Here is a 66,542-nt window from a genome sequence, read left to right on the forward strand (position 1 = left end):
GGTGTGCGCCTTGCTTGCAGGTTCGAGGACCCCCTCCGAGGTGAAGGGAGAGCAACTATCGACAAGACAGATGCACGATGGGGCCATCGGGGAAGTCTGCGGTGCAACGCGAGACCACCGGACGGGCCCCGACATGCGGTCAGGCAGAGCAGCGCCCCTAAGGCGCAGACCGGAGTCGAGTCCAGACAGGGAGAACGCTGTGAGTTTGGTTTATTTAGCTCGTCCGTCATACATACTGTATGTATGTATGTGCTTCGTGGATCCCTTGGCTGTTGTCCGCGCTCGGTATCCGCTGCTGCTGCTGTTGTGCTACCTGCTGCTCTCGTCGTTGATCTTGCCGGCCGCATCGGACGGGGCCTACTCTTGTCTGTACATCAGCAGCCGTTGAAGGCGTGGCCAACGGGCCGCATATGCCTCGAGTCTTCAAGAGCTTTAATGGGACGGCGTACGGAGCACCTTGCCCACCAATCGATGCCGGCCAAGAAGCGGTTTGCTTGCCAAATCCCCTCGCAGGCTTGACCGCGTACGTACGTCAGTGGGTAGTCTCCATGGTTTCGTTCGGACTCTGCGATGACGCTCTTCCACGGCACGTACAGCTCGACGTTGCCGCCCTCAGCGCCGCTTGTCTGGTCAAGATGAAGAGTTGCAAAAAGTACGAAACCAAAGTCCCTGCTCCGTTCCTCTCCAGCAAAAATCGTATCCACCGGCAACGCACATCCGCATAGCAAAAGAGGCCTTCCTCATCTCCAACGAGTCGTTCGCCTGCGGGGAAAGGAGACCAGGGCCTCTCTCAATACGACAATTTAGAGAGTTCGCAGCTGGAACGTTGATGACTCGCAAAGCCACATGGCTCGAGCAAAGGATGTTCCCTGTCTGCCTTTCCCCCAACGAGGGGGCTAGACAACGGTCAGCAACCGTTTGGGGATTCCTCACTGTGAAGGATGTGTCCAGCCCTGTCGAACAGGAACGGAGGCAGAACACAACTGCGAAATGAGCGGCGTTCACTTCACTTCGCCCTGTCCTGTCCTTGCCGCGGACGGAAAAGCACCCCGGTCCCCTGCTCCTTGCTTGCGGGCAAGGAAATTCACCATTATCAGCCTGTGCTAAGACGATGTCCCCGGCGTTCCGGTTGTTGCTTTTTCTTGACAGCTCTTTGACACACAGCAACAACATGCCACAATACAGACGCAATTTATATAGAGGAACGGACAGGAATGGGCGTCCTGGCCGGCGAACGGACGCCCGATGCTTCTTCTTTTTCGATATTGCAACTCCATGTCAGCGCGGCCCGCCGCCCATGGGGGGAAGAAGGCTGCATCTGTGATTGCGAGTGTAACATGCCACGGGCTGTTGGCAGGGTCGCCATTGTCCGAGGTGAACTCTCTAATACGGAGACCTGCAGCCTCTCAGGACCGGCCGTATATCAAAAGGAATATCACTGTCTATCGAATACTGGAGAGTGGCTGGTCACTTATCGTGACACTAGAACGTACTAAGTTGTCGGGCGAGTTCCGGATACTGCCAACGCTGCCGCTGATGGAAAACCGGCTCCGAGTGGGCAATATTCGTAGAAGCACGGCATCTCTTCGAGACAGAAGCAGAAGCTCATGCAGGACGACTATCCCCAAATCGACAAATGCATCGTGGTCACGGATCCCTTACCCGCGCGTCCTTGCCTTTTTTTCCCCTCAAAAACAGAAATCCCCCTGGCCTCATTTGTTCGATGGAAAGTGTGCCTGACGTTACACGGGAATGGGTTTCTCGAGGAAGGGGGGGGGGGGGGTGGGTGTCCCACCGATCACCGTCCTTGATAATTACCTTGACGTCGTTCGACTTGCGGACGAGGCTCCGCGCGTACCGAGTCTCTGGGGCCCTACTTCCTTGCCAGTTGGTTATCCGTGACCAGGAACAGGGAAAGAAAGTTGGGCGGGATATTGGAATAAAATTGGAGTCCTATGAGAAAGTTCGACGAAATGGAAAATAAGCACGAGCAGAAAAAAAAAACCAAAGACAGAATTCCAAAAGAGCGAGAGAAACCTTCCATTACGAACTCTCAACGTCTCCCCCTTGGTGGACTGGACTCCTCACGAGGAACTAGTCCCCGGTGGATAACACACATCAACAAGAAGCAGCCCACAGTTTCCTCGCCGCTGGGATTTACGGGATAGGGGTGATCCCAGCAGAGACACGTTCTCCGCGACCGTTTGCGTGGGCTGCAGAGTTGCGTCGACCGATACGTATTCGTACGCTAGTGAAGAGTAGAGAGACGCGGCAGTAGCCCGTTACAGCCGCGATCACGCACCGAACCAAGGAAGAGGAGAACGACACGACGGCAGGCAGAGTACGTTGTCTTCTTCGTTTTCTTCTTCATGAAACGGAGCGGGAGGGCTCCGAGTCGAGCTTGGCCTCGAATCTGCGTCCAATGACTGGCTCTCGTACACGTTTATCCGTAGTCCTAATTCCCTCCCTCTTTCTCTCTCTCTCTCCAAATCATCTGTCTTCCCGGCACACCATTCCAGCGAGGCTGTGCTCGCATACGCATCGCAAATCGTGGGCCCAGGGGGGACTAGGAAGGCCGCGATTCAGAGGATCATTTTCAGGGATCTTGCAAATCGCAGCGTCTATCCCGATTCCCCCGAAGGAATAACCCCGAAAGAGACTCTGCGAGAGGGGAGAGGGGGGGAGATGAGCATGTTCAGCGGGTGGGACTCTTTCTGTATCGATACATCGCGGTGACCAGAAAAACCTTCCGAAGAGAAGGAAGAACGCTGCTGGGCTCGTCGTGTCACGGTCGAACAAGGGGGGAAGAGAAATGGGGAGTAGGATCCAGCAGTCTGGAGTTCTGCCCGTCCACACATGCTGTCATACCGAGTCCACTCCCCATGTTGAAAAGGGGAGAATCCCGGATGTTTTCAGAAAGTCGCTATTTCCAAGCAAGAGAAAACCAAGTGACGATCAGCATCCTTGGAGCCCTTTCATCCAACTTCATTCCAGCAGATAGATGAAGGAAGAAGTCTCTTCGGGCTGGGCCCAGGCGGTCTAGGCAGGGCCACCTGCGATCCGCTGACATCAACTTCCCGTCCGCGTCTCCTCTCGCGAGATCTCGGCCGGTCTCGCATGTAACGTACCTCTCCCGGATGGATTACGGACCTTTTCGTTATTGCGCAGGAGGCAAGCGCGGTCTCTCGAGTCTCATGCGTAACAGCTGTACCTACCTCAGTAGCGGGCGGGATGCGCGCCAGGCCTCACGGAGTCACGATATCTCGAATTCATAAGCATCCACTAAGCTACCCAGACGCTCTCCAACGCTCATGATCCTCCTCTGGCCGGTCAGCGGCCCTTGGCGCAGGCAATATGGCACGATTTCGCCGTCGAGAGGAGCCATTAGAACGTTCGGTCCGCAGGACCCCCCTTTAAACTACACTATTTTGGCCCCCATCTCGCTGGAGATCCCTGAATCCTCACAGGACCAAGTATCCGTATGGTCAACCGCATATGCGCGCCGTACATGCCGTACCAGAGATCACTGGATGATCAACAACGCATGGCCAAGGGGGGGCGTGTGGCAGATGCCAGCACGTCAACGACAACCGAGGCCCCCAGCCTTTGCTTCCTCCTCACACTGAGATCGCATTACGCATCTCGAGTTGCCCTTCATCTGTCACAGCAGCATGGCTTAAACACTGAGAGAACCCTTCGGTCCGCTTCAGGACAAGACTTCCCAGCCCAGGAGGCCTTTCACTCAGGACGAGACACGATGACGGATGAGCAAGGCCCCAAAGAGGAGGGGCGTGTATGGGTACTTTGAAGATCGAAGCCCACGATATGCAGCGGTGAAGTGAATCCACCACCACCACCGCGCGCGCGCACGCATACTATGTACACCACACGGCACACCTAACACGCGAGAGGCGGACGGAGTTCTCCTTTGGCCAGCGGGTAACTATTACTGCTGTCACATTTGTTGGAAACCAGTAGGGCCAACGAGTAACGAAAATGTGACAGCCCACATTGCGATCTCGCAAATCTGCGTCGCCCAGAGGGAGGGGGGTCTGTCGGCCCATTAACCCGTTCCAGCAACGAGTCTCACTGCCGGCCGCGGTATACGCAGGAATTGGCAAGTTGCTCGTCCACTTTTCCCGCCTGCCCGCGAGTTTCTTCTTGAGCCTGCGCAGTCCCTTTTCAATGGGGACGAGGTGTACGGATAGGCGTACCAGAAGAAACCGAACCCTTCTGTTGCCGGTTGCCAAGGGACTTGTTTGGAATCAAAAGAGGCAGATCGACAAACCTCGACTTGCCCTTCCAACACAACGACGTCTCGACCGACATCAAGTAGCTCCAAATCCCGTGCCCGCAGACGCCACAATCCGTTCTCGGGCTTCCACCTCTGAGTCTAGAAGCATTTAGGGGGCCATGGCAAAAGAGACGTTCGCAGGGCTGGGCGGGCGGAAGAGTGCCCTTCTTCTTGACTAGTGGAAGAGAACGAATGCAAGGCGTGGTGTGTGTGTGCGTGTGTGTGGGAGGCATTCTCAGACGTCCCAATAGTCAGCAGCCACAGACGGCAACACACCGAAGCGATAGACATTTGGAGTCTTGGACGGACATCCGTTCTCATCAACGGTTCGAACGTTCCTAATCCGGGGGAGGTCCAGACTTCAGCCCAACGGCCGCTCGCTTGTGATGGCATGGCATGGCTCTGAGCCGTACCGTACGCCGCCTCTCTCACACCTGAGAGCAAGACGCAGCCGTACCGGGAAACGCAAGGCGCCCCGAGATTAACCTGCTCCCCGTGCTGCGGCGTAGCAGCGCCGTGCCTCGAGGCATGTCCAATGCACGTCCCGCAGCGGCTGGCGGTGATCCTCCTCTTGCCTCAAGCTCGTCCTCCTCCTCCTCCTCGACCACCACCACCACCACCACCAGCCGCTAGCCGTCCAGTGACATCTCAGCCTCACCCACGCTCGCAGTGAACCAGCCAAACATTCGAATGGGATCGACCCGGGCAAGAGGGGGGTCACACGGCGCTCCGAGCTCGAGGGAGGCGGCTACCTGCGCCGCGCCGCCGCCTTTTCCCCCTCCAACCCCTGCGCGATGCATCACGGCCGGCCGGCCGTCCGTCCGTCCTCTTTGTTCGGAACGTCTCCCTTTGGCTGGGCTGGAAACGGCATCTTTCTCTGTCCAAACTCGGTGTGAGAATATTGGGGATACGGGAAAGGGGAGGGGTCTCAGTCAAACCAACCGGTCAGTCAAGTAATGTCTTCGTAAGCATACGAATCGAGGCACAAGGCCGGGGACCTCACTGCTACTCATCAGCTTCTCAGCTAAAAACCGGCATGATACCCTTCAAGAAAAGCAACGAGAACGCGCGGGAGGGGGGACTGCGATAAATACCGTAATACCGCATAATCGAACAAGTAAATTGTTTCTGTTTCCGCTAGCTGCCAGCTTGATGCCTCGCCTTGCCTTGCCTTGCCTTGACGCGCTCGCTCGCTCGCTGCTCTGCAGGACAAGGGGCCTTGCAAGCACACCTGCAGCCCGCCAAAACCCGAGAGACGAACGTTTGGACGATCCCGCAACGTCGGACGTCACTTCTGTTCTCGGTAGGGCCATCCGGGGAAAAAGAAACGACCAACAATGGGAAGAAAGATGTCTCGACTAGAGAAGGGCCCTGCGAGGACGGGGGTGTGTTCTTGCTGCTTCCACGGGCTTTGAACGATGACCAGGGGGACACGCATTTTCATTCCCCGGAATATGGCCAAGTACGACATGCATATCGAAATTCCGCAGGATTGTGTCTCGAAGATGTCAATCATATCGTATCGGTCGGTGTTCGTTGCGTCGGGTGTTGTCAAAGGATGGGAAGGCTTCCTCAACAGACAGAGAGAGAGAAAGGTTTGAGGAGGCGAAGTCGTTTCTAACATGCCGTTGTGGTCGCGGGTTCCAAGTCGGACTAGAAGCTTTCGTAGCGCCTTCTTGAGGCTTGAGACATCGCGTCCGGGTTGTCTCTGGCTCTTCTCCACGCCCGCCTTTCTCGCTTGAACCCTTACATCGACGACATGCTTCAAAGTCAGGTCTGGCTGACTAGCAGCGGCTTAGCCGCCCACATAATGTTCCCCCTCGTGTCAACGACGGGTTGGTCCAGTGACAGTGACAGTGACGCCAGCCTCGCAGAAAACCCACGCGTTCAACTGCCAACGGCACTGACGGGAGGAATGTGACGGTTCCCCTTGCTCATCAACCTTTTTTCGTGAGACAACCTCGTTGCGGGTGAGACATGACTACACACTTCAAAGCCCGTCTCTCAGTCCCCGTCCCCGACTCTCACTCTCATTCTCACTATTCGTCGTCCTCCTGCTCCTCCTCCACACACCCCGGAACCTAATCTCCAGACTTCCGAGGAAACGAGAGGTACAATCTAGATCTCGCCCACGATCACGATGTGATAAATCTTGCTCAACCACACATTTCACCTCCCCCGGTTTCCCCGGCCACACAACAGCCCTGTGATATTTAGTGGAAATCATAAAACCACACAACGTCAATAGCTCTCTGACAACACCCGCCTCCCCCTCCCCCCTTGTCTGACCCTATTCCTGAGAAACCCCAGCACTAGTCCGACTTGGACAACCACCTCGTTAGCTTCCTCCCAAATGTCTCGAAACCCAGCTCGACGACGACGAGGAAGAAGGCATCCAGCCCGCCGTGCCGTCTTCAGGAGTCCAGTCCTCCTCTTATCGCAGACCGGGCACGGAGCGAGAAACAACTTTCTTCTTCCGGGGCTTTTTTGAAAAGCCCGTACGCTTCAATTCCCGAGCACGGCCGGCCTCCCGGGAGCAGGAATGGGCATCAACACACCTCGCCGCGCTCAGTGCTTCTTGTGATCCCCCGTGCAGACTGCAGTCACCCTTTCCCCGTATGCGAGCGGTAGTGTTCCGTGGGCGGCTCGGGGAGTGAGTGAATGAATGAGCGACTGAGGGGAGGGGGTGCGGCGACAGCCAAGGGGAAAAGGACAGGAGAAGAAGCAGTAAGAAAAAAGCAAACATATCCAAAGAACACCAACCCCAAAATCGCATAGGCGCCCAACACGATGAGCTGATGAACGAACCATACTCGGTCATTGACCCCAGGTTCAGCTGAACTCCCGATGCTGTGTCATTCGTGCGAGATGACGATGCACGAAAATCCATTGATATTATCAAGAAAATATCCCGATGTCCTGCGCCCGCAGAGGCGGGAAATTGGCAAGTAGAAGAAGAACCAGAAATACTTACACCCCAAGGTGAACAAAGCAAACATGCATCGGAGGAATGCTTCGCCAATACATCAGCACCGGGGGACCCAGCAGCTGTCAAGTCAATCACCGGAGGCCCGGCGAAGATCCGTCTGAGCGGTCGTCAAGAGTCTTGTCAGAAGTCGTCGAAATCCCGAATCCCGTCCAGAAAACGATTCCATCGAGGCTACTGCAGGCGAGTTGATGCACGTCGTCGGTCTGTCTCAACGCCACGGTGCACCCGCCGCCGCCGCCGCAGCGATGATCACCTTCGCCTACCTTAGTATTCACCCTCACATATCTCCATCCCTACGAAATAAACCTCTCGTCTTCTACTTCTTCTTCTAGCGCAAAGCCACACCTAACAAGTAAAGCTAAAATAAAGCTCTAGTGTTCTTACAAGATAACTCTCACATATGTGCGGTTTGTGCCAGGCCAGGTTGTTTCCGAGACATGCAGAACCCGCGTACCGACCCGGCAGTCCTCCTATCACCACACACAGAAAGTGATGAGATCATGATAGGCATACTCAGCCTCTCAGGGCACCATTTCTGATCCACGTAGAGTCGTAATAAACTCAGAGCTATATCGGCAAGGGTTCACTTTGAGGTCTGCTTACGAACAGCTTAGCAACATCCAACGAACCGCCTTCCACAGAAAAAAGCAAACATGACGCCCGCTCCTAAAAAGGGGGGGCGTCACCTCCGCACATCAATCAACACACGAAAGTCTTTCCTTCTCGCCGTTTGCTTTGTCTCGGAGGAGCTGGAGAGAGACGTCTTCTGATTGGCGTCATTTACGAGTCAAGGAGACAACATGGCGCTGAGTGAGTCCCTCCTCTACTTGATATGTTGAGAGATATGTGTGTGTGATGTGTGATGTGATTGATGTCTTCTTCTCCGAAAACGCCATCCCATCTGGAATGTTACGAGTTTCGTTCTGCGGCCGTTTTTTCATTCGTTTTTTTTCTTCCTTTCTTGCAATAATGTCCCCGTCTAGAAACAAGCCCAAACCCCGGATTGTCTTGGAACTAAAGATAAATCATGTGGCGCGGTTGGAGGAGGAGGCGTTTTTGCTAATAATTACTTCGTCAACGCGATTGGATGCCACGCGGCGGAAGCAACAACAACACGCGGCCCCGTTGTCGAGGTTATTTTGATGAAAAATCGCGGGGAGATGGCTGTGTCTTAGCTTTTTGCGCTGCTGATGGCGACTATTGACGTACGCAATATCGAGGCCCGCATGCCGCGTCCAATACTTCGGAGATCACGCATGCAGGAGATCGCAGCAAGAGGTGTCACCACCACCGCACTACGGATACACACGTGGAAGGGAGACACGGAGGAGAAGAGTTCAACTCGAAGTAGGATATCTGTTCGTCCGTAATAAAACTACAACCTGCAATCCTTTATGCAACTCGGTACAATCAAAAACCAACAAGAATCTACCCAACGCCGTAAAACAACGTCTGCAATATAAATGACACCCAAGCCGCGAGTTGCGGCAACACCATCCCGTCCCTTTCCAACACCCCCCGAAAAAAATCATCTTCATAAGTGTGTATGTCATGAGTCCCGTCTAATCATCACCGGGACCCAACGACAAATGTGTATGGACACCCACGATTATCTCCCTATCGGAGCAATACTCCTCCAGACTTTTTGTTTTTCGGTGCCGTCAGAAACAAAGGAGATGGGGGTTAATGACAAGAACGAACAAAATGAATGACCCGTGTGAATGCTAATGGTATCTCCGCCACCTAACGCTCATGTTATGCCGATAGAAAAGAAATCGTGTTAGACTCTGGCCATGGGCTTGCGTCGCACCAGGAACGGACTGGGCATCTCGTCCCGCTCGGGATCCCACACCGCGGCCGGCTCGCCGCCGCTGGATCGACGGTCCGCGATGCGATCCTTGAAGGCCCTCTTAGGGCTGATGTTCTCGCCGCCGGACAGGACAGCAGAGAGGGGGCGGCCGCCGGCGCGCGCCTGCTGGAGCTCGACCAGCGTCCTGCCCTTGATGTTGTTCTTCGCCGCAACCTTGCCAAGGGGCTCCTGATCCTTCTTGGTCGAGTTCTTGCGGGAAAGGCCACTGGGGGACTCGCTGCCGTTGGCCACCGACGACAGGTTCGCCGCCGACGGAATCTTACTCAGACGGCGGTTGGGAGACGGGCAGCGCTCGCGCAGACCACGGCCGAGGTCGGGGTTCGAGGCCATGTTCGGCAGCGCGGGCAGCGTCTTGTTCTGGTTCAAGGCGCTCGAAGAAGTCTGGGGCTTGACGCGGGTGATGGGAACAGACTTCTGAGAAGTAAGAACCGGGCGGTTCTTGGAGGTGAAGGGGTTCTGTCGCGACTTGATGTTGCGGGTCGGGGAGGGAACAATGTCCTCGTCATCGGAATCGATGTTAAGGATATCGCGAGGCAGATCCCACATGGGGTCGCCAGACGTAGCGTTCGATGAGAAGAGGTTGCCGGTGTTAGCGTTCGGCACCTTGGTGGCCGCAGTTCGTCGGGGGGAAAGCGACAGAGAGGCGATGGCCATCGGAGAGGGGGATCCCATCTCGATGTCCATGGGGGTTCCCATCCCACCAACGAACATGGTCTGCGCGCGACCGAAGGGGGTGCGAGTAACCTTCTTCAACTCGTTGCTCGCCACAGGGCTCTCCGTCGAGATGTCGGTAATGTCTGTCGAGGAAGAAAACTCCTCGTCGCCGCTGGCATTGCCGACAGACGATCTCGGGTAGTCGGACTTTGTTTGCGAGCTCTCGAGGTCCTGGGCCTGTGCCGTCTCCGCGGCCTTCTTCTGCAGTTCTGCCTCGACGCGAGCCTGCACCTCGCTTTCGAATCTCTTGCGCAGAGCCTCGATCTCTTGGTTAATCTGTCGGTCAATCTCCAGACGCGCCTTGACCTCCCATTCTCTGCGCAGGGACGCGTCGACTTCTTGCTTGACGGAGGCCTTGTCCGCCTCAAAAGCAGCAATCTTTTCCTCCATCTCCTTCTCGCGGCGGGCGAACGAGTCCTCCTTGGTCTTGATCGCCTTGTTGAGCTCGACGACTTCTCTCTCCTTTCTCATCAAACGGACGACGGGGAGGTTGAGAAGCTGTGCGGTGTCGGGGCGGTGGTCGGGGTTGACTCTCAGGCAGTCCTTGATGCAGCCCATGAGCTCGCTCGAATAGCAGCTGGGCAGAGGCGACACCTTGCCCTCCTTGATCTTCTGCACTAACTGGAAGTGCGACTTGGCGTTGAACGGGGGCTCTCTCGCACAAAGCTCGTAGATGATACATCCCAGCGACCAGATGTCGGACTTGAGGGTGTACTTCTCGGCGGCGCAAATCTCGGGCGACATGTAGAAGGGCGTGCCGACGTAGGTGGAGGCGAAGTCGTGGGACTGGATCATCTTGGACAGGCCAAAGTCGCCCAGCTTGACCGAGTTGTCCTCTCCGAGGAAGACTGCCCATGATTAGTCAATGTCAATCCACCGGGTGGCCTGACAACACATACCATTCTCGGGCTTCAAGTCGCGATGCAGAATCGTCATGGTGCCGGGTGGCGTCTTGGGCTTCAGCGCCGTGCTGAAGAGGCCCAGAACATTGCTGCCGACCTCGGGAGGGTCGATGCCATAGTGGCACCTGTAGAGCGCAGTAACCAGCTGCGAAAAGATGCTCCAGACGAATGACTCTTGCGCGCGCTGTCCCTTGACGGCCAAATCCCTGATGACGCGACCGAGGTCGCCATTGCCGCAGTACTCCATGTAGAGGTGGAGGTCTTGGGTCGATTTGAGGTGCTCGCGATGGTAGTAGCCGACGATGTTTTGGTGGCGGAGGGTCGAGAGGATCTGGAATTCGGCGTGGAGCTGCTCGCGCTCCTTTTGCGACATCTTCAGGTAGCTGATCTCTTTCCGGCACATGACGAGGCCATCTTGCTTCCTGCGGACCTTTCGGATGACTCCAAAAGAGCCATGGCCTGGGGGGGGGGGGGATTGTCAGTCAACGGTGGGTGAGCTCTTGGGAGTGGTGGTGAAGGGGTCGTGAACAAATGTGCACATACCGATTTTCTCCAGCACCTCGTACTTATCCGCCTCTAAAGACATCTTGGACACAACGCGCAATAAACTTGATCAAAAGAAACCTTTCCTTGTATCCATAGAAGATGAGAGGCAGTTTGAAGGCGAAGTCGCAAAACCTGCTGGGTTAGTAAGAGAACTGGTGGTGGTGTTGACCGGGAAAGCTGCACTGCTGAAATCGAGAGCTGGTGAACTTGGGTGCATGTCCACTAACAGTTGGAAGTTCTGGGCTCGGTAAACAATTGGGGCCGGTGCCATGGCAACCGCGCTAGTGTCGGAAGGCGGATAATCGAGCTGCCTATCGATAAGGTCCGAGGGGTCCTCGGGCTGGTGGATCCACCAAGTTACAGTGGGTGGTGGGGGTGGTGATGCCGGTGGCAGCAGCTTCCAGTTGGGGTGTCATCACGTAAGGGAATCTATGGCCCGTGCGGAGGCGACCTTGGATGGAGTTATCGGACATCTCAGAGATCCATCATGGAGACATATTCCTTGTCATCCAGATTCTAAAGCAATTTCATACAGATCTGAGTTCTTTTTCTCAATCTTTGTTTGGTCTTTTTATTTCGTTTCAATCCGCCTGTAGAGAAGCTTTGTCTTCAACTTTAAAACATCATCATGGTGCTCCGGAAACATGAACTCGAAACGCAGCTTAAGAACGAAAATGAATTGATCAAGAGCGGCGTCCTGAGAGAGGAGAACCCCCTCGACCAGTCCACCGAGTTCGAGGCCTTCCTGCTAGCCTGTAGACGGGGTGACCTGAAAACATGTCAAGAGCTGATCTCGGCCGGGGTGAACATCAATGGCAAGGACCGCTTTGACTACACGCCCTTGATCATTGTAAGCCTCCCGCACAACCCCGGAACGTAGACGCTCGGATGTCACTGACGATAGCTGTCAAGGCCAGTCTGTGTGGCCATCTGGAGCTTGTCCAACTCCTTCTGGAATCCGGTAGGGCTGTTCCGCTAGTTCGGTAAAATAGACGTCGTCGTGGCTGAAGTAAAAGACAGGTGCCCTGGCCGAGAGGAATACCTTCCAAGGGGAGCGGTGCATCTACAACGCGCTCAACGACAGGATACGAAACCTGCTGCTGGAATACGACTACTCAAAATCCACGGACCCGCTCCAGCCGTGGGCCGGCCACATCACCAGCCTGCTCACGAAATCGGTCCCCAAGACGGCGGACATCAGCCTGATCGCCTCGTCGCAGTCTTTTGAGCTGCACAAGTTCCTCCTCGCGGCGCGCACGCCGTACTTCCGTAAAAAGCTCACCGAGGCGCCCGAGAGGACGAGCTACGAGCTCCCCAAGAACATCCCGGTGGACTCCTTCCAGGTCGCCCTGCGCTACCTGTACCTGGGCGAGGTGCCGAGGGACCTGGTCAACGCCCGGAGCACCGTGACGGAGGAGGAGGTTCTCAAGGGTGTCGACAAGCTCAGCCACTACCTCGAGATCCAGCAGCTGTGGGAGGCCATCCTCGCCGGGAACGACCGCCGTCTCGCGCGGCAACGGTATCAGGATGAGGTGCAGCGCGCCCAGCGCCAGGTCGAGCAGTTTTACCGCGAAAAGGTCTTGGGTCACAAGATGGTCGTCGACACGAAACGGGTCGGCGAGATCAAGTGGCGGCACGACAACTCCATCTTCGCGGACTGCCTCCTCTGCGCCCACGAGCCGGAGACGGAAGGCGCCTCCAAAGACGCGGAAGAAGTCGAGAGCGTCGCCAGCAACATCGGCATCCCCCTGGGCCCGCGGATGAACGGCACGGCGGAGAACAGGAAACCCAGGCGCTCGCTCGTCATCCCCGTGCACAAGGCGATCCTCATCCGCAGCCCCTACTTCGAGACCATGTTCTCCAGCGAGTTCAAGGAGGCCCAGGACTCGGAGCACCTCCACGTCGTGACGCTGGACTGCAGCCCGGAGGTGCTCGAGATCGTCCTCACCTTCCTCTACACCGAAAAGGTCGACTGCCCCCTCGAGCTCGCCCTGGACCTGCTCTACACGGCCGACATCCTCTTCCTCGACAAGCTCAAGACCAAGGCCGCGCAGGCCATCAGCACGCTCGGCAGCGGCAACAGCAACGTGCTCGTCGACCGCACTCACGGCGGCGAGGGGGGCGAGGGGCAGGAGGAGATGGAGCCGATCAACATCTACGACGTCATCCACGCCGCCTGGGACCTGCGCGTGCAGCGCCTCGAGGAGTTCGCGGCGCGGTACCTGGCCTACCGGCTGGAGGACTACATCGACGAGCCCGAGTTCGCCGAGCTCATCAACGAGAGCGCATCGAGGATCAAGGACCGTCAGGAGACGGACACCATCGAGCTGCTCGACGACATCCGGCATTACCTCGACCAGCGCTTCCGTCTGCGGTTTGAGGACGCGAACCTCGAGGACATGATGGACGAGGAGGGTGAGATTGACGCGGCCGTGGCGGAGACCATTGCGGCACAGGCCGAGCAGGTGGATGAGAAGGGCGAGCGGGTGGTCCTGCAGGAGAAGCCCGTCGAGATTCCTGTTGAGAATGGCGATGGTGAAGGTGTGAGAACGCTGGGTGGTGAGATGGCCGAGGACGAGTTCGTCTCAGATGCCATCAATTACCAGATTCTGCTAGGTAAGATTGACACGATGCTCGATCGTTTGAAGCTGGATGCATAGACGCCACATTAGAAACTAGACGGGTAGAATCAAAACTCATCCTCTGTTCGGATGATTACTAAGTACCTGACCCATAAGGGGCCGTTCCGGTAAAGATAATTGTGACCTCTAGTCACCATTTCTAGAATATCTGAGCCTCAGCACACCACAGCCCGTCCTTTCAGGCCGGCGAGCACAGCTAATTTGTGCTTCAAGAACATGACCCATGTAAGGCACCATCCCCATCAACGCCGATACCGCCCAAAGCAAACAAACCACACGCCCGCGTCCACAAGTCCTCACAAAACCTCGGCTGGACCTAGGGTGCCATCAGGATTGACGCGCTGAACAGTGTTGTGCTCCGCCTCCTTGCGCAGCTTGCGCTCCACCGCCGCCGTCTTGATGGACTGCTCGTTGTCGAGCAGCTTCTTCGCGTCTCCCGCCAGCAGCTTCTGCTCGTACTTGACGTCTCTAGTGTGCATGGAATACCAGCCCTGATGTACCTTACACCGCTTCTTGTCGCAGATATTCTTGTCCTCGCCGGTCAGGCGGCTGCCGACGTCGAGGCTCCCGGCCTTGAAGATCTCCTTCGCCTCGTCCGAAGCCACCCAGTGGTTGAAGGGGCCTATGACGCCGACCTGGTCGAGGCGATAATCATAGCCGCAGGTGGAATCCTCGAATTGCTTGGACGCGATCAAGGTCTTTCGGCGTTCGCTGGCCATGTCGAGCAGCTGGATCATCTTGTTGTAGAGCGCGGTCTTTTCGCCCATCGTCTTACGATCGGCAGCCGACTCCTTGAGGATGCCTTCCTCCTCGTCGGTGAGAATGCCCGGGGGTAGAGCTTTACCCCTAGCCTCTGAATTTTCAGCTGCGGAAGAATTTAGTCAGGTGAAGCTGAGAGCTTTCCAAGCCAGGTGTACATACCTCCAGCGGCAGGCGCAGCGAAAGGACGAGTGTTGACCTTGAAGTTCCCCTCGGCGTCGATAGAAGCGAGCGGGCTGTTGAGAAGACCAACAAGATCCTCGCGAGTGAGACCGCCGGCGTCCTTCGAGGACTTCTTGGGCAGTTTCATGATCTGGGCCTCCCACCAGGCCTGCTTGTGCTCGTCGGAGCAGAAGGCGCTCTTGGGCTCGCCGTCGTAGAGGCGCGCGGGCCTCTTGCAGCCGCCGCGGCCGCAGAGCTTCTTGAAGAGGCTGACGTTCTTGTCGCCGTCGGTGCAGTTGGGGCAGACGAAACGCTCGATGAGGTTCTCGCCGACGTCCTTTGAGATGTTGATGCACTCGCCGTGGAACCAGTCCTCGCACATGTCACACGATATCATGAACCTGTGGTCGTCGGGTCCCCGGCAGATGCAGTAGGGTCCGTTGTCCGACTCGATCTCCTCGTCGGAGCCCTCGGCCGGGGGGTCGTCCATGGCCTCGTTGCTGGCGGACGGTGGCTTCTTGGATTTGGTGGGCTTCGAGGCGCCGCCGCCCTTGGGTCGCTTGGGGCCCTTCTTGGTGGCAGTTCCTTTCTTCTTGAAGCCGCCCATCTTGTGAGACTCGGCCGGCTTTTCTGTGGTCTCCAAGATGGTGTTGCTGGGGTCGGCAGGTGGTGGTGAGGTGGGAACTGTTGTTGCTGTTGTTGGGTTTGAAGAAGTTGCTACCTCATGGTTATCGTTATTCACCGACGGTATTGCAGCAAATTTCAGATCTGTATGGGAAGGTGCAGGGTGAGGTGTGCCTTGACTAAGGGATGGGTTCTGAGTTGGCGCATCTCCCAGTTCAAGATCCTCATCTTGCCGGTCATTGACCGTCTGATCTCCTTCCGAATCCATGGCTTCAAACCCAGATCTTTGCCAAAAATGATAAGTCCGTATAAATAAAAGATGGAGAGCAGCTTTAAATTCAAATAAATAAATAAACAATACAAGATAGATTGCTTTCTCTCGTAAATTTACAGGGGTCGTTTGATGTTGTTGAAGATGGACCAAACGCGCCTGAAGCCCCAAGCTTCTCCCAGATCCATATTTCCTCGGTCAGACCTCGGTGTACTGAGGTGAACCTGCAAATCGCCTTCGCTGAGGCGCATCAAGTATTATTCCGGGACGACAATTTTTGGAGTCTGGTCCGAGCTCACCGAGAGCTCTGGATCTTACGATGGCCGAATTTCTAATGACGGCATTCCGGAAACGACTCAATCCTCAGAGGACCGCCCAATTGAACCTCCAGCCATGTCGCACGTAACAGCCTCGTCGAGGCTCTGGAAGTCGCTCCTCACAACATCCTCCCAACAATGCCGACGATGCATCTCCCAAGCGGCGATTCCTAAGCAGACCCGGCCGACTGCCGCCGCCGCCGCCGCCAGACCCGTGTTCGAATCGAGGCCGAACCCGGGGCAGAGGAGGACGAAGACGTACAAGACCGTGGAGGAGGCAAAGAGCAGATACAGATCAGGGGTGAGACACGCGACCCGGGAGGCATTTGCGCGGAAGAAAAAAAGGACGCAGCTGACGGTTTTCTTTTTTTTGCGACTAGCCCTTCTCGTGGAAAGCAGGATTGCTCTTCGTCGGAACGGGCGCCGGTCTGACGTGGTACTTTGAGCACGAGAAGCAGCGCATGGAGCGCAAGCGCATCGCGGAGGCGACCAAGGGCATCGGACGTCCCAAGGTCGGCGGGCCGTTCCGGCTGAAAGACCAAGACGGCAACGTCTTCACCGACGAGGACATGAAGGGCCGCTACGCACTGGTACGCTCCCGAACCCGAGATCTACTCTTCTCATTGAAGACGAATCCACTGACACGCCACCGTGCGTCCCAGGTCTACTTCGGCTTCTCCCACTGCCCCGACATCTGCCCGGACGAGCTCGACAAGATGGCGCAAATGTACGACCTGGTCGAGAAGGCGCGGCCGGGGTCCCTCCTCCCGCTCTTCATCACCTGCGACCCGGAGCGCGACACCCCCGAGGTGATCAAGGAGTACCTCGCCGAGTTCCACCCCAAGTTCATCGGCCTCACGGGCACGTACGACGAGATCAAGGCCATGTGCAAGCTGTACCGCGTCTACTTCAGCACCCCGCAGCACGTCAAGCCCGGGCAGGACTACCTGGTCGACCACAGCATATACTTTTACCTGATGGACCCCGAGGGCGACTTCGTCGAGGCGCTGGGCCGGCAGCACTCGCCGCAGGCCGCGGCCAAGGTCATCCTGGACCACATGAAGGACTGGACGGGCGAGTGGAAGAAGAACGAGGAATGAGGCCGGAAAAAATCGGGACGAGACCGCGGGCCCTTGATATGTGTAATATGTACCAACAGCTGTCTATGGGGATAGAACGTTGAGCAATCAGCTCCGAAACCACTCAATCACGGTAATATCATTGTACACAGTCAGTTGCGGGACAATCGCCAGTGTTGCAACTAATGTTCCAAAGTCTTGCGCTTTCGCAGCGTTGAGATGTTGCGCATTCATACTCGTCGACTTGGATCCCAAACTTAATCAAAAACTCTGTGGTCGCTTGCTGCGAATGCAGCATCCCGCCGTTCGAGTTGAGAATTAGAGAGGAAAGCTCCAAACTGCAGCTTTAAATCTGGATACCGCCTGACTTGGATAAGCTCTGGGTTTTCGACTTTTACTATGAAGCGCTCATTCACTTCAGCATCATCATCACCATGCACGAATCATGATAACTCTCAGCCTAATCCCCAAACATCACAGCCAAGCCTCGCAAAAGCGTATCAAGTGCGAGAAAGAACGTTGCAACCCGAAGCTCTCGATGCAGCACACCCCGCCCTCCAGCTGCAGTGGCAGCGAACGGTCTCGCCACTAAATTTAGCGAGTGGAGTTTTGGCAAGGGGGTGCCACAGACCTGCGGCAGGGGCTGGCGGCGCACGGCGGGGAGCTCAATGCTTGGATCCCGCCTCGCTCGACTCGTCAACGATTTGCTCTTCCTTGCTACACCGACAACAACGTTCCTTTAACCTTTCATCCCAACAATGCGGGGTATCGCACGTCGTTGAAATTGGACAGGAAACTTTGGTCAAAGAGAGGGAAAAAAAAAAAAAACAGGAGAATGAGGCAGGCGATTAGGGTTCCCGGCCTTGGACGGCTGTCTAGGCCCTTCGCGAGCTCGGCGCCGCGAGCTCCGTTCCGTGCCGCGTCTGCTGGACTTGGGCGATATGAGAGGGGATCATCAGCGCTGGGAAGCACATCTCCGCAGGCGGCTGTGTGGGCAGGACTCGGGAGTGCGGGATCGCGGAGGTGCTTCAGCAGCAGCAAGAAGCGCGTTTTTGAGGCTGGGGAGACGCCGTCGTTTGCTTTCGCGTTTGAGTGAGTCAAGCTCCGAGGGCAGTTTGTCTGCTCATATAAGTGTCGAGATACCACGGACTAATGATTGCAGCATCGACGGTGTCTTGTTGCACGTAGCAAAGCCGATCCCCGGCGCTGCCGAGTCTCTGCAATTTCTCAACGATAACAACATCCCGTTCATCCTCTTGACAAACGGTGGAGGTAAGACCGAGGCTGCCCGCGTGCAGGATCTCAGCAACAAGCTCGGTGTGCAACTCTCGGTCGACAACTTCGTCCAGTCGCACACGCCGTTCCAGGAGCTTGTCCAAGGACCCGAGGGTCTCGGTGACAAGACCATTTTCCTGACCGGAGCCGATGCCAAGAAGTGTCGAGAGATTGCGAAACTGTGAGTTAGATCACCACAGGCTGTTTGATAACGTGCTGATGTCTCGTTCAGGTACGGCTTCAAGAATGTGGTCACGCCCGCAGACATTATCGCCGCGCATCCCGACGTTTTCCCCTTTGAGCGCCTCATGAAGCAGGTTTACGCCGACACCCACGAGCCGCTGCCCAAGCCGATCCACTCGGGCAACATGCGCGACGAGGACGCTCTCAAGATCGACGCCATGTTCGTCTTCAACGACCCCCGCGACTGGGCGCTCGACATCCAGATCATCGTAGACCTGCTGCTCTCGCGTAATGGTCTCCTGGGAACCTACTCTTCAAAGAACGGCGACAAGTCCCTGCCGAACAACGGCTGGCAGCAGCAGGGCCAGCCGCCTCTCATCTTCTCCAACGCTGACCTCTTTTGGTCGACGACGTACCATCAGCCGAGGTTCGGCCAGGGAGCTTTCCAGGCTGCCGTTGCCGGTGTCTGGTCGCAGGTGTCGGGCGGGACGGAGCTGCAGCGGACGGTATTTGGCAAGCCGTTCGCGACGACGTACAAGTATGCCGAGCGCGTGCTCAACTCGCATCGACAGGCGCTTCTTGGAAAGAGCGGGCAACAGGGGACGGCGCCGTTAAAGACTGTGTACATGGTGGGAGACAACCCGGAGAGCGACATCCGTGGAGCCAATGATTTCAGCAGTAAAGAGACGGAGTGGGCGTCGGTGTTGGTGAAGACGGGCGTTTGGAGCCAGGAGAGGGGCGAGCCTGCGCATAAGCCCAAGATGATTGTTGATGATGTCAAGGGGGCGGTTGAGTGGGCGTTGAAGAGAGAAGGCCGGCCGGTGAACATCTAGATGTGTATATTCGAGACGATGTATCAATATTACCACACCGAAGAGATGGACTGAACGTGTGTAGTGGTGGCTGAGTCGTCTTCAAGGGTTTGCTGTGCCACAAATGATTGCGACAGGAAGGCGCGCGTGATCATGATATCGACGATGATTGATCAGATTGTGCTTAGCGCTTTTGCCCGATGTCTGCGCATATTGATAAAAGCGGTCGTCAATGGGACTCGTGAAGGTGGTTGGTTCAGACTTTGATGCAAGTGCTCGATATTGTATGGCGTGGTGGTAGCGGTACGTCACATGCAAGACCAAGAGGTCGAAGCAAGGGTCGGGAGCTCCCGACTGGATGGCAGGGTCCAAATTGACGTCACGGCTTGACAAGCGTTGGTAACCGGGTTGCGTGGCGTGGCGTTGGGCTGATTTCTGGTGTACCTTACGCAGTACTTGTTGTCGGTGAGTGGGTGTTGGGGTAAAACCTGTCAAACGAGTGACAGCTCGGCACGCCATGATTTGGCATGTATAACCAAAAATCGTGAATGACTCTTGGGTATGCGGCGATAAGATCCAAAGTCGACGATTCTGATATGGCAATGGCCAGCTCTACTGACAGGGGTCTTGATATTGAGGAAGAATTGGAAGACGGTGGAAGCTCAGCGCTGGTTGGCTGTCCCGTCTGCGGGACCGTTTCTCAGGGGACCCCAAGCCAAAAAGACACTGGAACCTGGAAAGAAGTGTGAAATGAGGGCGCCTTTCTGCTTGTGATGGAAGCGAAAAATTGTGCCCCACTCGATGCACATGACCGGCTACCTTACGGCTTCTGCTCCCCACGGCTCGGTCAACCAAACAGTCAGTGGCCCGCCGACTATTGAGGGGGAACACTCAAGGAGCTGAATTGTCTTCCAACCAGCGGCGGCTTAGGCCCCAACCAATGCCTTCCCCTGCGCATGCCGCTTACCTGCCTGGCTGTGACTGCCCTGCCCGTGCAGCTGCTGGGAAAGCTTTCCTGGGTTTTCGGGAAACGAAAATGTGACCTTGCCTTCCTTCCTTGCTGCAACCTCGCACCACACGACAGGTTTCCCTTTCACAAATTTTGAATTCTTTTCGTACCATATGACTTGACTTTTCTTTTTCGTCTGAACATCTGCAGACTCGGACCAGTTCCTCCTGTCTGCCCTCTCAAACTCAGACCCCAATCCAGACTCTGCAACATTTGGCTCATCTACTTCAGGGACACAGAAGTCGCCTTCAAGTTTGCACCTATCGCTATCACCCTATTCGTCTTATTCTTCGCTCAAAGAACCCATCGAACCCATTCCTGGTCCAAAACTTCCCCAACAGCGCCCCGTTATCCGTCACAGCGTCAGGGTCCCATCCCGTTTCCCTGCCCCACGAGCCCCTCGTTGGACTAGCCGATAAGACACTCTATCGTCCCTGCTCTTCCAATCTGCCCCGAGCGCCAACCGCAATCTGTCACCTCTCATCTTCAGCTCACGAGACCACTATCCCTATTCTTCACCGACGACTGCATCTGGCCGTCGTACCGGCCAAGAATTTGTGTCTCCCTTACCGACATACCAACTAGACCGAGTAACACATATCTGACACTCCTCATAAACCCTGTGTCGTCTGTCGCGTGCCCGTCGCCGCAATGTCCTCATCCTCCTCGCCTCACCTCAACGGCTTGCCTCTCCGCTCAGCCATGAAAACCGACGATGAGTCGTCCTCGGTCACGAGTCCCGGTAAAGGTCAGTTTTTCGTGTAAATCTCGCCCGCCTTAACCTGAAGTCTGCAGGTCCGGCATTCGCATCAAGTGGTATTGTGCTGCACTCATAAGGGCCTGATCCTAATCGATGGCACTCAACCGCGGTGGCCTCTCATCCATGTTTGCCCCGGGTCACTCAGTGACGCTTCGCGCGTGTTTGCATCCTCACCCCCGCCACCACCGACAAAACTTGATGGACCGGTATCATCGCTGGGCTTGTGACTTGAAGAGGCAAGACCTGCTAACGCTCTCGCAGTCGTCCAAATCGCCGAGCCAGAAGCTGCTACAGCCCCGCCTGCCAGTGCTGAGCATCAGGCTCACCACAAGAGACAGTACGCCGCAAACATGGCCAAGAGACTGACCGGCCGCTTGCCGTCTTTCTCCGAGTCCTCATCGCGCTCCTCGCCCATCTTGGAACCTACGCAAGTGCCCGAGGATTCTGCTGCCCAGCAACACCACCATCGCCATGGTCAAAGGCACCTGTACCAGAGCCAGAAGCTCCTGGCCCAGCTGAGCGACTGGTTGGAGCACGAGAAGAAGAAAAAGGCTTCTCGCAAGAGCAAGACTTCCCCTCGTCGCCGTTCCCCGCAGTCCAAGACCAAAACCGAGACCCAATCTCAGCCTGACGTCCAGGCCGCACCTCGTTCCAGATCTGATTCCATCGACTCTGATTCCAGCGACGTATCCTTCGACAGACTCCAAAAGATCATCGATGACAGCATGGCCTCTCTGGGCATCAGCTCCGTTCCTCAGTCGGGCCCCAGACTCGGCAGACGCACCTCCGGTCGTCTTAAGAAGTCGCTCTCACGTAACATGTTCCATAGAACGGCAAGCTCCGACACTGACTACATTGGTGACGACGTGGTCGTGCCCACATGCGATGCTGTTCTCGACAACTCCAAGACCCTCAGCTATAACGCCGGCAAAAGCACTGACGACTTGTCTTTGGGTGGCAAGGTAGACGACAAGGATAAAGCGTGGGCCATCTTCAAAAACGAAATCGTCCGCCTAACGCACACCCTCAAGATCAAGGGCTGGAGAAGAGTCCCCCTGGACTGCGGTAACCGTCTGTCCGTCCAGCGCCTCAGCGGAGCCTTGACCAACGCCGTGTACGTGGTCACACCTCCGACAGACCTCGAGGATTCTGCTTCTGGTAAAAAGCATCCGCCAAAGCTTCTCCTCCGTATCTACGGTCTGGAACACCTAATCGACCGCGAGAACGAGCTCAGCGTGCTTCGAAGACTGGCCCGAAAGAAGATTGGTCCTAGACTTCTCGGTTGCTTCACCAACGGCCGTTTTGAGGAGTATTTCAACTCCATCACTCTGACACCCAAGGATCTGCGGGACCCGGAAACGTCAAAGCAGATTGCGAAGCGTATGAGGGAGCTTCACGACGGAATTGATGTTTTGCAAAAGGAGAGGGACGAGGGCGCTGCGGTTTTCAAGAACTGGGATTCTTGGCTCGGTAATGTCGACAAGAAGATCCATGCTCTCGACGAAGGCGTACGCCGCGGATCCAGCGAGTTCAGTGGCGAGGGCTACGTATGCGGAGTTGAGTGGAAGCAGTTCAAGGCTCTATACGACAAGTACCGCGAACTGGTGGTCAAGGCCTACAATGGCAATAGCGGAATCCGCGAACGTCTTGTCTTCGCCCACAATGATGTAGGAGTTCTCTTCTCAAATCCAGCTTTCAGCTTGCTAACGAAGGCAGACTCAATACGGAAATATTTTGCGCATGCGCCCAGACGACGAGAAATCTCCCCTCCTCCAACCAGCAAACGAACACAAGCAGCTCGTTGTCATTGACTTTGAGTACGCGGCAGCCAACGTCCCAGGTCTCGAGTTCGCGAACCACTTCACTGAGTGGGCTTACGACTACCACTTCGAAAAGGCTCCCTATCTCTGCAACACGGCCTGCTACCCGACCAGACAGGAACAGGCCCGCTTCCTCAAGGCCTACGTCGAGCACCGCCCCCAGTACCCCCACGGCGGCGCTTCTACCCCTCGTCTTGCTCCGGCCGATGCCGCAGGCAGTTCGACACCTGCCCTACTGCCTACCAGCTCCTCTAGCTCCATCATCGAGTTTATGCTCGACGCCCGCGTGCCACCGGGGCACTGGAAGGACGAGGAGCGTCGGGCGGATGAGGCGATTGAAGCAGAAGTCAAGGAGCTTTACGAAGAGACACGCCTCTGGCGCGGTATCAACAGCGCCATGTGGGTCGCATGGGGCATCATCCAGGCCAAGGTCAGTGGGTTTGAGTCGCCCGAGGAGAAAGAGGCACAGGAAAAGCAGGCACAGAACGAGGCGGCTGCGGCTGCCGGAGACGAAGCTGCAAAGGCGGAGGTGAAGGCTGCAGCCGAGGCTGAGGCGGAAGGTGGCGACGAATACGACTACCTCAGCTACGCACAAGAGCGCGCATTCTTCTTTCTTGGAGATTGTGTGCTCATGGGTATTGTTAAAAAGGAGGACTTCCCGGAAGACGTGCAGGCCCGGCTCAAGATTGTGGATTTCTGAGTAAGGAGCACTAGATCGCTCACATCATTTAATACATAGGACCAAGTTGACGTTGTGACTATTGGCTTCCACAAATCTCTTCACATGACAAGCTGGTTTACGGTAGTATGGTAGTGTAACACAAGACAAATCTCATAGCAGCTATCAAGGTAAAGAAGCGATAATTTCCAGGTCCCTTGACGTCCCTAAACTCCCTGTATCCACACGTCGCTGCCATCATTCTCGACGCCTCCTCACCATCGTCACTGCCATCTTCCTCCATCGTCATAGCTACTCATTCCCGAGCAATAAGCCACGGGCAGCACATCGACAATACGAACATGCTTTTCTTCCTCGTGTCCTCGTGCTCTCACCATGGACCAGCAAGATGAGAACGCCGTCTCCTTCCTCGACCACGTCGCGGAGCGACACCAGATCCTCACCAAGCTTCAGGCGGCCGAGTATAAGGACTGGTCAACGGATTCGCCCCCGAGGCGGCTGCCCCCACACGTCTCTACTCTAGACGTCTGGGTCGCGCTCCACGTCAGCCCATACGGCCGACTGAACCGATTAGACAAGATGATCGATCCAGCGAGACGGGATTCATCATGACATGATGAGGGTGTGCGTCTTTCGCTTGCCTCACCAGTGTTGCGGTGGGCTGATATCTCATAGCCAAGGGTGTTAGTACGAAGAGAGACGCGTCACGATTACCTCCTCCTTAGGCGAACAAAAAAGATGACGACGGGAAACCTTTCCAGAGTAAAAAAGCGGCTACGCTTCTGGACATTCGAGGCGAAGATGTTGCATGCTGCTGCGGCCGTCCGTCGCGGATTGAGGGGGGAGGGGAACACGGCGACAAAGGCCCCCCCCCGGGCTCGATTGAGTGTGTAGATGCCGCTGCGATCGAGCTTTCGACGGCGTCCTCGGGTGACCACGAACGAGCGCTGGAGACGATGTAATGTGGCGACATTGAGGGTGAGATACTCGCTTCTGTAACACTCCTCTTGGGCAGGGAAGGGCATCAAGAAATCACCGAACCCGGACGTACCAGCGCATGCAACCCTGGGAGCCTGATCCGTCGGTCTTCGAGCTGTAGAGGGTCAAGTTATATGAGACCCTGTTCTTATCCAGCCGCGTCAGGAGTCGACTTACTCGTCCGTCGTCGGTGTGTTCTTGAATAAGCCACCGGCGTTGACGAAGGAGGGGGAACTCACGAAGGCATATCAGACAGTAAGCACATCAAGGCTTACATCAGGACCGAAGGAACGGTGTATGTGACAACACAACATCACAAGATGCGTTACGATGCGGCTCAGAAGGCGTTGGAAGGCATGCGCTTTCCTCGACCTTTACACGTCATCGGGGGCGAATCCAGGACTTCCAGGTCCCGATATCTGCAGCCTTTCCCGCGTCTGCCGAACCACCAAGGCCAAAAAATTCAGAGCACCGCCCATGATCAGCATGTTTAAAATGGTTCGCGTGTTTCGTCATTATTTAGAGTATTACTACATTTTCTGCGGTTCTATGGGCAGCTTTCTTCTTCGTAGTCGTAAAAAGCTGGCTAGTTCATCTTGTTGTATCTCTCCCTGGCTCTGTCTTGTACCGAGTTCACGTACTCGGCATAGCTGTTCTTCGTGTTTCGCTGCGCCAACTGCGCCGCGTCGCCCAGATTTCCGCCATCCGCACCCAGACCAACGCCTTCCTGGTACGCGTGCGTGGCGATCACCTCGGTGCGGCCATCGCCATTCGCACCCAGGCCTTGTCCTGTGTTCCAGCCCATCTTGGCCAGCATGCCTGCACCCTTGGAAGGCTGCGGAGGCGGGGTCTTCTCGGCCGGAGGACGGGCCGGTTTATCGTCTTTGCGTGTAGGCTTGTTGTTCTGGAGAGGTTTGGGTTTCGAGGGCTGGTTGAACACGACTCTCCGCTCCTTCGCGCGGTCTCGATACTGAGGTGCCGTCTCCCCGTCTTTGGGCTGCTCCTCCGACTGTTGTGCCATCCTCTTATCCCGGGCAGCTAGTCGGGGCTTGGCAGCCTTGACCTTGTCCTCGTCTTCCATGGCATTCTTGTGGTTCCTTGACTTTTCGTGCGTGTTGAGGTCGTCCAGAGATTTGTACTTCATCATGCAAAGTAAGCAGCATACCTTTTCACGATCGACGTAGGATGCGGTAGCTGCGGGTGATGCTGGCTGATCAGCAACCGCTGGAGGAGGAGGGGCCGCAGTCGCAGACTCAGTTGGCGGGGATGTCGTTGGAGGAGTGGCGTTTGATAGACTCGCCCCAGTCAAAGATATCTTGATCGGGCCTGTGGATATCGCATTCGCCCCAGACAGGGAGATCTTGACTGGGACGCGCTCTTCCACGCCGTTGTCAGCAGCCGGGTCTGCAGGTCGCTTGCCTTCGTGAATTTCGTCGTGCCTTCTCTGCCAGAACGCCATCTGTCCAGCCATCGGCGCAGACTTCTTGGCGGTTGATGCAGCCAGGTTTCCATCAGCCTTGCGCTTCTTGCTCTTCTTTGCCTCGTCACTGGCATCTGTCTTGTCGTTGACTGATACCCCACCAGGAGGCACCTCTGTGATGATCTTCTGGCTGGGGAAAACGTGCGGCTCCCAGTACTTGACTCTGATACCCGGATTGAAAAGGGGGTTGAAGGAAATGTGCTCGATAGAGCGGGTGATTTCTCGCAGCTCTGGAACGAAAACGCCCAAGTGGATGGTCGAGACCGTTACTGACTTGGACGCGATAGTGTACTCTCGCATCATCTTGGTCTTCTGCACCGCAGACAGGGCGTCTTCGACGGTCCAGAACTCAGCGAATCCGAAATTGAATGACTCGTTGGTTTCCTGGTCTCGCATCAGAAAGACGCGATGCAGCGAGCCCGGTTTTGCACCATAGCCTGACGCATCGCCGGTAGGCGCGGTAGACTTCAGCTTCGGCCCATCACCAGAGTTCTTCGGCGCTGTCGGTTTTCGCGCAAGCTCCAACTTCGCAGCACCCGCAGCAAGGACGTCCTCGGTGACTGATGGAGCCAAGGGGAAGAACACCAAAATTTGGGATGGTGCATCAGCTGCGTCGCTTTCACCCGTGAGGAGATGGCGGTATTGTGATGGATCTGGGTTTGTCAGTGCCGGACGTGCAGAGTTAATCCTGATAAAAGCTCACCAGTCGGCGGACCACCGCAGTTCTTGCACCGATTTCTAGTCGAGTAGTTGGAAAAGTCGCAGGCCGGACAGGTCCAGTTCGGCGCAAAGCCAGCCTTGTTGTCTCGTTCGTTGTCATCTCGGTTTCTTGCGTAGTGGATGTAGATGGAAGTCATGCCATCAGCATCGCCGTCGACCACACCTGCAAAATCTAGCACGAGCTTAGGATAGTTCTCCTTGACAAACTCGACGGCATCGTCGACTTGCTCGAATTGCACAAAGGCGCGGCGCTGACCTGGTATGCGTTAACACGGGAAATAGGCCCTACGTATTTGACATCATACCTCGCCCGGATGGAACGCGAATATCAACCGACGGGTACCGCGACAGATCAGCTTGTTGAAAGAGGCAGCTCTTGACATCCTCCATTGACAACCCAGGAGGCAGGCCTTCGAGAATCACAGTATCGCTCGGGTGACCAGCTTGTCGAAGAGGCGATGTAGAACGATCGCGACGAGGATAACGACCTGGGCTGCCACCTGGAGAGGGGGGAAAATCACGAAAATCCTCGTCAGGACCACGTCGGGCATCGTCGCGGCGAGGGCCATCGTCGTAGTAAGAGCGAGGGTAGCCCCGGCCACCTCGATCGTAACGACGTGATCCGCGGTCGTCGCCGTCATGTGGGTGAAGTACCTCAGGGTCTTCATCACGGCGATCCAGATAGTCATCCCGACGACCGCCTTGATCTCCCGATCCAGGACGTGGCTGGTAGGCCTCACGCGCCGATCCATGGTAGTAGCGGTCGTCGTCTCTGCCGCGGTATTCTCCTCGCTCACGCTCCCGATCACGGTGGTGGACCTCCTCGTCGTCGTATGACAGCTCGTAGTTGTTATTCCTGAGGGGAGATCTAGAATAGTCTCGTCGGCCCGTAGGAAAGTTAGCGGAAGCTCAAACCAGCCAGATGTTCTGCAGATGGTCATGTCCTCCGCAGGCTCAGCTTAGTCTCTTTACCCTGCCGCATGCGATAGGCGTCGTTGCTCTGTTGGTGATCTCGCGGAGGGGATCTTCGTCGGTCGTACGGTCCCCTCTCCCTCGAGCGGTTGTTGTCCTCGTACATGTTCGCGGATCGCAGGATGGGGCGTGGGCGGAACGCGAACTCGGGGTGCGCGGAAGGAATTGGGCTTCGTTTCGGAACGAGCAAAAACAAGAAGAAAAAGAAAACCAAGCAAGAAGGCGCGGCGCTGAACCCCAAGAGGCAGCGACGAGACCGTGCCTTTTGTTTCAATCGGTCGTTGGGCGTGAACCAGGATTCGGACCTGAGTTTGTAGGAAACACTGAGGTTGAAGAAGGGACGATCCACCTGGAGTGAAGCTTGACCCTGGCGTGCCAGTGGGTGGTGTGGTGTGCTTGCCTGCTGACCTTATCTCTGAGGTTATCCCTCAATCGGAGATGCACGCTTAGTCAAGCGGGGTCGATAAGGTTGATAAGGACTGGTCTGTGCATGAGTACCTTGACCTTGGGCGTCCAGCGTCTTTGTACCTTACACTGCTGTCTCCCCGCTGACACATTTTCCGAGGAAATCTGTACGACATTTAAAGATGGAAGCAGCTACTGCAAGCGATAATCCCTGATCATATGATGGCCGAAGGACTGCTCACAACAATCCGTCTATACTCTTCTTCATTTCAGTGTCATCAGTGTTCCTGAGAAGCGTTGTTGTGGCGTTCGGAACGGTTATCTGTTAAACGATCCCCCGACAACCCGAATCTGCTCTCTGCAGGTCATCACGAGAAGAACACAGCCGTGGTTGTTGACAGCTGCTCAAGATCGACCAGCAGCCCACCAGCAATGGAGGCTCAAGATCGAGGCCCGTGGGAGGTCTCCGAAGAATCCTGCCATGTCGCCCTCACATACGACCTCCTCGATGCCACCGCCATTATGAACCTTGTGCGCTCACCACAAGCCGGCGCGATCGTCCTCTTCTCCGGGACCACGCGAGACACGTTCGGCGACAAACCTGTCAAGGAGTTACAGTACAGCGCTTACACACCCCTCGCGCTCCGGACCATGATGTCCATCGCCAAATCCATTCTTCAAAAGCATGGCCTCAAAGGAGTGGCCATGATCCACCGCCTCGGCACCGTCCCAATCGGGGAGGAGAGCATTCTGATTGCCGTCTCCTCGCCGCACCGGCAGGCAGCGTGGAGGGCTGGCGAGGAAGCGCTGGAAGAGTGCAAAGCCAAGGTCGAAGTCTGGAAGAGGGAGGAGTTCCACGGCGAGGAGGGCGTGTGGAGGGCGAACCGGGATGGCATCGCAGGGCAAAAGGTCGCCGAGTCGGCTAAAGCTCCGGATCAAGCACCCCCTGCGTCTTCTTGATTGAACCACTGAGGGCGGAGCCCCGCCGTAGCCCTTGCCGCTCATTAGGCTAACAGAGTTGATGATCTGTTGATGAAGGCAAACTCATTGGCTGCGGACTTGGATTGGCAGGCAGATATTACTGCGTCCCGAACCTGGCTCGCATGTCTTCGTCCAGATGCGATTGAGCGACGTGGTTGAGCATCTAGTCGGACAACAAACGTTGCTGCTTACCGGAAGCCACCCTGGACTGACGCCAAGGCTGACAACAGGGGTCCAGAACAGGCAACAAGTTGCTATTTGCACCTCAAAATCGTTGCCGTCGGCCAGATTTCGACAAGATTTCGCGTTCCATAATCGACTGGTAGAAGAATTCAAACATGGAAAAATTATTTCAGAAAGTATCAAGTTGTCAACGAACTTTTGTTCGCGCTGGTTGATGGCTTTGCGGCAGAGTTACTGCACCGCCGTCTGGTGCTGACCGTTTCTCCTGTTGCTGTGCCGCTCAAGAGCACCAACATGATACGAAGACCCAGCATCGTCTACCAGGGTTTCGCGTTTTCCGAGCAAACTGATTTGCGGGCCCGGGCACTCGACTTATACGAATGGCGGGTGCCCTTGGTCTTCGGGGCGGGCGTCAAAAGCATACATTCTCTCCTTCTTCAACTCCAGCTTACGCTGTGACAGCTGCCCTGATCTGCCGTCAAGATGGACCGCAAGACAAGCTCTCAACCAGTCGACGAAGGCAAGATTTTGACCTACGAGGAGAATCACGCACCGGAAGTTGTCACAAGATACGACGACTATCCCACCCCTATCTCCTCTGCTTACAACGGGGGCGAGAAATCCTTCTACGCCCCTCAATATGCTCAATATTCGCAACACCCATCCCAGCAACCTACTACCCCGGAGAAAAGGATTTGCGGCCTGAAGCGAACGACATTTTTTCTCGCAGTCACTCTCGCTGCGGTCATCATCATTGCAGCAGTTGGTGGTGGGGTTGGTGGCTCGATGGCAGTACAGCGAGCAAAAGAGTAAGAGAATTCACCCACGACTCGAGTCGGAAAGCTGATGCGGAAACAAAAAAAGACAAGCGGAAGCAGATTCGAAAGCGACGGCTGTTCTACAGGCCTCCAATATTCCTCTTCCCACGAGCGCGATCACTACTTCGGGTTCATTGACTTCAACGACTACCGCCACGTCCGATTCCACTACCACTGCTGCCAGGGGCGCTTCCATTTCTATCCCGACCTCAGGGCTTTTGACGAGGGACTCGTTGCAAATCAACTGTCCAAACTTGACGGGCAAGACGAGTGCTGTATCGTTGGGGGGAAAGCAGACGAACTTCAACACGGAGTGTAACGTGGACAACACAGGAGACGACGTCGACATTCTGACGCTGGTTGCGTACACGCTGGACACCTGCATGTTGGCATGCGCATCGTACAACAGCAAGAATTCGAATGCCAGCGCTAAGTGTATCGGGGTGCAGTTCAACGGACTGCTCGAGACGATGACCAGCTTGTACGGGGGCAACTGCTTCTTGAAGAAGGACACGGGCAAGAAGGAAACTACGACACAGACGTCGTCCTCGACTATCAAACAGTACAACATGCACCTGGCTGCCATGTTGAGTTGATGTGATGCTGGGACGGAAGCGATGACCGGAGTGCTGTAATGGGATGGGATTGGGCGCTTTTGTTTTTGTACTGGTTTAATGACACGTTTTTGAGATAACCAATTTGCTATCGATTATTGAAGAACAAAGATGCGAATATTTACGCTTCAGACAACTAGAATATTAATATCCAGTCTAGGTATACCAAGGCGGAAGCGGGAGGCCAAGGGGCTTGGGGTGACTAAGCGAATTGCATGGGTCGTAATCGAGTGGTTCTACCACACTCAGCGAACCTCATCTCTTGTGAACCATTGCATACTCAACTCTCAGCTGTCAGCAACACGCTGCTCTCAAGAATGCGGCGCCCACCGATCTAAATCGACCAGAATGCCTAAGACCCCTCATTCATGTCAATCATGATCTCCAAGACTCTCCCTGTGCCCTGCCGAAACGGCGCGCTCGGCATGGTGGCCTCTTTGAGCGTCGCCCGACGAGGCGACCCCGTCAGGTGCACCGCGAGCTCCCCTGGCCAAGCGAAGCTGAAAAATGCTCGTTGGGGATGTGTTGTGCATACCTAACCGCCTCGGGTTGGCGCGATATTACTCTCCTTCCAATCTGGCAGCAAATGCTTCTCAGGTGGCGCAATTATCTGGCCCTGGGCGCCCAGCATCCCGGCAGCTACCCCATAATCACGGCTCAATCCTGAGTCCGTCGACATTGCTGGAGCAGACAGAAAAGGGCCTGCGACCCGGTCCTTTCTTCTTCTGGGATATCCTAGGACCACCGTCCGCTTGCTTCTTCGCTCTCAATCTTCAGCAACTGGCAGGTCGCGCTTTGTCGGCGCTGTCCCGCGGGTTCCCTAACAAACCCCAACGGCGAGCTTCTCCGCATCTCTCCCTGCGGGGGTGGAGCAGCGACAGGGACCTATTAGTCGGGACTGACAGGCGAGAGGTCTGCTGGTTCTCAAGATGAGGTTCTCGAGGGCAATCCCACTCGCGGCGCTGGCAGATACGGTTGTTTCTCAGCTAGTCGTTTCGGCCGATTTCAAAAGAGTCACATTTCCTCCAGATTTGGTCCAAATTACTCGCCGCGACACCCTCGACCTCACAGCGATCAACAACATCACTGGCGGCGGCTACTATTCCGAAGTGGAAGTGGGCACCCCCGGCCAGAAGATGCTGCTGCACCTTGACACGGGGAGCAGCGACACTTGGATTTTGCACAAACAGGCGGACCTCTGTAATAGTCAACGGTTGCAAAGAACGTACAGCACCGGCTGCACGAGGACCTTCGACGCGGACGAGAGCTCGACTTACAAAGTCGTCTCGAGGAATAGCTTCGATATCACATATCTCGACGGCAAGAACATCAAAGGCGACTATATCTCAGACACCATCAGCGTCAATGGGAAGAAGGTCTCGAACCAGCAGTTGGGCCTGGCGATACACACCGTAAAGGGCTCGGGCTTGCTAGGCTTGGGGTTTTCGACGGGGTTATCAACACGACGCAGTTATCCCACCGTCCTTGACAACATGGTGTCACAGAAACTGATCGGTCGGAAAGCCTTCAGCCTATGGTTGGTATGAGTCTCCGAGCGCATTTTTTTAAAAGCTTTCAGTGCTGACCAGTTGTACAGAACGACTTATCGTCATCAGAAGGAACTGTACTATTCGGTGGCATCGACACGGAAAAATACCTTGGGTCGCTTACTACCCTGCCACTCGTGGAAGACTTCCACTCCGAGCGCATGACCAGCTACAGTGTAGCCATGACTGGCGTTTCCATCGAGGCTCCTGATGGGAAGGTGACACAGGCGGGACCGCAGTCTTTCAACGCCTCAACGGTGCTCGATTCAGGCTCTACGGTATGCCTGCTTCCGGACAAGATGACCAAACAAATCTGGGCCAAATTTGACGTGGTCGATGCGGGCTATGGCTTCATCGACTGCAAGTGGAGAGGAGCTGACGGCGACAACTACTTCATCGACTTCGAATTCGACGGTGTTACGATCCGAGTTCCGCTGGAGGAGATGGTCCTCGACAACCTCGACCCGATCATGGACCAGCTGGACGGTCTTCTCCCGTTCGACAACCCCTGCATGTTCGGCATCCAAAGCAACGCCGCCTTCGGCGTCACAAGCAGTGGCTTCGCTCTGCTGGGGGACACGTTTCTGCGAAGCGCGTACGTGGTGTACGACGAGATCAACCATCAAGTCGGCATCGCCCAAGCGAACATAAACTCGACCCGCTCCAACATCATCGAGTTGCGCGCAGATGAAACGGCATTGCCGACGGCGACCGGCGTCGCTACCCAGGTATCGACTCCAGCTCCGACGAGGACTCCGACGAGGGCCGCCGAACCGAATCGCCCTGAGGAGACTTCTATTCCGGTGACCCCGACACCAACAGACCTACAAAACGGTGCATCTCGGTCCGGCACAGCACGGATGGGATCTAATGAGGTCGTAATGATGGCACTTACATCGATATTTGCCGTGTTTGGTGCAGCGCTTCTGGCTGCTTGATCTTCGACCCCAAAAATAGCGTACCATAATGTATGAGACTAATATACCCACACTGCTGGAATTGCAAGAACGCAACCTGTAGACGGAAGCTCGCGGCGAAACTCGAATAAATTCACTCACTTGATCTTAATCCCAACACGGCCAGCCTCTGTTGGATTGACACGATTCAGGTTCATCTGAAGCTGAGCACGCCGTGTAAAGTTCAAATCTTCAAGGTGTGGAGCGGGTACACCCGATGGGGAAATTTTTTTCATGCACTTTTCGTCACTCCTACCGGGTGGGCGGCTTTTCAACTCATCTCATCCCGAACTCGGCTTCATCGTCCCATTGACTCAACTCTCCATTCACTCACAAGGGTCGCAAGGATCTTGAGATATCGTTTCCAATTCTCTTCTCACGAGGCAGCCTTTTATTCATTCCCACCTCACTCCAACAACGAAAGCTTGGCCTCTGCCCCTCATCGATTACCCCTCCACCCCACCTTCTCCCATCTACCTACACAATCAAACACAATGGCGACCACCGACCGCGTCACCTCCGTCGACCTGACGGGCCTCAAGAAGATCGGCCAGGGCAAGGTCCGCGACGTCTTTGAAGTCGACGACAAGACCCTCCTCTTCGTCGCCTCCGACAGGGTCTCGGCCTTTGACGTGGTCATGCAGAACGGCATCCCCGACAAGGGCGCCATCCTCACCCACGCCTCCGTGAGTTGAACTCCCGCCGCCGTCGCCGTAGACTGCCGAAACACCGTCATCGCTAACCACGAAAAAACCTCGCTGCAGGCCCACTGGTTCAAGGTGCTGACGGACCGAGTCCCCGGCCTCAAGACCCACTTCATCACCCTCGACCCCCCGGCCGGCCTTCCCGCCGCCGACGCCGCCCTCATCAAGAACCGCGCCATGCAGGTCCGCCGTCTCAAGGTCGTCCCCCTCGAGGCCATCGGTTCGTCGTCCCACTCTCTCTTTCTCATCACATCAACCCTCGCACAGTCTAACCCATCCCCCAGTCCGCGGCTACATCACCGGCTCCGCCTGGAACGAGTACAAGTCCAAGGGCACCGTCCACGGCATCGCGGTGCCCGCCGGCATGCAGCAGTCCCAGGCCTTCCCCGCGCCCCTGTACACGCCCAGCACCAAGGCCGAGCAGGGCGAGCACGACGAGAACATCCACCCGGACGAGGCCGCCCGGCTGGTCGGCGAGGCGACGGCGCGCCGCGTCGAGCAGCTCTCGCTGCGGCTCTACTCGGCCGCGCGCGACTACGCCGCCGAGCGCGGCATCATCCTCGCCGACACCAAGTTCGAGTTCGGCGTCGACCCGGAGACGGACGAGATCGTCCTCGTCGACGAGGTGCTCACGCCCGACAGCAGCCGGTACTGGCCCGCCGACAAGTACGAGGTCGGCCGCGACCAGGAGAGCTTCGACAAGCAGTTCATCCGCAACTGGCTCATCGAGAACGGGCTCAAGGGCAAGGAGGGCGTCACGCTGCCCGAGGAGGTCTGCCTCGCTACGGCGGAGAAGTACAAGGAGGTGTTTTTGAAGTTGGTCGGTAAGAGCTTTGACGAGGTTGCTAAGGCGTGAGGAGGGGAGATTGATGAAGATTGATTGAGATGTGGTCTGCTTGCGATGTAGATTCCGAAATTCATAAAATGAAAGATGAACAACAGTTAAAAAGGATGCCTTAAGTGGCGAAAACCCATCCTCATACTGCCAGTGACCAACATATGTACATTGACACGGCCATCATCTCCAATCAGATGCACTCATCGCCACACTCAAACGCGCATCATAGTAAGAAAACTCATATTCGGGTTATGAGATCACTCGCTCAAGAAACCCCATAACTGCAGGTGGTGGTTGTGGAGGCGCCAATGACGCATGTTTACACTTTTTCACAACGGCAAAGCAACGGTTGTGCCTTCGTATGTCCAAACACCTTCGATGATGAATGCTGCGGAACACATTTGAAAAGTTAAAATCCACTCATCCACGTTTTCAGGTGTTTGTGCTGGAGTACGATTTACGTGGATAGCCTTAGGAAAACTCCTGTCGTCCTGCAGCCCCATGCCGCCAGCCGTCCTTCCCGTTTCCGTTGTGTTCTTCCCTCCGACGTCACAGAGTTATACCTCTACGGCACTGGGTTCAAGTCATGAGGATGGCGTCAACTATCTCGTGGAAGATTCCTCTCTCTGTACCGCCGCTCATGCGAAGTCTTAGTTAACCTCTGTGTGTTTTGACCGCACCTTTTCCATCTTCGTCGCCTTATCACGTCTCCACATGGCCCAACTGGCGAGAACCCAGATGAGCCCGATGGTAAGAGCCAAAGCAAGAACTGTTGGAGGTAAGACGCATGAGAAGAATTTCTGTCCAGGCTCGTTGATGATGTGACGTGTGAGATGGGAGGGAGGATGGTCTTGGGAGGAGACACATTCAAAGTTATTCTCAGCTAACAGCACTTTTAGATCTCGCCCAGTCGTGAATGATAGACTTGATGGCATCCTACGCAGAGTTCCACGGGCATCTCAAACTCAAATATGATGAATGAGACCCGTAAATGAGAACCCCGTTGGGAAAGCTTGCTGGTAGCCCTATCAGAGATTCAATATCGGTTTACCTATAAAACAGATGACCTCCATCGTTTTTCTTTCACTCAAAATTCTACCCCGAACCTAATCAGACTTCTGAAATCCGCATCTTAGGAACCATCTCACACATTTCTCCGCCACCATGAGAATCGCTGCTGCTGCCAGTGTGCTCTTTGCACTCAAGGCAAGTTCCCACACTCCCGTCTAACGGCGGCTGTGCTAACGCTGTGAGTAGGCCTTCGCCTTGCCTACCGGTGACGAGCTCCCCGACCACCCTGCCATCGACAGTGAGAATGACGACTTCAGCTTGACCTTCACCGGACCCGTCGTCGTCGGCGGTCCCAACGTGACCCTCGCCGGGTCCGCCAAGTCCATCTACCACCAGGTCGTCAAGCTCAACCCCAACTACGACGCGGACTTTTCGTTCAATAAATCCGATGCCGTAAGTTCCATCAACATGAAAGAGCAAATGGACCCTCCCCTGTCCCTGGGCAGTCGCCCAGCCTGCTGTCCCGCCATGTCGATCATCCTCCATAGACGCCGTCGTCTGCCGCCGTGCCTCTTGCTGACGTGTGGTGGGTTTCGCAGGAAAACTCCAATACTTCTACGAGCACCTCCTCGATGTCCAGTCTCCAGCCTAGGGATGATCATGCCATCCAGCGTATGGCTGATGCGAATGACCCTGACCTTGGTCCTCAACATGGCACCTTCGACTGCGACATAGACGACAAGGTGGTCCACGACGCCGTGTCAAGGTGCATTGAGGGTTTCGATTACCTCCAGAAACTCGGAAACGCTGCTTGCGGAGCCGCACCTAATTCGACCGCTCGCGTGAGCTGCTCCGAAAAGTGCGGCCTGTTCTATCACAACCTCGTACGTTACAAGCAAACAAACCCCTCCCACCCTCCCACCCTTTTGTTTTGCTTCAAAATGCTAGAAGGCCGAATCATTGCTAACATGTACGGGTTGCCCGTAGACACCTTTTCACCGCGACCGCCCTTGCATAGATGTCCGCAATGATCTCGTGAGGATTTTAAGAAAGTGCGGCAACAGCGTGTGGCTGGGCGAGAGCTGGGATGCCAAGGGGCGTCTGACTAAACCAGATGGGAAGGACTACGTTGAACTTCGAAGGGACAAGTGCTAAGGGCTGCAGAGGCCTCTGCTGTGAAGAGCTGTTGCGTTGTCTCTCCTGAAGGATTTGAGTATGAAGCATTTTGGCATGGACAAGATGTTCAGGACTTTACGGATAGACCGGCGGTAACGAGCTTGGTGATTCTCATGTCATGATCTCTTCATGAACGTGTCAGTGGCGGGCAACTTTTGTATCTTGAGTAGTAGATTGCAAAGACAATGACAGTACGCAAACGGCCTTCGGGAAGTGAATCTGAACTGTGTCATTAAACCTGCCATGAATCTAATTCTAACTTTCACACACTTGGTGTCTCCAAGCCAACCAAACTCCCAATTATCTCCCGCCTCTTCTTCTATCTTACATATGGTACCATGGTCCAGGAGCAGGAGCCCCTGCCTGATGATTCTCCATCAGCGGGTTCTCCATCAACGGAAACGAATTCTCCATCAGCGGATCAGGTGCGACAAAAGACTCTGCGATGACTCCATTGGCCTGCGTACCAAAACTGGCGAAGCCCTGTGCGTAAAAAAGGTCGCTGTTCCCTCCGAAAGACGACCCAAGTTGATTTCCGTCGTTCGTCCAGATCCAGTTCCGGCTGGTCGCGTTATGCAACGGCGGGTACCAACCTCCAAAGTTGATGCCAGCATTCATTCCTTCCATGTTGAAAGAAGACTGTTGCGCATCGAACATTGGAGGTACCGTGTCTGAAGAGCCTTCCAACAACCCATCCGAGGTATATATTGCTGGCATGGCGATTGACTGGGCGGCTTCGGTCGGTTGCGTGCTTCGAGTCGACTCGGCTGGGCGTGGGTCTCGTTCCGAGGTGTCCGAGTGACCAGTGGCTTCTACCTCTGGTGATTCTGATTTGGACGCCTCGCTCGCTTCCGCTGCCGCCGCCATTTCCCGAGGCTGCCAGGTCATCATCACATCTGACCCCTTCAAAGCATCCTCGACCCTTCGACGCTCCACACTGCTGAATCTCTTTCCAAGTGCCTTCTCAACCAATTCACAAATGGTTTCTTCCAGGAGTGAGGGGACGCCTTGCGTGAATTGGGGCCAGGTCCCGCGCTGAGTCGCTGGCACAGGGCCAGATCCGCAGGTAACTCCATCAATGAAGAGCTGATAGACTGCCATCAAAAGTTAGTGAGACATTCCAACTCTTGCCAGACGAGACTCAAAGAGTGCTTACACGGATCAGGCATCTTGTCACTGTTCGGGAAGAGAATCCCATACACATGCCTCCACTTGTCCTCTTCTGACTTGACTTCTGGTGGGTATCTCTTGCCCTTCAGCTTTTTCAGCTGAGATGCATTGAAGCCCTCAACAGAAACCGCTTCATTAAGCTCGCAAGAGACTTCCAAGCGCCGGTGCTCTGCAACGTCTTCGTCTTCATCGAACGTCTCCCCACAGCGGCTGCAGTGTGGTTCCTGCTGGTGCGTTCGGTACAGGTGCTCTCTGGCCAAAGTCATTATCCAAGCTTGAGTGAGAACAGCATGGAAAGAGCTTACTTCATTCTATGGACAGTATCGTAAGCTGACCCGCGGCAGCCTTTTCTCTGTCCGTACGTGTGTGGATCATATTTCAGATACGGACAGGCCAGCCGCCGCTCAAAGACCGACTCCACAGGTGTTTGAGGGCCATGGTCGATCTTGCGTTTCTTACCGGACCGCGTTGTGGTTGCAGGTTCATCGCCTACGTTGTTTGACATCTCTAACCTGGCATTGTCACAGCCAGCATGCTGGTCACCCTATGTCATGTGTTAGCTCGAGCCTTTGGTACCCAAAGCAGTATTGGCTTTAAGTCTTAGCGACGATGACGTACACCACCATCGGTAAAGGGGTTTTCTGGCTGTTGACTCAACAGCTGTGTTGACGTATTGTACGCCGATGTTGAGAGGGTAGTTGTGATCTCGACTGGCAGCTGCTGTGTTTCCAGAAGGGAGTTCTTGGGTGCTAAGATAGAGGTCATGATCTCACTTGGCAGCTGTTGAATGTGTGTAAAGAAACTGTAACTAGCTCGGAGGGTGTGAACGTCACAAGGGACCTTTCACATAAAACGCAGAACTTCTTTTTGATGCTCAACAATTGCGGATATATAAGATGAACGCGAAGCCATACAGTACAAGGTAAAGTAATGGAAGATGTAGTCCAAAAATTCATGAGGAATTGGAAATCAGCAGATTGACTTATAGACCGAGACTAGGAGGTGGTTGATGTGTTGCGGACAACATGTTGTGCGCACCAATCAGACTGGGATTGAAATCTCGCTGACGTCTTGCCAATCAGGATCCATTGTCATTGAAATATCCACCAACCTACCTACATCAACACGACAGGCGCACCGGCCCAATGGGGAGCAGAGGGGAAGAAGACAGAAGCAGCACGTGGCACCGTGGAAAGCGAGAGGGAGAGGACTCCCTGAATGCTGCCGCGATAACTTGATCCTGGTACTTTCATGCTCCCGCCCCTAGGACCGCAAAGTGTTGATATGATGCTTTCGCAGCTGAGTACTTGAATCACGATGGCTATACAGAAAAGATCATCGTTGTCTCGACGGCTGACTGAAGTCAAGCGCTTGCTAACCTTTCCCGCAAATACACTATTTGTACCACCTCAGACTCAGAAATTTCCCACCGACTTCAGGTTGACGATTGAACATATTCTTTTGCGGATTAACAATCGTTGATGAACAATTGAACATTAAGGTCTTTAGCATCCGAACCAGCCGTACCCCAGGGTACTTCCTCCGCAACACAGGTCCAACAAGGCCCGGTTTCCGTGATCCAATTCTTTCCTCGCCCAGAGTGATATCCCGAGGCGCCGCTGAAAGCCGTATCGTTTCCTTGGTGCTTCATGGCTCAAGCAAGATCTCTTTCGCGTGATCTGTCCGTCTTCGCTTGGCTCAATTCCCGCAAAACTTATATCTGCCCACAGTCAACAGATCTGATCCAATTGGCTGAGTCTGATGATGCGTTTGAACCTGTGTCGCGGTTCAACTTTGCACGAGTCCGCCTGAGTTGCTGGTCGTCTAGCCCCATGGACTTCAAGTGATGTCGCCAATACTCTGTTGCTTCACTCTACTGAGGCTTAATCAGAATTATTTCCCATTGTTGTCCCATATCTGGTCCTTGAAGTCGTCGCGAATGTTCCTCTGGATGTGCCGGTGGCTGGGACTGAGGTCGGCGACTGGAACAGTTTTGGCTGGTCCTAGATTGTCTGCTGCAACTCAATGCTTGTCGCACACACTACCCTTCATCTGTAATTATCTCTGCATCCGAAGTTTTCAACATCGCATACGCATCTAAGGCCATGGCCGCTATGAGCATCGTTGAGCGTCCAGCCTGCTTTCGTCAAGAATCAAACGTCCATAGAACTCAACCTTTTTGAGGTCTCTCATCTCAAGATGGACAGAGTGCTTTCTCTATCGATGATTCCGAACCTCGCAACCCACATGTCCGCCTTGCGCAGGAACAAAGGTCTGTTTGGAGAGATCTCATGACTGTTCGACGAAACGTTGCATGATTGAATGTAAAGATGTCGAAAATCTTTATGGGACGAGGCTTTCGAAGGTGCACATTCATGAGGCTGCTCAGGGATTGAAGGTCTGCCTCACAGCAGCTCCTGGGCTCGCGAGAACAAATGCGCACTTTCGCAATTCCGTCTTTACGTACATCTCGGTCCCTGTTCGTGACGTAATTTGGGTTGCCGACCCAATGGCGACCAGGTGCAGTCAGCCCGTTGACTTACTAGATGACTGCCACCAGTACGAACGGCCACCTCAAACCCCGCTCGCTCTGCTAACCTGCTGGGCCGCAAGGGGGACCTCAATCCCCGATTCGCTGACATGCTCAAGGGACGGCCGAAAGAGGATCCATGCAGTCTCACCCGCAGATGAGCGCGAATGTTCGCTCCGATGCGAGGAATGCGCTGGCTACCCTTCAACGCATAACACGCACCTGAGCAAGCCGAGTTCCAGCCTGGTCATCGCCCAGCCAGTACAATCTAGCAAATGGACCAGCATCTACCGTACTCAGCAACTGCGTATTTATTGGCTTCACCACCCTTCACCACTCGCGATTTCACGCCATATTCATACTTCATAGTCCTTCATAATGAATATCAGCTGCTCTCTTCCGACGCAAAACCTCGTCACGATTCCCCTCCGTCTCGCACCAACGCTCCGGTTTCCCAACTTCAACTTAAGGAAGTGAGTTTGCTATGCTTCTCATTAACAAAAATAGAGAACAGGACATAAGCCCAACAGATTTGTCATTTGCTAATCATGAAGACCCAGTTGGGATAACCGCTCATGTAATCGTTCATGAAGTCGCTTTTAAAGCTTTTGGTCGAACCACTCCAACCATCGTTTCAGTCGCCTGGGATCTGGTTGAGCATGTTATTGAGACCAATGGCCTCAGATATGTAACCTAGGATATGGGGTTGCAGAATTCAAGGTATGTCTGCCTGATCCGACCACTTTCGTAAAGATGACGAGCCGAGGGATGTTGATTTAGCTTTAGTATCAGGTCAGTTTGATGCCGATGACGATATTCTGGTGGGAAACGCCAGGTATTCACCGGAGAGCATGATACTTATAAGCAGAATGCCAAGGGAACTCGCAATCCCGCAACCGGGTGCTATACCTGCGAAGTCTTAATACCACTATCACCCGATTCGTGATATGAAGCTGTGTCTTTTGAGATATATATATACGACGCTCTTCAATGCTTCCGAGCCGCAGACTTTAGAGCTATTCGTCCACTTGAACTAAATAAGACTATCTTCTAGATTTCACATCCCGAGCCATCGCTCATCAGCAGCAGCCCATGCTTGATTGGTTCCCGCCAAGGGATATTCATTCGCTGCCAGAAACGCTTCCGTAGTGACGATGTCAGGCTGTCCGCCACAGTTCCCGAAGTTCTGAACTTGCAATGAATCGGTATGCCCCTCGAAAGAAAACATAAACCCATAATTCCCACCGTTGATCCAGTCATAGCTTATCCTGTTGTCCAACGGCCACCGAGACCAGTCGCCAAACTCAAACTCCTCGCCCATAGAGAAGTTTTCTAGTTCAAGAGGAGATATCCGTGGCTCGGTAGGCGGAGGTGCCACGTTCAGAGTGTCCTTCGGTGCCACATCCGACGGAACGGCTTCGGGCATGCTGCTTAAAGCAAACATCGCCAAAGGCTCCGCGGCGTCTGGAGTATGGAGACTCTGGCTCAGCTCGGATGAACCTGGCGTTAGCCCTGAGCCCTCTGGCTCGTCAATGATTCGCTCCTCTGAAGAATCGTGAGTGGTCTCCTTGTCTGCCCTCGCTTCTGGACCTTCTTTCTGGGACAGCTGGCTCATCTTTACCGCAAACCCCTTGAACACGTCCATAAGCTTCCGACGTTTCGCCAAGCTGAGTTCCATGCCGATTGCCTTCTCCGCCAGTGCGTATGTATCTTCCTCTAGCTGCAACGGGACGTCTTGCGGGAGAATGTGCTCAGTGTCTTCTAGATCCAACCGTATCAAGCCAGATTTTCGGGATTCGTCATCGAAAATGGGCTTGTAAACTGTAATGACAGTCAGTAATCATTCCAGCGACCCTTGAACTGGGACCCAAGCTCCGCTGGGGTCTAAGAGAATGCTTACAGGGATCGGGCGTGTCCTTGCAGTTTGGAAAGAGTATCCCGTATATATGTTTCCATTTGTCCTCGCGGGAATTGACCCCTTTCACTCGCTTCTTACTCTTCAGCTTCTCGCCTTGGGCTTTATCATAACCCTCGAGTGAGATCCCTTCAACAACTTCACAAACAGTCTTGGATTTCAGATGTCTGTTTCTCTCCTCTTCATCATCAAATATAGTACGGCAACGCGGGCAGTTCTCCTTCTGCCTATGGGTTCTGTATAGGTGCTCCCTTCCAGCCCCGAGTTAGCTTCTCAACATCAAAGAAGTGCATAATATGTTAGTATTTGGGAACTCACTTTAGTCTGTGTATGTCCTTGAAAGCAGCTCCGCGACAACCTCGCAGCTGCCCATACTTTTCCGCATCATGCTTTAGGTACGGACACGCCAGCAGGGGTAGCAAGGCCGGCTCAGGATGAGGTTGAGGTTCGTCCAACCGTTTTCGTTTCTGGTTGCGTCCAGGCACTGATGGTCTCTTATTGTCCTCGATTTCTGAGATGTCCAGATCGGCGTCAAAGCGAACATTCACCGCACGCGGTCCGTTTGAATGTTCCCCCGATCTAGCCTTCGTGTCGGAATCGTGACCTCCGGGTGCCCTTGACTCCATGAAGCGGTGTGTTTCGCCGTGCTCGCCCATCTGACTATTGCGGTTGACTTCCCCCGGAGTAGCAGGCGTCTTGAGGTCATCGGCGGGTTCGCCTCGACCAAAACTGCTTCTCGAAGGAAAAGGACGACGCAAGGCACGAACAGTGTTGTAGGACATCCCCAGTTGCACATCTCGGCAATTTTTCGAAGGCAGATCTTGAAGCTCGCCATCTTCGTCCGAACTGCATGCTTCGAAGAAAGGCATCTATGCCGACCATTAGCTTCCGCCCTCTAAAACTCATGTCGTCGAGACAGTGCTCTCGCTCCATGGGCCGACGTACCTCAAGCAGAGTCGCAGACCAATTCTCGCTTTGGGAGGGGCCATCACTGTCCCGCTCTTCGACGATCGGCTCCGTTGATGACGTCTGGTTTGCCAGGTGAAGAAGTCTCTCACGATTGGCCTCCCGACGTCGCAACCTCTCGGCTCTCGACGCAACAGCATCATGACTCAACGGTGCCAACTCTTCATTGTCAGACTCGCTGCGCTCAGAAACGGTCCGCTTTCCTATACTGCTCGCAGTGCAGCGGCGAACCCTGCGCAGCTCTCGCAGCTTGCGAATGAACTCGACATGCTCGGCCTCTTCATCATCGGTGTCAGAGGAGTCTGAATTCGAGGCGCTGCAGTTCAAGTTGCGCATGTCTCGTAGTAGGCTGTGCGGGATCTCGAAGGGGCCGGGGCTCTTCGTGTCCTTGGAGTCGACATTCTCGTCGTCGGATGCTTCATCATAGCCGTCGAAAACAAACGTGATGTGAGCCTCGTCGAGACTCAACTCTGCTATCCAGCTCGCCAGCCTGTCAGAGGCATCGTCTTGCTCGCCGATGATGCTGTACTCCTGGATCGTCGCCGAGTCGGCAGGCTCGCTTTTGACGGCGGACATGTTGGAAGGTTGAATAGTCAGAGATGGCTGTCGGGGCAAGGCGAAGACAAGAACGGGATTGATGCGTATTGAGTCGATGTTCATCGAGGTCAATCTTGCTTTTTAAAGACCAAAACAGAATATCGCAGCTTCGCAATTCTCAATGGTCGTACTTACGGACCCTTGCCTCGCGCCCATCTGTGGTTGGCTACAGTATATGCAATGCATGGCGCAGCAGAGCTGAGCCGACAGCCCCGCCCAAGCGCGTATCTTTCTCTTCTCGGATTCATCGTCATCATCTTTCTGATAGTCGGAATGATTAATGGCGACCTATGTCGGCATTCGACAGCTCGAAAGACGGCCGTCAGTCGGTGAAAGCGAAGCGTATGTGGCTAGATACCCCTGAAAATGGCCAAACGTGCTTCATGCATTCGTGCGATGTACGCAGTTCTTAAGACAAAAGACGCAGCTACATCGTATTGGGGAGGAGAAGGGAGGGGGAGTTCGTGAAATGAATAGAATCTAAGGCCACTGCCTCATAAACATTGCGCCTGTCCGTACGAAGAGTAACCGTGCCATCATGATTAGAGTCCTCGCAGAGGCATCATCTCTACCAATTGACACCTGGAAACGATCCACCCACGTCGCTCGAAGGCAGCAGACCTTCATACTCCTCGCCGATCAAATCAATCACAGGCATTTGGAACCCAGAGTTCTCAACGTCGCGAAACCAGTCGTAATCCATCCCGTCCTCAATACTTCCGGTCCAGCCGACGAACCATCCGAGGTTCAGCTCCTCACCTAACTTGAATTCTCGCGGTTCTAGTGACGGCCCTTTGACCTTTTCTTCGACGAGCCGCGTGGGCCTCGCGGGCTCGTTCAAAATTTGGCGTGTACGTTTCTGGTCATTCTCCTCGGACAGTACCCCCGCAGATTTTGTTGTTCGTGCTTTGTGGCCAGATCTGAGGGGCTCAGAGAACCCTGAATCTGGATCCGAACTCTCAGGAGACACGTCCTGTTCGCCCTCAGGGATCTCAACCGCCACCTTGCTTGAATCATCCTTGGCCGTCGTTTGACCCTGTCGCAGGGCTTCCATGACGGCGTCTGTGACATTTCTTCGTTTCGTCCTGCTAAGATGAGTTCCTATGGCCTTCTCAATGCCATCACATATCTGTTCCCGAAAATCGTCGGTGAAGATCTTTTCAATATCCCGGGGAGCCAGGGCCGAATCACCCAGACCGGCGTCGAAATACGGGTTGTAGACTATTCTGCATCAGTTTCTCGGCTCGGAATTCGCACATGCATGTATTGTGACATGCCACTTACACGGATCTGGAACTTCTCTGCAATCGGGGAAGAGAATCTGGAAAATATCCTGCCATTTTTCTTCCTCCGACTTGGATCTCGTCCGCTTTTTGCTTTGCAACTTTTCCTTTTGGGATGCATCAAAGCCCTCAATCACGACGCCCTCCGCAAGCTCGCAGGCATCTTTTGATCTGCGATGCTTCTTGACGTCTTCTTCCGTGGAGAAAATCTTCCGGCATCGATCGCAGTTCGGCTTTTGTCCATGAACTCGATACAGATGCTCCCTGGGGACGTCAGAGCTGGCTTGTCGGACTCGAGCAGCAACTACTTACTTCACCCTGTGTGTAGAAGGAAAAGAAGGCCCGCGGCAACTCGGACGCTGTCCATAGGTCTTGGGATCGAACTTCAGATAGGGGCAAGCGAACTTGCACGTGGAGATTGACTGCCGAACCTTCCTAGGGGCAACCTCGGGAGTGCCGCTGGGGACTTGGAGAGGTTTTGGCAGCTTGGAAAGGTCGTCAACTCCACGCGATTCCTCGTCTCCGTTGTCCTCAAGGTCGGCGTCGCAAAGGACTGGTGGACGCTTCTTCACATCAAATGTAGCGTTGGGGACTTCGCCGTCCGACGGAGGAGACTTGGCCAACTCGATACCTGAAGGTTCACACTCGGGCTTGAACTTGGGAAGAGGGGGTGGGCTATGTCTTGGGGGTGCCCTCGGTTTGACTTTGACCTCCAGCTCCTCGTTGTTTTCAACTTTGTTGATTGCCGTTAGCCCTTGACGCTTTTGGTTGAGAGGAGACAGGGCCCAAGTACCTGGGACAATGCAGTCTGTAGTCAACACAGAATGGCGCATGGCCAATGACTGCTTTTCATCAGGTTCTGCAACGTTGCGAACAGCTTGTCCATGCCCCAATCCCTCATGCCGGAGGAGATCCTCGCCATGATCGTTGCTGAAGCTGGTCTTGGAGGGGCATTTGCCGACGTCGGGATGACCTCCACCGCCGCCTCTGAGCCCGTATCCGTAATAGTCGACATACTCCTCATGGATTCTCAGCCCGGCGAACATCTGCGCCAGAGGATCCATGCTTTCGACGCGGTCAAGAAACCCGACCTTGTTGCAGCTTCCACAGTCGTGCTTCTTCCAATCTCTGCGCTGAAGGTAATCCCCGAACTCCTCTGGGAGGCCGATGACGTCGACGATGCTGGGCATTTCGGGTTCGAACAGATGGTCCTCCGGGTCAAGAAGTTGCAACATGGCGTCCATAATTTCCCCTCGGAGACAGCAACTCTATGGGCTTTAATTGGAGACGTGTGCTGAAAAGAGGATTGATTTCACGCGGTCGGTGCAACCCAGCGATTCTTCTTCACGCGGCGCCTGCCACTTTTATGATGCGGAATCGCGCATTGTCGCAATTTCCTGCTGACGCGAAAGCAACCCTATTCGCGGTTTGGACTGCGGCGCCTGTTCACTGATGCTGTAAATCGGTCCAATGGTGACCACCCGGTCAATGGGTCGCAAGTTGCCTCATGAGATCATGCGGCATCATCCAGCGGGCGATTGGCTACCTGGCTCTGCACATGCCGCGCTCTCAGGCAGTCAGTCTGTCTACCGCCTCACTCATAGCCCCCTTGCAGGTCAGTCAGCCAATCCGTGACCCAATCTCTCCCCATTTCCCGGTGTAGGAAGTTGATAGATAACGGATAGAATCTAGAGATTTTCACAACATACCCAGGTGTTTGGGGGTAAAGGGGTGGTAGATGAGGCACCGCTCGCTGAAAGTTTTCAAGCTCACTTTCGTCTTTAGCGTCGGAAGCAACTTATATTCAGGATACTGCCCAGCAAAGTGACACTACCAAGCTGGTAAACCTCTTTCATGAATCTAGTGGGCATGCGATCGCGCAGATCTGGTCGGAGAGTGCATTGTAGGCATGATGGTGATGGAGATAACAGTCCAGAGAAAATACTTTGCTCGGGAATGAATGGTCTTTCCTGATCAGGCCCCTGAACGTTCAGTGTGGAAGGCAAGGAATGGCCGCGAGTGGTGTCCTCTGTAGGCAAGCAGGGCGATATCTCGTGGAAAGGAATGCGTCCTGCTCACAGGCAAATCAGGGCGGCCGCTCTTCAGCGCGGCTTGGACGCACCCGGACAAGCTGAGCCCCAGCCTAATCATCGCCCAGCCAGCACATTCCAGCAGATGGACCAGCAGATACCGTACTCAGCAATGAATTATCTCCTACACTTGTCAGAGTCTTTTCTATAAATACAAGGCTCCGTCTCTCGGCCCAATTCTTCTCGTTGACTCCTGTGCCAAAGCTCAACATCTTTTAGCAAACTTCCTCCAATCAAATGGTCCCCTCCGAAGAAGCCCTTCAGACTCTGCCAATGTGAGGATACCGGCCGAGTACGATGTCTTCACAGACAGAAGCTTCCATCCGCGAGAAATCAGACACGAGACGTCGCCCCGAAAATCCTTCAGTCGAAGTCGAGAAAAGCAAAACGAAATGCCGCCAAAACGAAACACAGTATGCCATGCGATGCTGACCATTCATGCCATGCCCGACCGCCAATCGCCGTGTCGCCCGCCAAACCAACCATCTCTCAAAACCGTTTCTTTTGTCGCAAAGCTCGCCACAGTCGTGATGCCAAACAGGAAAAAAATTAATCGTCAAGTCGCGCTTGAGGAAGGCCAACAAGGTCTAGAACGAGGGCGGGCCAAAGTGTGCCCGTTGCATGCAGTCTAACCTCCATCGTGCTGAAAACAAGAATGCAGATTGCGGAATTCTCGTGCGAAACGTCTTTCGTTATCGATGCCGTGTTGCACAAGTGCCTGCGATAGAAGTGTCTGTGCTCGTCGAATGCGTTGATGTGCCTCCAAGGATGTGTAGGAGCTGCCGTTGTGTTTCTGTAGTTGCCTGCCTTATCGGTGGCAAAAGCCTTGCATGTTCCGTTACAAGGCTATGCAAGAAGACCAAGCTCTCATTGTTACGGGAAACCAGCTTGTCAAGTGCTGTTTATCCTTGGACTAGTCGACGTTGTCGAAGAGATCGCGATACTCGTCGGCGACATCAACGTCGTTCCCTCATCATCGTGAGCATTTGACTAATGCCGCCCAACCTGGCTGTTGCTCGCACGGCTGCGCTCGTCTTCCTCCTCCATCACATCACTGAGACGGGTCGGATGATGATGTCTAGGGACGGTCTCCCAGCCAGGCGCAGCGTAGCCCGAGCCAGAGTAATCCTCGGCAAGCTGTTGTTGACCGCCAGCGGAGGTGGTCGGGGGTTGTGAGTAGCCGGCGCTAGGAGGGTTGGTCGCAGGAGTCTCATACTCTTCTAGACCTTCGTCAGAAACTGGGGAAGGCGGAACAGCATAGGGAATCTTATTCCCCTGGGAATCGCGAATGAATTGGCCCTGCGCGTCAATAACGTACTCACCTTCACTGTAACCGCCTTCAGAGCCAGCGCCGGTGTAGCTGACACCCTCCTGGCCTGCATCGCCGGGTTGGTAGAAGTTGCCGCCGGGACTTGACGTAACGGGCGGGTTGGCCGGAGCCTGTGAGTAGTCGCCGGTGTAGCCACTCTGCTGGCCGGTGTAGTCCGACTGGTATCCGCGCTGATCGCGAGAGCTGCCATGGCGGCTCGGAACACCCTGCGTCATAGGCACGACCTGAACACCGCCGACAATGGTGGGCTGGCCGCTCTGAAGAGACTGAGTTCTCTCGCGCTCCTCGTGCTCACGGCGTCCGAGCTCTTCCCAGGCGCGACGGGCCTCCTCCTTGGAGATCTGAAGCTCCTTCTTCATCTCTTTGACGCGTTCATCGTTCGCCGAGGTAAGTCTCTCCTTCTGGATGGCGGCCTGGACAGCGTTTTCTCTAGCACGTCTCTCCTCTTCAAGGGCACGCTCCAGCATGGCATTTACTTCTTGGGATCGCTCCAGCTCAGCTCTGGTCTCGAAAAACCAGCGCTGGAATTTGCGCTCAGAGCTGGCGCGCAGACGCTGCAGCTCAACGACGGCGTGGAACAGGTTGGCACCGGCAGCAGTAAGGTCGGTCACCTGACGAGAGAGGGCCTGATTGACGGGATCGCGGTCAATATCCTGGTTGTTCTGCTCCAGACGTCTAATCCAGAAGCTGGTGAGACCCTCCCAGTGGGCTGACAAGGTCTCCCAGCGCTCGAATGCGTGGGGAAAGGAATTTCTAGGTCTCGATCCAGTGACGCTCGACTCCTGGCCGCCCTGGGTGCCGACGTTGGTAGGCTGCTGAGTGGAGCCGCCCTGTTGGGTGGTGCTGTACTGTTGCTGGCCAGCCTGTGAAATCGACGATGTGCGGGTAGGTCGAGTCTGGGGCTGTGACGTGGCCGGCTGGCGGGAGCTTCCTCCGGCAACGGGTCGGGGTTGTGGGGCATCGTTAGCTACGGGTCGGCGTTGAGAGGTGAGGTCTTGTTGGGGCACGTTGGCGGCGCCACCAGTTGATCCTCCTCCGGCAGCGCCAGTAGCGGCGGCGGCGGCGGCGGCAGCTCGGCGCTCCGCATTCCGTCTCTGAGTCTCCTCCAATAAACGAGCTTCTTGCTCAGCTCGCTGTCTCTCCAATTGCATCTGCTCCTGCTCGGCTTTCTGCCGGGCGGCCTCTCTGGCAGCTCGCTCCTGCATGATCATTCTAGGACCACGAATTCCAGAAGGCGAGCTGGTAGGGTTGGGCGCGCCGGTCGGGCGGCGAGTCGAACTGGACGCATTGCCATTGGAAGCGGCGGCGCCGCCTCCGATAAGGTCGGCCATTGATGCGCTTTCCTCGATCTCGTCGGGCGTGAACGGGTGGGGCTGTCGGAGCGCTTCTTCAAGTGCGAAGAGGATGGCGCTGCGGGTGTTTCTGGAGACGCGGTGAGGTCGGTGAGACTCGCGTCTTTTGTTGGGAGAGGAGGATGATCGGTCTCGGTATGACGGGGCTTCGTCCGAGGATTCTTCAAGGAAATCCTCGCTCAGATCCTGTGAAAGGACTCTTCGCGTGCGCGAAAATCGTCTGTCTTCGTGGGCGACGAGTCGGGGGTCGTCGTAGTCAACGGTAGCCGCGGGCGCAAGGGCTGGCGCAGGCGCGGGTGCAGTCGCAAGCTGTGCTCTGGGACTGAAACCTACCGAAGCAGCCTCGATGTGGACTTGGCGCGTTGACTGCGGAGTGGGACTCGGGGTCGCCTCGAATCGCGGCGTACGACGAAGGGTTCGATGGGATGAAGCTGTGGACGGTCTCTCAAGTAGATCCGGAGTGATGTTTCGCGCCTGCCTCCGCTGCTGGCGCTGGGAGGAAGAGGTCGTGAGTTCGTGAATTTCGTGACGGTCGTTAGAAGGCGTAAGGGGGGTTGGGTTCGTCAACTTTGCGACTTGGCGCAGGTCACTGCTCTGACCTGACGGGGTGGACAAGGTGAAAATCTCACCACCCGAGTGGTGATTGAGAGTCGTGGACGATTCCGGCAGCGTAGGTGATGATGATGAAGACCCGCGAGGATGCTGATCTTGGTGTTAGCAAGTACCGAAGGATAGCACACGAAGGTGGTGTGGGCTCCTCGGGGGTAACATGGGAAAAAAATAGGTGAGGTTGGAGGGAACAGGCAGGGAACAACTCACCTGGTAGGGTGGTATTCTGCTGATGGAGTACAGATAGACCACACCCAAAAAAGTGAATTAATAAAAGCGGTCTGCGCGCGCAGGCAAGATGCTGCTTTGCAGAGGAGAATCGAAAACCGGAGAGGGTATGGATCCTTAGGTCAATCGCAAGGGAGAGAGGGTGGTGACTTCGGAAGGCCAGCCAGGAGAGAGTGAGTGTCGAAGCTGGAGAAAATGGGAGAGGCTGGAGTAAGATGGAAAAAAAAGAAGGTGGCTAGGCGAAAGGGCGGCTTTGGGGGCGGCCAGTGGAAATGCGCGGAAGAAATGGTCGAAGCGCACTCTTTTGGGGGATAAGGCGGAAAAAAGATTAGATTGATGATGTCGTTGTCGTGATAAATAGGTGGCTTTAATTGGTGACTGTTGGAACCTGGATTGAAGCGGGTTTTGTTGCTGCGACGATTGGGCTTCTTGTTGTCGTGATGCAGACTTTTTGGTGGTTTGGGTGGGAAAGGTGGTGAAAGATGGGATGTGAGAGGGAGAACTCAAGTGCAGGTCTTGTGCTGCTACTTAGGTCTGCGTGGGAAGGAAGAAAAAGAAAACAACAAAAGTGCTTCTTTTTTGTTTTGTTGCTGTCTTGCTGTAAGAAGAATAAAAAGTCTCAAGCAGGCAGGTGTTAAAGGGCAAGAGGTGGTCTCCCAAGTCGCGCCTTCCTTCAATTCAGCCAACTCCAAAAAATGAAGTCGCTGGAGGGCATCGAGAACCCCGAGGAAGGTACGGCCGGGAAGGAGGGGCGGGAGACCAGGCTTTCTTTCCTGCTTGGACTGAGCGACTCGAGGTTGGGCTGGGTTGGATTTTTGGCAGCTGCACGCCCACTTGACTTGCACTTGACTCTTGCTTGCAGCCAAGGAGCCTCGGGATGCGCCCTCCAACTTCCACCTAACCTCTCGATTGACCAAGGTGACGGAGAGACCTGATTGTCTCGGGTTGTTCGAGGTGCTCGTCCTCCTCCACACCACCACAACCACAGTGTCAGTGCCGCACAGAAGACAACGGCTAGCCGAGCTGGACGTGGACGGGTTGGTGGCCGCTGCTTGCTTGCTACCTTGGACCGACACGGACCTATGACAGCTCACCAAGCAACACCTCCTCCGTCCAACACCCTCAGTCAGGATGCGGTAGTCGAGGTCATTGACGGCTACGTCGATCGAGTCGAAATGTCGTCGAGGTCGCTGTGGTCGCGTCGAGATCGGATTCAGGGAATGGTCGACTCAGATGCAAATCTTTTGCGAGACAAGAGCCGGCAGGGCAGAAACGGACGGGGACATGGACGTCGACACGGACAAGGACGGGGATGGGCACACGCGCGGGTTGGGACAGGCGACGGGTTTTAATTGTTTCGGCAAGGCACCGGTCGCCGTACCCAACCCATTCATCATCTCGCGTCGAGTATAATTACGATGGCGGATCATCTCACCAGCGTTCGTTTACGGAGTACACCTACTCTTACTCGACCTCGCGGATAAGGCAAGATATCCGGAGGTAAAGTTCGGCGGTCGCCAGCTTAGACACGGTAGGTCAATGGCTAGACGACTCGTCCCAAGCCCGTCAAATCACGGCCTGCAGCAAATTTGCAGCTTCGTGCAGCTCGCAGCGCAGACAAGGTACAACACGTACATTGCTCTACCTTACCTTAAGCTGCGCACTGGTGGATCTACAAGCTGTTCGCCGAGCGCTGACTTGGAAGACAGCTGCAGCATTCAGGATTGAGGGGCTTAACGGCGCCGTTTTAAGTCTCGTGGAGCATGGCTGTCCCCGAATGCTATTGCCATTACGCGCATGGGATTCGCGGATGGCCATCATACTACCGTCTTAGCCATATCTGCTATCGCGGCCACGCGTGAGCCGTCCAGGAACATCCCGAAAGCTTTACAAGAGACTCGGCGCGACATGAGCTGACAGTCGCCCGTCGGGCATTGGGTGCCAATTGGGACGGACGAGCTGCCGACCTGAAAGCGCGACCGAGGAGGGAGGAAATTGGACGCTGCTCGCCTCACCTGTTCTGTGGTCCATTGACTGACAAGCCGTGACAGGGGCGTCGCCAGCGTCAGGGAACCTGCCTGCGGTTTTGGACACTGGAGCCAGTGGGAAAATTGGGGAGGCTGGGGATGCTGGCCGTGGGCGCCGCGACGACGTGACATGGGTCTGGAGGTGGGAAAGGCCAGACCGGCTCAAGTGGGAGAGAGGAAACACAGGAAACAAGCCTGGGCTGCAGTCATTTTCACTTTCTCACCATTCGTTTGACCTGCTCCGACCGAAGTTGCCTTGGGCCGACCGCAAACGCGAACCTAGCTGCAGGTATTCCAGGAGACTCCTGATGTGACGGAGTGAGGGGCGGTGAGTGTGAGAGGCGAGAGATGAGAGATGAGAGTGAAGGTGAGATGCGTGTGAGTGAGATGTGTGTGTGTGTGTGTGAGTATGAGTTGTCACTGCGCCGTGACGAAGCCCAGTCCCTACCTTCAGAGCATCGCCAATCACCCGCAATCCGGCCCCCCTTCTTCAGCGATCCCGATGGACCGGTTTGCACCCAGGAAACCCCCGTCTGGAGCGCTAGCCAGGAAGTGCCCAATGGCTGATGCGATTCGGCATGTCATACTGTGATCTTGGAGTAAGCCCCCTATTAAAAACCAAGGTGAGGGAACTTGCCACAGATCCTGACCTGGCCAACAGCTGGAAATGCTATCATAGTTACCTTATGGATACTCTAAGTGGTCCTGCTATACGTAGTGCTTCATCACCAACATTCGTTTGAAAAAAGAGACGGTTGCTGCAAGACGGGTAGGCGTTTGTCAGTCTTCTCTCGGCATGTCAGAAGCCGCCTGCATGAAACAATGGGATTGACCTGGAAGGGCGACGGAAGATTCCAAAGAAAATCTCAAAGAGAATGTCCAGCTTTGAACGTCAAGGCGTGTCTGACGATGTAGTAAAAATCTTCAAAAAGTCGATGTGAGACGAACATCTGACCTCAAGATGTTTCCTTCCAAGCTCACCCAACCCTCAAGAGCACGGGCCATACCCAACGCGGCCAGAGCCGTTTTGGAGGGGCCTGAGCGTGTCACTATCGTGATGACTTGAAAGGTGTATGAGAATCTGTTAGTGCTGAATGTCCCAACTTGCTGTCGCAATCGTGGAACCTGCCAGCAAGGAAGGCGGAGGCCCGTGCTGGGAGGTGGAAATTCGGAGATCAAACTTGGAAAGAACGGGTCGCTCCCGAACGGTACCCCCTGTTCCTGGAGTTCCTTCCTCAAACCAATCACAGCACCCAATGGGCCACACTCTCGATTAAGCTTCACCGCGACCGCGTGTGCCTGAACCACAATCTTGACCTTTCCATCGCCGGGATATTCTATTGCCAACCTTCGACTGAACGCTCAACGAAACGATGAAGAAGAACGTTTTTTGGGGGCCGGTGGCTTGGGGGCCGAAGAAGACGACATGATCTTTACAGCAACATTGCGGCCGTTATCTCCACCCAACAGACTGTCTTCAAACGTCACGGCAATCAGCTCCTGTCAACAACATGAGCAAGCTCCACGTTCCGGAAGTTCTACTACGAACTCTCATCGGCCAATTCCATTTTTGGATGATATGTCTATCCTGAGGGTGCGAGATCGGCCGACCAGTCAAGGAGCCAGGCACTGACTGCATTCTTCCACTGGCGACTTCCCAATCAAACATTCAACACTGTCAGCCCGACGAAGCTGAAAGCTCGGAACCATCCAGAGATGTCCCAACATGATCTAGACGATCGGCGATCTTCTTCGACCTTGTTCCCACGAGGCATTCACCACGGCATGAGAGGGCAACGAGCCGAAAGCCATCAAACACGTCCCTAAACGATGGTTTGCGTGCCCAAGTCAGGAGCTTCTCGAATGCCATCTCTCCTTCTCCCGCACTCAACATGGTCCGGATCGAATCGGAGGTTGCTCCGGCCTCCCTTCGCCACCATTAAGCTGATTTTTTCCCGGGCCGCCAAGTTGCATTTCGACTCGTGCGAAACAAGCGGCGGTACGCACGCTTTTCAAGGGGTCAAGGGAGATATCAAGAGCTCAAAACTCAGGGGACCTACACAACCCTAAAAAGGGGTCCTGCTCCCTGGGAATCGTACAGAACACACGGCTGCAGTCAACCCTGATTCAGGGTCGCATAGTTCAGAAGACAATGAGGAGGAAAGACGGCAGTGTTACCTTCTTCTTCTTCAAGGGCTCCCTTACATACGAGCTTTCCACATTCTGGCAACCGCGCACAGCCATTTCAGAATGCAGAGAGGTTCCTGGCTTGTGAAAGCTGACAATGTCGACCCGGTATGCCAGGGACGATCATCCCCTGTCGATCGACAAGTTGCGCTGCCCCCACCGAATTGTCATGTCGAAGAAGTCAGGAAACCGCCGCCTTACATGGGAAAGCTCTGTCAAGGGATGGCATTTTTGATGCCCTGAACTGCCTGCCAACATTGGCTTCGGACGATCTCCCGCGCCTTCATGTCTGGAAACAAGGTCCGCGAAGACGTGCTTCTTCTCCGGAGAACTTCCGCCAGTCACCCTTTGACTGCCACTATTTTCGACTTTTACAAATACTCATTAATTACGAATGACATCAGTCCCCGTGAGGCATGCTAAGAAAGCGGTCTTCGTCGAGAAAACCTCGTACGACAAACGGCATGACGTACTTTGGCAAATTGCTGAGACTGGCGCTGCGATCAAGGCTTTTCCCCGCCTACAACATTCAATCTGTCTGCCAGCTCTTATCCGCCTCAGCCTGTTTGTCGGTTTTCGCGCGCCATCCGCAATCCCGTCGATGGAGCATACACCCATCAGCTAACTGTCTTCCGGTGGCTGCCGTTGCTCCGGCACGCCGCATGCCAGTGGACCACAGCAAACGGACGCATCAAAATACACGGCCCGCAGATAGGTTTGTCACCAAACAAACAGATCGAACGGAACGTGCCTTTCGTCATCCACGGTTGTGGCCACCAACAGGCTTGTCCAAGCCAAGCTGAGTCCAAAAAAAGCAGAGTCAATAATCAATGGCGATCTTGTCGTCCGGACCAAATCGAGATTCGCTTGAAGCTCAAGAGAAGTGTCTCCTCTAGGCTTGGCAATGGTTATCGCGGTACGATCATGGACTCTTATTCCGGTCTCTCAAATTTGAAGCTGAGATGGAAGAAGCATGATAACCACGCCACGCAATATCAGCTGTTTTATTGCCTTCTCGAAAAGTTGTGTGTTTTGAAGTATTCAGAGCAGAATGCTCGACCTTCGGCTTCGTTCAAGCTCTGTCAGCATTTTGTTTGCCTGCTTATTTTTGGCCGCAGAGATCGAGCTCTTGGCAATCTAGGCCGGCCTTCACCAATCTTCGCCATCAAACAAACACAGGTCGAGAAGGGGTCCGGCGCCGCAGTGGCGCCACCGGCTCGGAGGGCAAAGTGCCGTCGCCGTGGAAGTGAGACATCGAGAGGTCGACGCATTCCAACAGACGGCTTCCACATGAAGGATTTTCTTGACTTGTTTGCTTTTCCGCTGGTGCTCAAAGCAGCTTCAAGTCAAGCATCCAGCAGCTGCAGTCGACCGCGCCTCTCTATTCGTCCCTCGATTTTCCCGGTTCAGAAGCTGGACACAAAAGGAGCCAGAAGACGCAGCTGGGTGCGGCGATTGCCGCTTTGCAAACGCCAGCCGCCTCGTCCCTGCGCAGCCGTCAGAAGCATGTTGCCGACCTCATTGTCAAGCAAGCCACTGGAAGAGGCAATCGCGATGGCCTCGTTTTTCTGTATCGATCCTCCTCAGGCGACTTCCAGGTCATCATTTTCGACGGACCAACGAGAGTTGCCAGAAGCGCGTTCGTTCTCACGTTTTGGAAGCCCGAGCAATGCAGAGGCCCAAGTCATGCCTTTTTCAGACTGTCGTGCATTCCGACTCAACGGAAGTCGCCAGCAGGCAGCGTGCCATTGCTTCGAGGGCCGTCGAGGGCCCTCCCAGCTTCCGATGTCCACCGACTCCGCACAAGCACACCGGGTTGAGACTCCGGATTTCAAACGGACCTGATTGGTTCCGCCGCCATCCGTCACCGAGTATGTATATCGAACGAGGGATAGCTCCCAAGCGAGGAATGTCTGAGAATTGCAGGGCATGGTCTGGTTGTCATAATCAGCCATCAAGTGGATCAAAGCCCTCGACGAGACCCAGAGAACGGCTTTCAAGACAAGGTGCTGCATATTTGTTCACCTGTTGTTGTTAGCCTTTTGGTGGATGGCATATGATTCGTGTTGACGGAAGAGGATGCATTCATAAAGTTTGTTTGTGGCAGGGAGATGGATGGCCTCCGTCGGCCCACCTATGACTCCGTGCATATATCGGTGCTTCCCCTCACCACCCTTCTGTCCTCCGGCCAATATCTACATCGTGGCGTCCCTATCTGCAGAGTTGCAACTCGACACTGATCAACCCGTCGTTGCAGACGTTGACCGCAGTCATGTCCGTTGATCACGAGGACATGATTGGGTACGCACAAGAGCTCGACCTGACAAGAGCCTCCTATTCCTCATCTCGGCCTGCGAGCATGGAACGGCAGACCAAGCTCGCCCATCTGAAGCTCGTATCAAAGTACTACGGCTACGCAAATTTTTCGTATCCTCGACCTGACGGCACCTTGACTCGCAACCCATACAGACGAGCCGGACAAACATACTCATCAGAGGACCTTACCCAGGACTTCGACCATATACCCCGACCCCAGACTCCGACCCGTCGGGACCGGTCATCGATAGGCTCCCAAAACTCGGACGGATCGTCGGCACCCAGCCTCATTGACGACCGTACTGACTCGGAGGTATCACTTGACGACGACTACCAGTACCACGCCACAGCCTCCCAGCTTTGGGACACTTTCTGGCCTGCTGAGGAGGACCCAAGTCGGCAGACCCCAGAGAAGTCCAAGACCCAGTATCCCGCCTTGATTCCGTCACCACACATCCGACGGGCGAAAAAGACGGGCTGCATCGACTACGGCGATAACCCATTACCACCCCGACCCGTCGAGTACAATATCAAAGTCAACAACCCAACACCTCCACCCAAGAACGATCCTATGACTGTGTCCCAGCCACACGGAGGTATGCGAGACTCACACGTCCTTCTAGACCGTGAGATACCCTCGTCGCCTCCAGAGCCTCGCCGCACCATCCGCGCCGTACGCTCGTCGTATAGCCTCTTCCCACGAACCCAACCACAGGCACCTAACTACCCACCACCGCCACCTCCACGCGCGCCATTCCTTAAGCCAACACCAAGCCTCTCCAACCTTCGGAGAGGCACACGACCACCGCCAATCCACCTACACTCCCTCCCAGCAGAAGCCGCAGCACCAATGCAATCGCCAGCAACCGCCTCTCTCTGTTCTCCTCTCTACTCACCACTCTATTCCCCTGTCCCCTCTTACGAAAGACCTCACACCTCCCACGGGACCTACTACCCCTCCACGACAGACCTCACCCACCCCCGCTCCGCACCCTTACCCCCTCAAACCCCGGTCACAAACACCACTCCGGTGCCGAAGTCTTTCTTCGACTTCGACTCCGACTCCGACTCGGATGACCCGGAGCCGGAGCACACCATCTCCCGCCTCGTCAAGACGCTCCACAAGCGCACGGCCAGCGAGGTAAGGCGGAGCACCAAAGGCGCTGCTTTTGCCGACGCCCAGCTGCGCCGCGCGCGTGCGGACAGCCAGACTGACACCGTCCCGGACAGTCCCGTCTTTTTCGAGCGGCAGGAGAGGCAGGAGAGGCAGAAGAGGGGCGGCGCCGTGTTCGGACGCATGTTCCGGGGGAGGTCCTACAACAGCTAGAGACCTCACGCTTCTCATGTTTGCGTGTTTTACGACTGATATTTACACTCATGGGATATGTTCTACGAAGAAGGACGTGGAAACGAGGAGTTGCTACGTTTCGTTTTTTCTCCCACGTTCTCGCGAGCGCAGCGTTTTGTTAGAGTCTTCTTTGTCTTGTTGTTTGGTGTCTTTTGCCATCTTTTTCTTATGTTGCTTCATGCTTTACGCTTGCATGACGTTTTTATCTTTATCTGATATTACTATCTAACGACCTGGAAGAGGAGGAGATGAACACTGCTCTGGAAGAGGTGTAGTTGGAAAAGGGGGGCTGACAGTTGACTAAGCTACTTCACACGGGGGGGGCTTACATGACAGGGATGACGCAGATGGATTCCACGCCGGAGGAAGGTTTTGGAAGGGATGGATTAGGGGACCGGGCCTGGACTGCTCTACGATTCAGACGGCTACGACTGACGAAGAGAGACTTACACGCGAAAAGAGGTGGATGAAAAAGCAAAACAGCAAACGGCCTTTTTTCTTGGGAGAGTGATGAATTGAACTGCCTCATGTCGGAATGAAACGAAAAAGAAACACCTCACGATCATGCGAGAGGAATTTTAAGACGAGGAAACTGATCTTGAGAGTATGAAGTTTGGTTTCGTGCAACCACAAGGGGATCATGACGACGTATGGTTAGTTTACGATAGGAAAAAGTTCAATTGGGGAATAATCAAATTCAGTAACTAACTACTGTATCACAATCGAACGACGGAGGGAGAGACGGACTTCTCTTAGGCTGAGCATTTTTCTTAGGTTGAGCAGCATTTTTTGCTACAGCTGGAATTCGTAAAGGCGACGACGACGACGACGATCCTCTCCCCGGCCGGTCGATGTGCCCATTCCATCCCGTCGTCAGGGAGGTGAGATGAGCACCTTCTAACCATAGTACTACCCTTTTTTTTTTTTTTTTTCCAAATCCTTCCCGGAAAAAAAAAACAACCCACATCTGAATTCCATTGATTTGAATTTGAGAGGATGTTGTCGGTGTGACGGACACGAGGGTAAATCCCCCCCTTTCCCTACCCCCCTTCCTTCCTAGTCCCTCAACGGCACGCTTTGTAAAAAGGGGGGGGGGGGGGCGAGAAAGGGGGCGGGAGGAGGTGAAGTTTACAGGAGTTCCTGACATCTCCAAAAGGATGCCCAAGAAATTGGCGAGGATTTGCGTATGTGCGTGTTTTGGAATATGTTGACATTTCTTCTTCTTTTTTTATCCAGGGCCTGGGGCCTGGAATCTAGCGAAAAACCCGTAGGTTACGTTGTGTGTCTAAACTGGTGAACTATCTAGGGAGGTGTGATTTCGGGGGATATGGATGGATGGATGGATGGATGGATTGACATGAATATGTTTACACAGAAAGAACCCCTACCCCTTGAACTCCGGCCCGTTCTTAATCTTTCTTCGAACTCGTTGAAATTCTCGTATCCCGTTGGAAATCATTACATGAAAAACCGAAAACGCCTGTGGTTGGTTGGTCCCCCCCGTGATATTTCCCTAATATATAACGCCGTGCCGATGCGGAATAAATGTAAAGGTGAGAGAAAAATGCAATATGCGGATTGGTGGAGGGGGAAGTGTGTGTGTTTCCGCGGTTATGTACAGTTGATATATGCGGATGGGAATTTAGGTGAAGGTATATGGTCGTTGATCGATTTCGCGTGATGTCATTCCCGCAGAAAATCATTAAGCATTAAATCATGGACCGCCGCGAGGGGGTCCTCTCGTGGACGTGGAAAGACTTGCGCTCGGTGTAGCGCCTCTGCCTCCGGACGCCGAGGCGCCTCTCGTCGCGACCCGGCCAGTATCCGAACATCCAGGTGCTCTGTGCCGAGGCCGGGCCGGCGCCGAGGCGGTGCGCGAGCTCGGCGCGGGCGCGGGGCGGGCCGGGGGAGCGGAAGACGGGGTCCTGGGCGTTGTCCTCGTTGGCGAGGAAGGAGAAGATCTCGGCGGGGCAGGAGACGGCGTGGGGGAGGCGGAGGTGGTTGCGGCGGAAGAGGAGGGAGACGAGGGCGGCGAGGTAGAGGGTCAGGAGGGCGAGGAGGACGGCGAAGACGGGGACGAGGGGGAACATGCGGACGCCGCCGGAGGGGACGGCGGTGAGGGCCATGAAGAGGGCGCCGGCGAGGGCGGGGAGGAAGGCGAGGAGGAGGGAGAGGAGGGAGAGGGCGGCGACGCGGTAGTGGCGGTTGCGGAGGGCGTGGAGGGTGGACTGGAGGGGGAGGCAGGCGGCGTAGTCGGCGAGGACGGAGCGGGAGGCCGGGCTGCCGTCCTTGTGGCCGAGGTCGGCCCAGGGCTGGAGGACGCGGAGGTGGTGGTCGAGGGACTGGAAGGCGAGGTAGAGGAGGAGGCCGACGAGGGAGGGGACGAAGCTGTAGAGGAAGTTGGCGGGGGAGAAGGCGCCGTGGCCGGGGGCGGCGGTGATGCGGGGGTCGAAGCCGTTGACGAGGCTGGTGCGGTTGAGGAAGGAGACGACGAAGAGGGCGGCGAGGAGGACGGTGGCGGCGACGACGAAGAAGAGGAGCGGGGAGGTGCGGAGGCACCAGGGGAGGTAGAGGTTGCGGATGTAGTCGTCGTGGCCGGCGACGATGAGGTTGGAGGTGATGGAGCGGCGGTCGGAGTCGCCCTTTGCGTCGTAGTGGATGTCGGAGGGGATCTGCCCCTGGGAGTGCTCGGTGCCGATGCCGTACCAGGGGGCCTCGGTGTCGTCGTCGGTCATCCAGTAGCCGAGGCGGTCGACGATGCGGTTGCGGAGGATGTGGCGGAGCTGGAGGCGGTTCTCGGCCACCTCGGAGCCGCGGTACGACTCGCGCGTGTTGGACTTGCTGATCATGAAGGAGAAATCGGCGATGGAGCGGGGGTCCCACATGAGGCCGGTGACGCGGTTGCGCCAGTAGAGGGCGAGGATGACGAGGGCGGCGACGAGAAGGAAGTAGAGCGCCACGAGCGCCCAGACGGTGCCCTGGACCGCCGTCCAGTACCAGACCTCCTTGTGGATGACGGTGAAAGAGGCGCTGGCGAGGGGGATCGTGAAGGCGGAGAGCCAGAGGATGGCGAGGGCGACCTTGACGTGTACGGGCCCGGCGAGCTGGGGCAGAAGGAAGGACTTGGGGTAGAGGTTCATGAAGAGGGCGTTGCGTCGCTTCATGGGCTCATCCTCGGTCATGGCGACGAACGGGAGAATGCGCAGGGTGGCGGTGGTGACGCACTGGGCGTAGACGAAGATCGCGGCCGCGCAGGTCTGGGGGAGGATGCGAAAGAGGAAGTACTTTGCGCTGTAGATGGTCTCGCCGTAGGTGAGCAGGCCGGGCTGAATCGGGGAGTAGATGGCTGAGAGCATGAGCGCGACAATCATCAAGACGCAGAGCGTCGTGAGGGCGATCATGGACGGGAGTCTCAGGATCGCGGGTACGTACGTGAGCCTGGGATACGTCTCTCGGCTCTCGTCGACGGTGTCGAGCTTCGTCATGCCCGGGAAGACGGTCTCCCTCTCGCTGATGGGCAGCCACTTTGACGTCGGCTCGGGGGTCAGGCCCTTGCGGTCTTGGCTCGGGCGGTATCTGGAGTCGGCGGACTGCGGCGGCGACATGAGGCGGGTGCCGAGCGACATTGACTGGCGCTCCTGTTGAGATTGCGGGCGGAGTAGCGAGTCCCGCGCGTGGGCGGACGGAGGGGCGGGCATCATGGGCTGGAAACCGGTCTCCGGGTCGCCGCTGATCTGGGGGCTGTGGTTTTGGAGGTCGTCTGGGAGGTAGCCGGCGGCGCGGTAGTAGCCTTCGTTATTATACCCCTGCGAGCCCATGCTGGAGGGAGGGGAGAAGTTGTTGCCGTGGTCTCTTGTGATGGCTTCCAGGGCGTGGTGGATGTAAGGAGTATCGTCGACTCCGGGTGTGATGGAGCGGCCGGCGGCGAGGGTGAGCTCGTCACGGAAGCCCCTCGCGCGTGCGCGGTTGGCGACCTCGTCGACGGCCAGCTGGGCATCGTTGAAGCGAGCGGCCGGCTGGGAGACGTAGGGATCTTGGTTGTTGAACATGCCGCCACCAATAAGGACCGGAGCAGGGAAGCTCTGGTCGGGTCGACTGAAGTTCTGGGTGTGGGGTTGCTGAGTAGGCGGCGTAGGCGCGTGAGGGACGAAGGGCGGCGGTGGAGAGATGGTTTCCTGGGGGCTGGAGTCCTCTTCGTCTATGCCGTTCTCATAATTGCGTCTCGTCGCGTGATGAGGGCGCAGGGTGTTGGGGGTTGAAGATTGTTGTGAGGGTGTCCTGGCAGACCAAAGTTGTGGAGGGTAATGGCCGCCTGTGATGTGGTCGTCAGTATTAAGAACAAGGGTGGATGATGAAGAATGTGCGTCTTGGAGGTTGGTGAAGGAGAGTGGAAGAATTGTATGTGTGGGAGAGGGAAGGAGGGAAAGGAGTAGACATACGGTGATGTTGTACATAGCCCTCGGGGTGGGCGTTATTATCTGAGGAATACATGCCGTCGTGTCGTTGATGGGGATTCTACCAGACGGACCTGATGAGCCTCCACCTGAAACTCAGCGAGGAACCAATTAACAGCGACAGAGACGAAGGAGATTGGTGTGATGGTGGGATGTTTGTAAAGGAGGGTGAGGAGGGGTAATGGGAATGCATCGTGGTTGGGTGGTTGCGAGGTTTTTGCTGATAAAATCACAATGGAAGTGGTTGGGAAAAGGCTCTTCTGTTGCATCATGAGTGATGAGTGGTGGTGTTGCGCCCAGGATCGTGTTCGGGAGGCTGGAGGTTGGGCGTTGCGTCCCCAGCCACCCGAAATGCCACCAAAAAATCCCCGGGGACCCTGGCGACGAGGCCCTGAAAGACCGGGCGCTAGCCCATGGCGTCCGGGGATGCAGGTACCAGAAAGGCAAAAAGAGGAGCTACTTACCAACGCCGAGGGGCAATTGTCGCAAGAACTGAAAAGCAAGAAAACAAACGATGAGGTTTGTGAATCGAGAAGAACTGGATTTGGGAAAAATAAAAACCTGTGGCAGCCGTCATCCCGTCTTTGTATTGTGCAACAGCGAGTCCAGACGACTCGGGTAAGGTAGGTACGTATCCTGCATGTCCAGTTGTCCTGCAGCTCCTCCCAACCTGGAACCTAAAAAAGAGAGCCCAACACCACCACTCGGCATCCTTCTCACCGAAGAAAGACACAGTTTACGGTCACTGCAACTGCAACTACAACTGCAGGGTGATGATTGTGCCTGACTTTGGCAGAGCAACAATGACACTGCAGTAACCGGCGCAGGTCCCCACCCGGCGGAAGCAGGTCCCCACATCCGCTTCCACGGCCCACCACTCGGTGCGCGGCCTCGGACCAGGGGCGCATTCTCAGTGGCTGGGATGCAGGGGCACCGGCCCCACCGCACCAGCGGCCTGGAATCCCCTCGCCGGTGCTCTCTTCCAGTCCTTGTGTCCAGGTCGAGTCTTTGCCCCTCGTTTTCCCTTGTTTGCGTGAAACCTGCTCGACAACCTAGACCAGACGTCAAGATATCTCCTTCGAGACCGAATCGAGAAAATACCCTGCTGCTTCTGAGACCGCTTCGAACTTTGTTGATCGAGTTTGGAAGAACCGCCCAACCGGGTTTGGTTCATCCGTTCGAGAGGGTGAGGTGACACACGAAGGTTTCTCACCGCCAGCGAGAAGCCAAACATCAGACGACGTTTCTGGCGGTCTGCAGCCTCACGCTTGGAGATTTCCTGGTCCAAAACCGCAACATCGTGATCGTTTTCCTTCTTTACCCCTCATCTGTCACTTCACTCTGTATCTTATCTACGCCCCTCTCCTCATCCCTCGTCCTCGTCCGTTGCCAGGCTAATGGCCTGGGACCCCGGGAAGCTCCTCCAGTATTCATCAGTCCCAATCTCTCCCACAAGCTGCATGCCCGGGTCCGACAGAAATCTGTCACTGCGCTCCGGCCCCATTTTCACCCAAAGTGGACCGTTCGATCGGTGGGGGGCCCATCCAGTAGGGCTACGCGAGCTCATGTCACCCACCATCTCCCACAACGCACAGCTTGCCAGGTCCATAACACAATCTCCGACAGCTCTCATCAACTCGAAAACGGGTCGGTTAGCTCAGTTGGTTAGAGCGTGGTACTAATATATCATCAGATATGTTGTGTAATGCCAAGGCCGGGAGTTCAAGCCTCCCACTGATCACATCCTTTTGCTCTTGATTTGGAATCGCCATTTCCTTTTTGTTTTGAGGTTCTTTTCCATTCCCATGACTGTGCATGATTCTCGCCAAATCACGCTCCTTCCCGAGTCTAAGTCAAAGAGGTTCGTCTCGGTCATACATGGAAGGAAGCACCCGGCGTCACGATGTGATATGAGACGAGCGTCGATTATGTTGATAATACCGATAAATACGGAGGCTCAAGGTATACTTCCTGAGAATCTTAGCCAGGACGGTGCAATGGCAATGTTGGGGCGGCCGCCCCGCAATTGAGACTCACTCTTACAATTGAGATAGACATCCCTTTTTCCTCTTCGACACTGGAGAACAGAGGTGTAACATGCAGACGAGGATTCTTGATGCCTTCGGCCAGGCATTCGACCACCAGCTGGTATCATTGCTGAGGAACAAGATGCGATGTGACGGACAGGAGACAGAGACTCAGGATGAAGATGAGATGACAGGATTATACCTTATGGTTGAAGGTGACGCATAGAATGCTCTTGATTGTAACGTGGAAAGGGGACTCAGAAATCAAGACTTCGTTCTTGCTACACAGAAACTTCTTTCCGCCTTTGCGAAACACGAGAAATACGGATCGAAAAATGACTGTGACGACGTTCTTCTGGGATAGCGGGATTTAACGTATCCAAAAGAGCAACAACAGTGCGGGAGGTTGTGATGGTCAATGAGCATTCTCCCACAAATCCAACCACAAATGATCATGGCCATATTCCAGTCCAGAACATATAAAAGAAAGCAGAGAACCCAAGAAACTAGCCTGCTAAATACACTTAAATCATAAAACATCCTCCATCCTCCATACTCTATCCCCCTCCTACAACTCACCACTCTCAAACCCCTCATCCACCCTCACAAACCTTCCAAGACGTCTCCGAATCTCCTCAACACTCATACTCCCATCACCACTCTCACGGTCTCCCCCCGGAACCAGAACCCGATCCAGCACATGAACAACCCCATCCCTCGCGGGTAAATCCCTAACCTCAACCTCCGCCCCATCAACCACCAACTTCCCCGTCCCCCCGTTCTTTACAACGACGCCCGCGCCAGCAAGCAGACTCTCAAACTCCCCCAGCGTCTCCGTATCCGAGTAAACAACCGCGTCCTCGACGACATGATACCCCACCAGCGCCCTCAGATACTCCTCACCCTCGTCCGAGAACAAGAACCCCTCGGCCTCCGCCCCGAGCGCCTCCCACGCATCGTCCGACGGCGCAAACACCGTCACCCCGCCCCGTGGTCTCATCCCGGTCCTCCGCAGCGCCTCGG

The 66,542-nt window shown here is 55.2% G+C and overlaps 19 protein-coding genes across 19 annotated transcripts in view; 11 read left to right on the forward strand and 8 right to left on the reverse strand.

The window, feature by feature from the left end:
- Positions 1 to 9,063: 9,063 nt before the first annotated feature.
- On the reverse strand, positions 9,064 to 11,355 carry CkaCkLH20_03149 (uncharacterized protein; the record flags this gene model as incomplete). Its single annotated transcript, XM_038885868.1, has 3 exons — positions 9,064 to 10,715; positions 10,767 to 11,228; positions 11,313 to 11,355. 3 exons carry the CDS (start codon positions 11,353 to 11,355, stop codon positions 9,064 to 9,066), a joined length of 2,157 nt encoding a protein of 718 aa, XP_038749067.1.
- Positions 11,356 to 11,943: 588 nt separating this feature from the next.
- CkaCkLH20_03150 (BTB/POZ domain-containing protein) lies at positions 11,944 to 13,975 on the forward strand (the record flags this gene model as incomplete). The annotated part of the gene is made up of 3 exons (XM_038885869.1): positions 11,944 to 12,165; positions 12,228 to 12,276; positions 12,336 to 13,975. The coding sequence occupies 3 exons, from the start codon at positions 11,944 to 11,946 to the stop codon at positions 13,973 to 13,975; spliced, it is 1,911 nt and encodes a 636-aa protein (XP_038749068.1).
- Positions 13,976 to 14,253: 278 nt separating this feature from the next.
- CkaCkLH20_03151 (PHD-finger domain-containing protein) lies at positions 14,254 to 15,521 on the reverse strand (the record flags this gene model as incomplete). The annotated part of the gene is made up of 2 exons (XM_038885870.1): positions 14,254 to 14,822; positions 14,879 to 15,521. The coding sequence occupies 2 exons, from the start codon at positions 15,519 to 15,521 to the stop codon at positions 14,254 to 14,256; spliced, it is 1,212 nt and encodes a 403-aa protein (XP_038749069.1).
- A 645-nt stretch (positions 15,522 to 16,166) lies between these two features.
- On the forward strand, positions 16,167 to 17,190 carry CkaCkLH20_03152 (SCO1/SenC; the record flags this gene model as incomplete). Its single annotated transcript, XM_038885871.1, has 3 exons — positions 16,167 to 16,391; positions 16,471 to 16,680; positions 16,753 to 17,190. 3 exons carry the CDS (start codon positions 16,167 to 16,169, stop codon positions 17,188 to 17,190), a joined length of 873 nt encoding a protein of 290 aa, XP_038749070.1.
- Positions 17,191 to 18,004: 814 nt separating this feature from the next.
- Positions 18,005 to 19,460, forward strand: CkaCkLH20_03153 (HAD-superfamily subfamily IIA hydrolase; the record flags this gene model as incomplete). The annotated part of the gene is made up of 3 exons (XM_038885872.1): positions 18,005 to 18,261; positions 18,332 to 18,625; positions 18,677 to 19,460. The coding sequence occupies 3 exons, from the start codon at positions 18,005 to 18,007 to the stop codon at positions 19,458 to 19,460; spliced, it is 1,335 nt and encodes a 444-aa protein (XP_038749071.1).
- A 1,639-nt stretch (positions 19,461 to 21,099) lies between these two features.
- CkaCkLH20_03154 (choline kinase) lies at positions 21,100 to 23,728 on the forward strand (the record flags this gene model as incomplete). Its single annotated transcript, XM_038885873.1, has 3 exons — positions 21,100 to 21,196; positions 21,470 to 22,875; positions 22,925 to 23,728. The coding sequence occupies 3 exons, from the start codon at positions 21,100 to 21,102 to the stop codon at positions 23,726 to 23,728; spliced, it is 2,307 nt and encodes a 768-aa protein (XP_038749072.1).
- Positions 23,729 to 24,082: 354 nt separating this feature from the next.
- On the forward strand, positions 24,083 to 24,319 carry CkaCkLH20_03155 (uncharacterized protein; the record flags this gene model as incomplete). The annotated part of the gene is made up of 1 exon (XM_038885874.1): positions 24,083 to 24,319. One exon carries the CDS (start codon positions 24,083 to 24,085, stop codon positions 24,317 to 24,319), a length of 237 nt encoding a protein of 78 aa, XP_038749073.1.
- A 952-nt stretch (positions 24,320 to 25,271) lies between these two features.
- Positions 25,272 to 27,637, reverse strand: CkaCkLH20_03156 (uncharacterized protein; the record flags this gene model as incomplete). Its single annotated transcript, XM_038885875.1, has 4 exons — positions 25,272 to 26,818; positions 26,869 to 27,141; positions 27,191 to 27,260; positions 27,326 to 27,637. The coding sequence occupies 4 exons, from the start codon at positions 27,635 to 27,637 to the stop codon at positions 25,272 to 25,274; spliced, it is 2,202 nt and encodes a 733-aa protein (XP_038749074.1).
- A 1,057-nt stretch (positions 27,638 to 28,694) lies between these two features.
- Positions 28,695 to 29,222, forward strand: CkaCkLH20_03157 (molybdenum cofactor synthesis protein 2b; the record flags this gene model as incomplete). The annotated part of the gene is made up of 1 exon (XM_038885876.1): positions 28,695 to 29,222. One exon carries the CDS (start codon positions 28,695 to 28,697, stop codon positions 29,220 to 29,222), a length of 528 nt encoding a protein of 175 aa, XP_038749075.1.
- A 687-nt stretch (positions 29,223 to 29,909) lies between these two features.
- CkaCkLH20_03158 (uncharacterized protein) lies at positions 29,910 to 30,840 on the forward strand (the record flags this gene model as incomplete). The annotated part of the gene is made up of 2 exons (XM_038885877.1): positions 29,910 to 30,235; positions 30,291 to 30,840. 2 exons carry the CDS (start codon positions 29,910 to 29,912, stop codon positions 30,838 to 30,840), a joined length of 876 nt encoding a protein of 291 aa, XP_038749076.1.
- A 1,049-nt stretch (positions 30,841 to 31,889) lies between these two features.
- Positions 31,890 to 33,343, forward strand: CkaCkLH20_03159 (aspartic endopeptidase; the record flags this gene model as incomplete). The annotated part of the gene is made up of 2 exons (XM_038885878.1): positions 31,890 to 32,399; positions 32,456 to 33,343. The coding sequence occupies 2 exons, from the start codon at positions 31,890 to 31,892 to the stop codon at positions 33,341 to 33,343; spliced, it is 1,398 nt and encodes a 465-aa protein (XP_038749077.1).
- A 512-nt stretch (positions 33,344 to 33,855) lies between these two features.
- On the forward strand, positions 33,856 to 34,921 carry CkaCkLH20_03160 (phosphoribosylaminoimidazole-succinocarboxamidesynthase; the record flags this gene model as incomplete). Its single annotated transcript, XM_038885879.1, has 3 exons — positions 33,856 to 34,047; positions 34,126 to 34,285; positions 34,350 to 34,921. The coding sequence occupies 3 exons, from the start codon at positions 33,856 to 33,858 to the stop codon at positions 34,919 to 34,921; spliced, it is 924 nt and encodes a 307-aa protein (XP_038749078.1).
- A 696-nt stretch (positions 34,922 to 35,617) lies between these two features.
- CkaCkLH20_03161 (uncharacterized protein) lies at positions 35,618 to 37,069 on the forward strand (the record flags this gene model as incomplete). Its single annotated transcript, XM_038885880.1, has 4 exons — positions 35,618 to 35,653; positions 36,161 to 36,367; positions 36,514 to 36,798; positions 36,902 to 37,069. The coding sequence occupies 4 exons, from the start codon at positions 35,618 to 35,620 to the stop codon at positions 37,067 to 37,069; spliced, it is 696 nt and encodes a 231-aa protein (XP_038749079.1).
- A 345-nt stretch (positions 37,070 to 37,414) lies between these two features.
- CkaCkLH20_03162 (uncharacterized protein) lies at positions 37,415 to 39,025 on the reverse strand (the record flags this gene model as incomplete). Its single annotated transcript, XM_038885881.1, has 4 exons — positions 37,415 to 38,184; positions 38,247 to 38,512; positions 38,566 to 38,804; positions 38,879 to 39,025. 4 exons carry the CDS (start codon positions 39,023 to 39,025, stop codon positions 37,415 to 37,417), a joined length of 1,422 nt encoding a protein of 473 aa, XP_038749080.1.
- Positions 39,026 to 41,847: 2,822 nt separating this feature from the next.
- Positions 41,848 to 44,331, reverse strand: CkaCkLH20_03163 (uncharacterized protein; the record flags this gene model as incomplete). Its single annotated transcript, XM_038885882.1, has 4 exons — positions 41,848 to 42,611; positions 42,691 to 42,956; positions 43,024 to 43,574; positions 43,651 to 44,331. 4 exons carry the CDS (start codon positions 44,329 to 44,331, stop codon positions 41,848 to 41,850), a joined length of 2,262 nt encoding a protein of 753 aa, XP_038749081.1.
- A 505-nt stretch (positions 44,332 to 44,836) lies between these two features.
- CkaCkLH20_03164 (uncharacterized protein) lies at positions 44,837 to 46,795 on the reverse strand (the record flags this gene model as incomplete). Its single annotated transcript, XM_038885883.1, has 4 exons — positions 44,837 to 45,489; positions 45,553 to 45,815; positions 45,864 to 46,284; positions 46,345 to 46,795. The coding sequence occupies 4 exons, from the start codon at positions 46,793 to 46,795 to the stop codon at positions 44,837 to 44,839; spliced, it is 1,788 nt and encodes a 595-aa protein (XP_038749082.1).
- A 1,836-nt stretch (positions 46,796 to 48,631) lies between these two features.
- On the reverse strand, positions 48,632 to 50,992 carry CkaCkLH20_03165 (uncharacterized protein; the record flags this gene model as incomplete). The annotated part of the gene is made up of 1 exon (XM_038885884.1): positions 48,632 to 50,992. The coding sequence occupies one exon, from the start codon at positions 50,990 to 50,992 to the stop codon at positions 48,632 to 48,634; it is 2,361 nt and encodes a 786-aa protein (XP_038749083.1).
- A 6,654-nt stretch (positions 50,993 to 57,646) lies between these two features.
- On the forward strand, positions 57,647 to 59,017 carry CkaCkLH20_03166 (uncharacterized protein; the record flags this gene model as incomplete). The annotated part of the gene is made up of 1 exon (XM_038885885.1): positions 57,647 to 59,017. The coding sequence occupies one exon, from the start codon at positions 57,647 to 57,649 to the stop codon at positions 59,015 to 59,017; it is 1,371 nt and encodes a 456-aa protein (XP_038749084.1).
- A 1,730-nt stretch (positions 59,018 to 60,747) lies between these two features.
- Positions 60,748 to 66,542, reverse strand: part of CkaCkLH20_03167 (phosphoribosylaminoimidazole-succinocarboxamide synthase) — a gene marked incomplete at both ends in the record, with an annotated part of 6,682 nt that continues 887 nt past the window's right edge. The window contains 2 exons of the mRNA XM_038885886.1: positions 60,748 to 63,350; positions 66,333 to 66,542. The exon at positions 66,333 to 66,542 is cut by the window's right edge and continues 106 nt beyond it. Coding sequence (XP_038749085.1) covers positions 60,748 to 63,350; positions 66,333 to 66,542 — 2,813 coding nt within the window. The remainder of the gene's footprint in view (positions 63,351 to 66,332) is intronic.

This window comes from Colletotrichum karsti (assembly GCF_011947395.1).
Source record: "Colletotrichum karsti strain CkLH20 chromosome Unknown Scaffold7, whole genome shotgun sequence".
NCBI classification, from domain to species: domain Eukaryota; kingdom Fungi; phylum Ascomycota; class Sordariomycetes; order Glomerellales; family Glomerellaceae; genus Colletotrichum; species Colletotrichum karsti.